Source organism: Artibeus jamaicensis, unplaced genomic scaffold (genome assembly GCF_021234435.1).
Source record: "Artibeus jamaicensis isolate MK-2021 breed Jamaican fruit bat unplaced genomic scaffold, CSHL_Jam_final contig_519, whole genome shotgun sequence".
NCBI lineage: Eukaryota > Metazoa > Chordata > Mammalia > Chiroptera > Phyllostomidae > Artibeus > Artibeus jamaicensis.
In genome coordinates this window covers 16,480,203-16,532,227 of record NW_026521871.1, presented here as the reverse complement: position 1 = coordinate 16,532,227, position 52,025 = coordinate 16,480,203, and the positions used below count along the sequence as shown (strand labels likewise).

At 46.3% G+C, this 52,025-nt stretch overlaps 1 long non-coding RNA gene across 1 annotated transcript; it reads right to left on the bottom strand.

Moving 5' to 3' along the window:
- Positions 1-29,788: 29,788 nt before the first annotated feature.
- LOC128628040 (uncharacterized) lies at positions 29,789-36,853 on the bottom strand. Its single transcript, XR_008392366.1, has 2 exons — positions 36,357-36,853; positions 29,789-31,624 (listed from the first exon to the last, which is right to left on the bottom strand). It is a non-coding gene; the product is annotated as an uncharacterized LOC128628040 (long non-coding RNA).
- Positions 36,854-52,025: the final 15,172 nt, after the last annotated feature.

Genomic DNA, 52,025 nt, shown 5'->3' with positions numbered 1-52,025 from the left:
CTCCCCTTTCACCTGGGCAGGGGTGCAGATTACTCTGACTCCCAGAGTGCAGCAGAACTGACATGATGTGACTTTGGGCCAGGCCACAGAAGGATACAGCTTCCTGCTCTGTCCTCTCAGGAGTCTTGCCCTTGGAACTCAGCTGCCCACATTGTGAGGAAGCCCAAACTAGCCTGTGTGGAGAGGCCACAGCTCTCAGCCAGTGTCAGCCTTCAAACGTGTGAGTGAATGAGGCTTTGGAGGACTCCAGTCCTATGTTCAAGTCACCCCTAAACCTTCACATTTTCTAGCTGTAGCCCAGACATCATGGAACATAGACAAGCTGTTTTTTCCCTGTGCCTTTTAAAAATATATAGAACCCAGTGTCCGTGAGCATTAGACTTTTAAAAAAATGTCATTAAATTTGGAGGTACCTTGTTTCACAGTCATAATAGTGATAGGGGCCGTGAGTGACACTAGCAGTCAAAGCTACTACTGTCTGATGAGGTTCCCCGAGTGCTGGCGTCATGCTCACACCCCACGGTGTGTGGAAGTTGGTTCGTTTGTCATGTGAAAGTGTTGCAGCTCTAAGCTGAGGATCGGTGATGAGGGCCACGGCTGTGGGGCAGCTCATGCAGATTTCACATTTCAGAGGAAGGAACTGCTGTGGCCTGAGGGGACCAGGGAGTGATTTCTGAAGGTGGCGGCACTTCCGCTGGACCAGGGGAATGATTGGAATCAGAGAGGCAGAGTGGACAGAGGAAGACGCCCCAGGCAGAGCTGTCTCTCATTTCATTACGACAATGTAAAGATGATGTAGTGAAAAGTGCACTTAACCCAGGGACTGTTAGCCCTGAGGTCTTTCCTTGGCTTCATCATGACCAGCTTTGTGACCTTGGTCAGGTGTTTACCTTCTCTGTGCCTAGTGTCCTCGCCTGTCAGGTGTGGGTGGTGAACCTGCCTCATTTCTCATACACAGAGAGCAAACCTAACAGGGCACAGGCAGGCCCATGTGCCATGGACAAAATGATGTGAAGAACATATTGAAAGAGGAAGCTCTCTAGTCCACGCTGGGGCGACGCTCCTGACACAGGAACACCATGGAGGTGTCGTGGAGGACTCTGCTGCTTATTTAAAAGGCATTTGTTGTTGTTGTTGTTGTTCTTGTTTGGGGGAGAGAGAAAAACCTTTAAAAATAGGATGTGCAAGAAGATGCAAATCTGTGGAGTGTGAAAATAGGAAATGATAGGAAAGATGATAGAGACCAAACCACTGAGAAAGTCGTAGCCCTTCGATCTAAAGTCTCAATTAACTGTTGGATTTAGAGCTGCCTTTAGCCAGCAAGGTATATCACTTACCAAAAGATAAGGCTAGGGTGAGCAGTAGAAAAGGAAACTTTTTTTTCCCCCTAGGAGTTTTAGATCTAGGCAGAGAGCTTCTATTTTCTGCTCACTATTTGGCTTTCAGAGCTTGCATTTCGGAGACAAGCCACAGCATTACAAAGCTGGAAGAGACACATTTTCTGCATTTACAGATGAAGAAACTGACTGTTAAAGTGTCTTGGTTGGTGGAGGCGAGAGCTGGGGATGTGGAGAGAGAACTGGGAGCAATTGGCCACGTGCCAGTCAGCAGGTCATTCTCCCCCAGGCTTTGCTTTACTCATCTATGTAGGGAGGATAAGAAAATCACCTCTTCTTTCCAGATTTTAGTAACCAATTCCTACCAGATAGTTTGGAGATTTTTAGAATGCTTCACAAAAGGACAATGTGATGTCAGGATGCTTTAACAGAGATATATATCACCTAGCATGAGGGAGGTGGCTGTTTTACTGAAATCTGCACTGGCCAGACTAGGCTTGGAGCCTTGTTTGAGCTCCATGGTTTAAGAGGGCCTTCTAGTTGGGAAACTAGATCCTAATGAAAGAGGGAAAGATGGGGCAGGAGCTTGACGCATCTTAGGTGATACAACAATTTGGGGCTGGAAAGAGAAGATTCAGGGAGGAGAGACTAAGAACTTAACTCAGATCCCTGAAGGTTTAAGGGATGAGATTTATTCTGGATGGTTCCAAGGACTGGTGATTAAATGGAAGTGTTTGGCTTCACTCACCTAATGCCTGGGTCATTGTAGGCCCTCTTGATGATAGCTAGTAAGATTACTGTTTTGCGTACCAGAAAAACTGACTGCCAGTGTTCCAGAGGTGTAACAGGTTGCTTCAGAGAGGGGTGAGCTTCCTGAGGCCAGATTTATTAAGGCAGAGAGTGAAAGGCAGTCTAGGATTGGAAAAGGAAAGGAAAAGGCAAATTTTCATGTCAGATCTCCCTGAATGTGTTAGGCAGATCTGGCTACATAATTTATAGGATGTGGTGAAAAAACGAAAATGCAGGGCCCTGGTTAAAAATGATTAAGAATTTCAGGATGGCAGCGGCAGAGCATTAAACCAAGCTTGAGGGCGTCTTCTAAGCTGGGGGGCCTGTGGACTGCGTGCCCTTGAAGTTGACCCAGGTTTCAGGCTCTGCAGGCCGTGCCATCCCCGTCACACTATCCAGCTCTTCCACTGTAGCACACCAGCAGTCCCAGACAGCACGGAAATCAAGGGGCATGGACCGGGGCCTGGGAGACCAACTGAGGGAGCGGAGGGATTTGTGGTGGGGCTTTGGGGGTGAGTGCCATCTGCTGTGCAGAGCGACTCCTCCCTGTGCCCAACCCCTCATCCTCTTCATAAAGCCTCATGGGTTCCAGTGTGCCTGTTGTCGTGGGGAAGAAGGGACCAAGTTTAGCATTTAAAATGACAGGGGCTAAAACAGCTAGTGTGAGTAAGAAGAACAGTTGACTTCCTGAGAACAAAAAGGCCAATATTTTTGTGAAATTGCTTAGTTGTGGCTGTTCTTTCATGGGGAATGGCACGTCCTTTTCAGAACTCAGATGAGAAGAGTCACACAATGTATGTTTACAATGAGAAGGAGGGCTGACAGATTGGCAGTTAGGGGGATGGCCTTTGGTAGTTACCGAGGCTGGTGTCGGGATGAGAAGTGCAGGGTTAGCTGCAGAGGGGCTGGAAGGAAGTAAAATGTCCCAACCATTACTCGTTTATATTTTACCCCAGCTCAAAGGAAATGAAGGTAATAGGATGTGTAGGAAATCACTGTCAGAAGGTTAGTAGAGTGTTTTAGAAAAACATAGTCCTTGCTCAGCCAGGAGGAAACATTATGAGATACTCAATAGTATCATTAAACTGAGGCAGCAAAGGAGACTGATTACATGGCATTTATCTGAGGGACTTGGCACCTCTGCCCAACACAGAAAAGCCATTCTTTTTGAAAGAGAATTTTTGTGGTTTGCAGCTGGTCATTATTTTATTTGGATATATAGGAAGTCTTTATTTTACTCAGATATATGAGGATGTCACTGTGATATTTTGTTTTAACATGCGGCAGAGATGACATTAAGTTGTTCTGTCACCAACATGCATGCATACACCTGCTGTTTGTGTGCTTTCACATAGGAGGAATTAACTTTGTTAGGGGAAATAGGATACCCTTTGGACAGACCTTGATTTTATCCCCATTTAGTGGACCGGCAAAGAGTGGTCCATTTGGTTGGTTCTCAGGGAAAATGTGAGAAGGAAGGATGTGTTAAGGATGTGAGAAAGGGGAAGTGTGAGACTGTGATTTATAATAATAAATTTGGCCTTCGTACCCTTTTCTGGCATAGTCCCACACCCCAACCTCCTGGACAGTGAGTTCTGTCACCAGTGGCCAGTGATTTGATCAGCCTGCTTATGTAACGAAGCCTCCATTAAAACCCCAGAGGACAAAGACCTGAGACCATCCTTGTTGGTTAAGCTGTGGACATTCAGGGAGGGCGGTGTACTTAGAGAGGGCAAGGATGCTCCATTCCTTTCCTCTATACCCCGCTCAGTGCATCTTTTCCATCTGGCTGTTTCTGAGTTACATCCTTTTATAATAAGCTGGTGATCTAGTAAGTAAACTGCTTCTCTGAGTTCTGTGAGCTGCTATGGCAAACTACTGGAACCCAGTGAAGGGGTTGTGGTGATCTCCGATCTCTAGTCAGCTGGTTAGAAGCCTAGGTGATAACCCAGATTTGTGATCAGCATCTGAAATGTATGTGGGGGGACAGTCTTGTGGGACTGAGCCCTTAACCCGTGGGGTCTGAGGCTAACTCCAGGCAGGTAGTGTCAGAATTAAGATGAATGATAGGACACTCAGCTGGTGTCACAGAATTGCCTGGTAGTGTGGGGAAAAATACATTGGAGGTAGGGAGTAGGCATCTGGCCCAGGAGCAGTACTGAGGAGAAAGCAGCTTTGGAGTTGAGGCAAGGAAACCAAGGGAGGTAGGAGGAAGTCAGCCTGCAAACCAAGAAAGGAGGACGGAAGCATTAAAGGAGAGGACATGTGGAGGGGAAACTAGTAGCCCTGTGTGCTGCCCCCGGGTGGGCCTGGTGGATGGGGGTGGATTTATCTAAAGAGATCTGAATAAGAGAGTCTTTCCTTTTTAAAAAGTCAAATCACCTGAAAGTTACTCAGCCTTTTAAGGTTTCTGACAGTATGTTCTGGGGAATTAACTGTACTAACTCTTTCAGAGACCAAAAGACACTTTTGGAAGAAATTGATTCAGGGAAAATGAATAAGAGCTGGGAAAAAGTTGTTCCTTTGAATTTAGCTTTTTGGAGATTAGTGTCTGGCACCCTTAGGGGCACTCTAGATATTTGTTGAGTGAATAAATTACCCTGAACAATGTGGAGGTAATGCCACATTGATTTGTATCTGGGAAGAAAATAAGAGTAGAAACACTCAGCCAGAAAATTCTGTGAATGGGAATTTGGAAAGAAGATGACAAAGGAGTGAATGAAGGTCACACTAACCTCCTCCCAGGACCAATCTGGCATTACAAGTAACTTGTGGAGAAATCACCTGGAACAAACAATTGAACAATAGTGAGAGAGAAGCCTTATAACCTCAAACAGACAGAATAATAAGCTTTGGCACAACCTCACTGGTAGGGAGTGCGGTGGGGATACAAGAGGGCTGACTGGGTACCCACAGTCAGCAGTGCTGGTGGGATGATTAAGCAACTGGTTGCATCTCACTGAGAAGTGAGGGATCTAAGCCCTAAACTGGGATGCCCAGCCTAGAGCCCCAGAACCCAAAAAGTACACAGATAATCTCCAGTGGTGAAAAGCAGCAGGGTTGCTCTCTGCCGGAGATGGAGGGCTGGAGATGCAAAGAGCCATTTCATTTAAAGGGCCAATGCACAAATTTTCATTTGCAGCCACTTACCCAGGGCTCAGGCAAAGTCAGGGGCAGAGTGGGCTAGAGATGCCTGAGGAGAGACTGGGGACAGAGGCTTTGGGGGGAGAGCTGAGAGAGTAGACTCAGGGATCCTGGTCGGGAGCCATTGTGCTCAGGCAGACCATTCCCCTTTGAGTCGCAGAAGCCTGAGGGGAAACAATAGCCCCAACTCCAGGAGGGACTCTGCCCTGCCCTGTGGTACTTATGCCTGACTGCTGAGTGCAGAGTGACTAGATTAAGGATTGAAGGAGACAGCCAGACAATAGATCCCTGGAAGTCGTGAACAGGCTGCCTAAGGTCAGATGGGGTCCACATGTGACATCACCAGAGGTGGATCCGGAGACAAACAGTGGTAAATACTAAATGCTACCAAGACAAAATCCACTGTGGTCCTCCCCATTATTTGCTATACTTTATTTTCTGTATAGCATTTTAACATTCATTTCTTGTCCATCAAGTTTGTACATATTAAGCCATTAGACTTTATACTGTAGTTTATCTCAACATATTTTCCCCTCCCCTTTCTTACCCCATTTTACTTTCTTTCCTCTTATCATTTTTGTTTTCTCTCTTGCTACAACTTGATTCCATTTCACACTCTTACTATTTCTCCCCTGTCTAGCCTCTCAAAAGAAATCGTCTTGTCAATGGTTATCTCACATCCTTCTTCTAGCTCTTAAAATACCCACGCTCTCTTTCTACCTTTAGCAATCTTTGCTGACTGGTTGTGGATAGGGTAGCTATTGTTGTATTTTTTTCTATTTTATCTCTAGATCTTCACTAATTTTATGTCTCAAATTTTGTTTCCCTCTCCTACTTTTTTCTCTTAAATTTTAATTTTGCCCTGTGTTAGCCTGTTTTTTCTTTTGTCTTTCTTCTTTTTCTCTTTCATTGTGCCTTTTTTATTCTTTTACCCCCCCCTTTTTCCTCAGATTTTAATTTTTCCCTGTTGTAGCCTAGTTTAAGTTCCTCACTTAGAATTCCCTCTCCCTCTATCATCTAAAAACTACTTCCCATTCCTCTAGACATCTCTTATGATTTTCTTTCTCTTTCTCTTTCTTTCTTTCCTTCTTCTTTCTTCCCTCCTTCTTTCTTCCCTCTTATTCCCATCCCACCTATATTAATTTTAGCTCATGTGTTGTTGATAGTGCTGTGGTGGATCTTTCTCTACAATTTTGCTACTATTTTTTATTATTTATTTGTCTTCATTTTATTTTATTCTGTTTAAACCTAATACTATATGTTTCTCTTCTCTTACTCCATCCAATCTTCTTCACACCTTTTTTTAATTTATGAAGTAGATTTTACTTTCTCTCTTTGCGTTGCTCCAATTCCCAACTCTTACTAGTGCTCCTCCGTCTACTCTCTCAAAATCATTCTTCTTTCAGTAGGTCATCTCATATTCATCCTTTTTTCTTATAAAAGTCTTAATTTATTTACAATTTTGTTAATAATGGTTCCTTTGCTGTTGATAGTGGGATTTCTGGGGCTGAAGTTATTATTGTGGGTATGGGTTTGTTGCCTGGGCTTTGTGGTTTTGTTCTGGCAGCACCTGCACAACAGCATACAAGATGGGGTGGGCAGAGTGACCCTCAGTTAACCAGCTGGTAGAAAGGACCCACATTGGGTCACCAAAGAATGACCCAACAACAATCAAAACCCAATGACATCCAGAGAGCCAACACAAATGGCATAAAGGGCATCCCAAGAGCATCAAGTTCAGAAGATCAAGGAGACTGCACCACTGAATCTCACAGATCTCCTACCACAGATGCTCACACCACAAAGACAGGGAGCCAAAATGGATCAATTTAAGTAGGAGAAGCAAACAAGAAGAATCTCTCTAAAAATGGGAAGACAAAGAAACAGCCACCAACTGAAAGGAAAGGAGGAATCCCCTGAAAGAAAGCTAAATGAAATAGAGGAAAGGGAAAGTAAACTATCAGCTATTGAGTTCAAAACAATGGTTATAAGGCAGCTCAGTGAGCTTAGTGAGAATTACCAAAAACTACAGGGAAGCTACAAGGAACTTACTGTAAATTATGACAGCCTGAAAAAGGACATAGAAACTATTAATAAGAGCCAAAAGAAAATTAAGAATACAATTTCTGAATTGAAGAACACAGTAGAAGGAATCAAAAGCAGACTAGATGAAACAGAGGATTGAATCAGCGAACTGGAGGACAAGGTAGAAAAAAACTCCCAGACAGAGCAACAAAAGGAAAAGAGACTCAGAAAGAATGAAGAGGGGTTAAGGGAACTGCAGGACAACATGAAACATAATAATATCCATATACGAGGGATAGAAGGAGAAGAGCAGCAAGGGATAGAAAACCTGTTTGGAAAAGTAATGACAGAAAACTTCCCTAATGTGATGAGAGAAAAAGTTGCAAAAGTCCAGGAATCCTAGAGGATCCCAGTCAAGATTAACCCAAAGAGCCCCACTTCAAGACACATCATAATTGAAATGGCAAATTCAAAGACAAAAAGAGAATCTTAAAGGCAAGAAGGGAGAAACAGGAAGTAACATACAAGGGAGCTCCGATAAGGCTAGCAGCTGACTTCTCAATGGAAACACTACAAGCCAGAAGGAAATGGCAAGAAATATTCCAAGTAATGAAAAGCAAAGGCCTGTAACCAAGACTACTCTATTCAGCAAGGCTCTCAGTTAAAATGGAAGGCAAAATAAAGAATTTCCCAGACAGAAGAAGGCTGAAAGAATACACTTTCACCAAACCAGCACTGCAAGACATGCTAAAGGACTACTTTAAGAAGATGAAGAAAGAGAGTGGAAGAGGAACAGAGGTACAAAGGGAAAATATCAATGAATAAATACCTATCAGTAGTAACCTTAAGTGTAAATGGATTGAGTGCTCCAATCAAAAGAGATAGGGTACTGAATGGATAAGAAAATATGACCTGCACATATGCTGCCTATAAGAGACCCACCTCAGAACAAAAGACCTATACAGACTGAAAGTGAAGGATTGGAAATTCCAAGCAGATGGACAGGAAAAAAAAAAAAAGCCAGGGTAGAAATACTCATATCAGACAAAACAGATTTCAAAAAAAAAAAAAAGGGCCAGAAAAAGAGACCCAGAAGATCACTTCATAATACTCAAGGGAAGAATCCATCAAGAATACATGAACATTATAAACATATATGCATCCAATATAGGAGCACCCAAATATATAGGAAAATCTTGGAGGACTTCAGGAAAGATATAGACAGCAACACACTTATACTAGGGTACTTTAGTACCCCACTGTCAAAAATGGATAGACCTTCTAAACAAAATATCAATGAGGTTATTGTGGAACTGAATGATGCATTAGAGCAAATGGATTAGCCCAAAGAAGCAAGATACACATTCTTTTCAAATGCACATGGAACATTTTCAAAGATAGACCATATGATGACACAAAGCAAGCCTTGACAAATTCAAGAAAATCAAATTTGTATCTGATGTAGACTCCGGCCCCCAGAGTCTGTGTGTTGTGGATGCGGTGAACAAATTCACACAGACTGCAGAAGCCCTGTGGAGAAAAAGGGACAGCACGGCCACTCTCTGAGAGACAAAGTGCTTTGACCCTTGTCTGGATAGGCTTTTATTGCTTTCCAGTCACATTACATCAAAGAAGGTTTTCATTCATTATCCTTAGGTTTATGTAAAGTTATTACTTCCTACAGATAACAAAAAAAATGTTGCAAATGCAAGGGAATGATAAAAATGATTGGTTTGGTTACATTTCATCCTTGAGACAGCTTAGCACAGACTTTAGGGAGTTGCTTCAGAGATATACATTAAACATCTGCAGTTTCAACTCAGGGTGAGGGAGTTTTACAAAAGCAAGCCTTAAAGCAGCCTAGGTGCAATGCCAGCCTGGTTCTCCATGGGCAAGCCGATCTGCACACCTGGGTCCTGTGCGCTATCTTGCATTCAATTGGTTTTCTGGTTTGATGCTGGGCTACATTCCCCACTGCCATGCTGATCAGTTCCCTATACACATCAAGCATTTTCTCAGACCATAAGGGCTTGAAACTAGAAACCGACCCCAAGGGAAAAAAAAAGACAAAATATTTAATCTCATGGAGCCTGAATATCAGTGTATTAAACAATGAATGGGTTAATAATGAGATCAAGGAGGAAGCAAAAAGTTTCTTGAAACAAATGAAAATAAATATACAACAGTCTAAAACATGGAACACCGTGAAGGCAGCCCTGAGAGGGAAGTTCATAGCAATACAGGCCTACCTAAAAAAGATAGAAACATTTCAAATGAACAACCTAACCCTACATCTATAAGAATTGGAGGAACAACAATAAACAAAGCCCAGAGTGAGTAGAAGGAAGGAAATAATCAAGATCAGAGCAGAATTAAATGACACGGAGACTAAAAGAACAACTCAAAGGATCAATAAATCCAGGAGCTGGTTCTTTGAAAAGATAAACAAAACCGACCAGCCTTTAACCAGACTTATCAAGAAAAAAAAAAGGAGAGACCCAAATAAACAAAATTAGAAATGAGAGAGGAGATATTACAACTGATACTATGGAAATACAAAGGATTGTAAGAAATTGCTATGAACAACTATATGCCAAGAAATTAAAAAAACCTGGGTAAATGGATACATTTCTAGAAAAATATTATCTCCAAAAACTGAATCAAGAAGAAGCAGAAAGCCTGAACAGATGGATAACAGCTGGTGAAATCAAAACAGTAATCAAAAAACTCCCAGCATACAAAAGCTTTGGACTGGATGGTTTCACAGGAGAATGTTAGAAGACATTTAAGGAAGAGCTAACCTGTATCCTTCTTAGACTATTCCAGAAAATCCAAAAAAAGGGGAAGTCTCCCAAACTTATGAGGCTAGCATTATCCTTATCCCCAAACCAGATAAAGACACAACAAAGAAAAAAAACTATAGGCTAATATTGCTGATGAACATAGATGATAAAATCCTCAACAAAATATTGGCTAACCACATCCAGCAACACATTAAAAAGACCATACACCATAATCAAGTGGGATTCATTCCAGGGATGCAAGGACAGTACAAGATTCACAAATCAGCAAACATAATACATTACATAAACAACAAGAAAGACAAAAATCACATGATCATATCAATAGATGTGGAAAAAGCATTTGATAAGGTAAAGCACCCATTTATGATAAAAACAACAAAGTGGGAGTAGAGGGAGCATACCTGAACATAATAAAGGCCATATACAAGAAATCTACAGCCAACATCATACTCAACAGGCAAAAACTAAGATCAGGAACAAGAGGAGGATGTCCACTTTCACCACTTCTATTCACCATAGTGCAGGAAGTCCTAGCCACAGCAATCAGACAAGAAAAATAAGGCATGCAAATTGGAAAGGAGGAAGTAAAATTGTCATTGTTTGCAGATGATATGATAGTGTGCATAGAAAACCCTATACACTCCACCAAAAAATTACCTGATCTAATAAGTGAATTTGGCAAAATAGCAAGACACAAAGTCAATATTCAGAAATTGAAGGCATTTTTGTAGATGAACAACAAAATATGAGAAACAGAAATCAGGGGAAAAAATTCTATTTGCTATAGCAACAAGAAAAATAGAGTACCTAGGAATAAACCTAACCAAGGAGACAAAAGACCTGTTCTCAGAAAAGTACACAACACTGAAGAAAGAAATTAAGGAAGATACAAATAAATGGAAGCATGTACCATGTTCATAGATTGGAAGAATTAATACCATCAAAATGGCCATACTTCCCAAAGCAATTTACAGATTCAACACAATCCCTATTAAAATGCCAATGACATATTTCACAGACATAGAACAAACATTTAAAAAATTTACGTGGAACCATAAATGACCTCAATTGGCCTCAGCAATTTTGAGAAAGAAGAACAAGATAGGAGGGATCACAATACTTGATGTCAAACTACATTACAAGGCCAATGTAATCAAAATAGTCTGGTACTGGCATAAGGCCTGACACATAGATCAATGGAACAGAATAGAGAGCCCAGAGATAAACCCATGTCTCTATGGTCAATTAATATTTGACAAAGGATAAAGAAGCATAAAATGGAGTAAAAATAACCTCTTCTATAAATGGTGTTGGGAGAGCTGGACAGCTACATGCAAAAAAATGAAACTCGACCAATGACTTACACCATACACCAAAATAAACTCAAGATGGATAAAAGACTGAAATATAAGTCATGACACCATGAAAGTCCGAGAGTAGAACATAAGCAGGAAAATTTCAGATATTCCATGTAGCAATATTTTCACTGATGTGTTCCCTAGAGGAAGGGACAGAAAGGAAAGGACAAACAAATGGTTCTTCATCAAATTAAAAAGTTTCTGCAAGGCTAAAGAAGACATCAGGAAAATAAAAAGAGAACCAACCATATGGGAAAGTAAATTTTTAATGACACCTTAGATAAAGGTTTGATCTCCAAAATATATAAAGAACTCACATGACTCTACATCAAGAAGACAAGCAATACAATTAAAAAATGGGAAAGGACCTGAACAGACACTTCTCCAAGGAGGACATACAGAATGTGCAGAGACATATGAAAAAAAATGCTCAGCATCATTAGCCATCAGAGAGAAGCAAATCAAAACCACAATGAGATACCACTTCACATCTGTCAGAATGGCCATCATAAACAAACCAACAAACAACAAGTGTTGGAGAGGTTGTGGAGAAAAGGGAACCCTAGTGCACTGTTGGTGGGATTGCAGACTGGTACAGCCACTGTGGAAAACATTATGGAATTTCCTCAAAAAACTAAAAATGGAACTACCTTTTGACCTGGCAATTCCATTGCTTGGATTATACCCTAAGAATCCTGGAACACCAATTCTAAAGTACCTATGTACCTCAATGTTCATAGGAGCTCAATTTCCAACAGCCAAGTGCTGGAAACAGCCTAAGCGCCCATCAGTAAATGAGTGGATCAAAAAACTGTGGTACATTTACACAATGGAATACTATGCAGCAGAAAGAAAGAAGGAACCCCAACCCTTCACATCAGCATGGATGGAACTGGAGAGCATTATTCTATGTAAAATAAGCCAGGCAGTGAAAGACAAATACTGTATGATCTCACCTAAAAGTGGAACTTAATCAACAAAACAAACAAGTGAACAAAATAGAACCATAGACGTGGAAATGTAGAACAAACTGACAGTAACCAGAGGGCAGGAGGGAGGAGGATAACAGGGGAAAGCAGGGGAAGGTTGTCAAGGAACATGTATAAAGGACACATGGACAAAGCCAAAGCGGGGTAGGATTGAGGATGAAAGGTGGGGCTGGGTGGGGCTGGGGAGAGTAATGGGGGTAAATGTAGACAACTGTAATTGAACAACAACAAAAAAATTTCCAATAAATGATTGTTAATTGAATAAATAAATAAATAATTCTGTAAATGTTGAGAGAAAAAAAGTTGTGCTTTATTATACAGAGTCCAGCACAAACAACACCTTCCTTTTTATTACAAAATTGTAAGTACATAATTCTGTAACATAATAATATCACATTCAAACATACCATATGCCATTTCAGGTGAAATGTTCAATTTAAAACTGTAAACTATGACACCCATGTTATTACCCTACTAACCACCCTCAGGCAGGTGTTACTTCTGCAGGACCTTGTATAAGGTCCCCATGAGCTCTGTAGGCCTGGGCCGCTGGCATCTCTGGGCTTGCTTCCCACAGGGACAAAGCAAGGATTGTGAATGTGGGTCCAGCTCCAGTCAAGTTGAATGTCTGCTCCACCAGCAGGGGGACAGCTGACAGCATCTGCTTGCTCTTGGCTTCTGGGCATGATTAGGAGTGGCTGTTGTAGTACACAAGAAAGACTCACTTCAGAGCTGAGTCAAGAAACCGGGCAGATTTCAGCTGCAGTTCAAGTGCTTTTGAATTGACATTGAAGGCTCATACACTTCTGTTAAACACAGGAAACCTTGATATGTGTGTTTCTGAGACAGTGAGGTATAATTTGGGCTGTCTAAATTCAGATTCATCCTGGCTCTGCCACTTACTCACCCAGTGTGACTTCGGGCAAGTGACTTAATGTCACCATGTCTCAGTTTCCTTCTCTATTAAGTGGATAATGATATTCTCACTCCTAGGACGAGTGTACATATGTATTAATGCAGAGAAAACACAACAGTGCCCCACACATGGCGAGAGCTCGATGCATTAGTTATTGTTGTTAATCAATGATAGTAATGTCTTTCCAAATGGAGGGAGGGTGACATTTGTTAGTTTTATGTTGAGCAAGTGGGCTCGGAGGATTCTCTACTAGACACTGTGATAGGCACACTGTATCCACTCTCATTGGATCTCCATTATAACGATCAGAAGAAGGTCGGAGCTACTTGAGGTTCAAGAGGTATTTATTGTGCTAGAGGTCACACAGCTGCTGGCGGTTGTGCTTTGAAGTCAGTGATGCCATAGCTTCCCCTCTGGCCACAGGGTAGTTCTGAAAGAGAATAGGATGACCTGTGGTTTGCAGCTGACGATGGTCTCTTTAAAAACTTATTTATTTATTTTTAGATAGGGGAAGGGAGGGGGGAGAGAGATAAACATCAGTGTGTGGTTGCCTCTGGAGCACCCCCTAGTGGTGACCTGGCCAGCAAACCAGGCAAGTGCTCTGCCTGGGAATGGAGACCGTGACCCTTTGTTTTGCGGGCTGACACTCAATCCACTGAGCCACACCAGCCATGGCCGAAGATGGTCTTTTGATGAAGAGGGCAGAGATGCTACACGGGGACTCTGGGGCTGTATTTGCAAAGGGGATTGGAGGTCCTTGCATGGAGTGTGAGATAGGAGATCCTGGGTCTTGATCATGTGAGGAGTCTCTAGCCCAGGGGTGTCGAACTCATTTTCACCAGGGGCCACATCAACCTTGCAGTTGCCTTCAGAGGGTAGAATGTAATTTCAACTCTTTAACAATTAAGAAGTTACATTTATACAGTCCTAAAATTATTTGAAGGCAACCAGGAGGCTGATGTGTCCCCCGGTGAAAATGAGTTTAACACCCCTGCTCTAGACTTTCTCATTATGAAAGTGGCATCTTAGGGTACACTTTGGGTACAGCTGGGATAGAAGGTACTGGAGAGAGGTCCTGGTGAGTGAGAGTAGACAGCAAGTGCTGATTGACAGGAAGTGGTATCTAAATGCCCCAGCTTCCTCAACCTGTGGAGTAAGGGGAAGAGAGGACTGGGAGGAGTGTCAACACTGCCTCCTAGAGGTCCCCAGAAGAATTACACTCCAGTCACCCACAGTGGTAGATAGCTTGCTAACACACCCTCTACTGGCATCATTTTTTTTGTTGTTGTTGTTATATAACTTCCCTACTCTCCTATTGGCTTTTCTTGCATCTCTCACATAGACTCCTTGTGCTGAAATCCTTGTCTCTGGGTTTTCTTCTGGGGAACCCAAACTGAACAACACTACTTGGCATCTGGTAGACAGAGGCAGTGATGCTGCTGAACATCCTACAGTGCACAAGAAAGCCCCCACAATGGGCTACATGGTCCGAAGGGTAAAGTCAGTAGGGCAAACATTGACAAACCCTGTTTCAGATGATGGCAGCTGGTCACCCTGGCATCCTTATTCGTCGGGAAGGAGTCCCATCACCCACGAAAAACCCTCCAGAGCAAACGCAGCCCTGGAGACTCACCTGACGGCACATAGCCAGGCCACTGGGTACAGAGGAGATTGGTGTGTTTTGAGGATCTTCTAGCATTTGTTAATGAATCAGCCAGAAGAGAAGTAGCATCCAATGGCTAAATCCGGCTGCTTGATTGTACAGGTGAGGGTGGCAAACTCAAGAAATTGCAAGGTGTGAAAAGAAAACAGCATGTTCTTGTCTGGAACGGAGAGAGAACCATGGTTATTAGAGACTCTACAGCCATAACGCCCCACCATCCAGATGCTCCCACCCCAAGAGCTCCACCCTCTGCATTTTCATGAATCTGGAGTCCAGGTGAACCAGAACACCAGGTCAGGTGTGCGGGATGCAGGTGGAGCTGGGGGCAGGGGGATGTGGCCCAAGGGTGCTGGCTTGTGAAGGAGCTAGACGGGCCAGGTGCAGTCTGGGAGCTGGTCCCTTCGGACAGCTCTGCTGAGCCGCCCCTCCCCTCCTGCTGCCATCCTGGGCAGAGCCTCCAGGCTTTGGTTTTCTTTGGGGAACTAGCCTGCTGGGGCGCTGGAGAGATGATACATGTCTGGGTGAGTGTGCCCATATGTAAACATTTCCTGAGCTGGGTCCTTGTTAACCAGGGCTTCTTAAACCTCTACAGGTACATGGCTCACCTGAGGGCCTTGTTAAATTCCAGACTCTGACCCAGCTGGCCTGGGGTGGGGGCTGAGACTGCGTTTCTGACAGGCTTCCAGGTGATGCCCATGTCTCATCTAGTGCTATGTTTAGCTGTCCCTTCTGTGAGGACAAACGGCAGACCCCCTAACCCATTTCTCTCTGGGGAATGCTCCATGGGGACCTGTGCCCTGGCCTTCCCAGCTGCGCTCTGCCTGACCTTGGATCCTTCCGCCACGCACAGCTCTGGGGATCCCTTGCTCTGGCAGGCAGCCCTCCAGAGTGCCCTGGTGCCCGGGGACATGCAGGCATCCTGGGTGTCTTAGCTTGGGCTGCCATAAAAAAATGGCCATGGACCAGTTACTCAAACTGTGTCCTCAAAAGGCAGAGAAGGAGAGTGAGCTCTCTGGCATCTCCTCTTATAAGGACATGATCCTATTAGATCAGGGCCCCAGCCCTGTGACCACATTTAACCTTTATTACTTCCTCACTCCAGATAGTCCCACTGTGGGCCAGGGCTTCCATCTGTGAATTTGGGGAGGCCACAATTCACTTGGAGCACGGGGCCCACCGTTTGTGCAGGCTGCTCTCCCTGCTTGGCATTGTAGGCTGTTCCCACCAGCTGTTCCCTCAGGCTTCTTGGAAGGGCTGGGCCCTAGGCCTGTCCTTGCATACCCCTGAACTCCAGGGACCTCCTGAAGATGGTATCAAAACTCCATCAACTACAGCTCAGCAGAGATACAGCCTGGGATGATTCACCCATGCCATCTTGCAAGCCCTCCCCAGCCTACCCAGTGCCTCTCCTGAGCTCCCCTACCCCCTATTGTTTTGGGAGGCACAGCTCTTCTCTCACCCACAGGGAAATGCCATGATACTGGCACCTGCAGTAAATTCATTCTAGAAACCACCACCCTTCCCTTACATAGGCAGTGGCAGATGATTGGTTTGACAATGAAATATCCCACTTGGTCACCTTTTAAATAAATAAACACTTATGTAGCACTTGCTAAATGCCAGAAATTGTTCTAGATGCTTCAAACATATTATCCTGTTCAATTCTTACAAGGAATCCTGTCAGATAGAAATGAATATTAGCCTCATTTTACTGAAGAAACTGAGGCACAGGGAGGTTAGTTAACCTGCCAAAAGTCACACAGCTTGTATGTGGCAGAGCCAGGATTTGGTTCCCAGCAGGCAGGCTTCAGAGTCATGGCCTCTAATCGCCTCTCTCCACTGCCTCTCAGAGGCGAGAATTTTGGTGTTAGTGCCTTTTCACAAGTAAGGAAATGACTTTGCTGAGTTTGCACAGCCATCAGGCAGCAGAGTCCAAATTCTGTGACTCCAAGTCACTAGTCCTCCTCCTGCAGGGTAATTAATAGCCTGGGCTATTTGTTAAAGAGCTTTCTTTCCCTGCCTCTGTTGCCATTTGGGCTTGTGAAAACTTTCTAGCACAACGAGACATACAGAGCCACTCTCAAACTGACTGCAAACATGCTTTCCTTAACAATGAGACCTCTGGGATGTCTGGGGTGGGCTCCCAGAAGCACTGGCCCTAACTCCTCAGCACCCCCTTGAAGTCCTTCAGCAGGATCACCAGGGGTCCTTCTCTGCAGTGCCTTTCAGAGCAAGCATTTTCAGAACACCCAGGCTGCCCGAGTCCCCATCTTTCCTGTGTCCCCTGCTGCCTCTCCCCTTCCCCCAAGTTCATACCACTAATACACCCCTTTGACACTTGGCATGAGGACTCTGGCTCTCAAGAGTCACATTGCCCATGGACAGCTCTGGGCCACGCCAGCCTCTCTGACAAGTACCCCCACCCATCATAACAGCTCTAGTCTGCTAACAGCTAGAATGAAATCCCCAATTCATCAAGTTATAATTCAGCTCCCTGCTTCTTCACTCTGTTGGCCACTTTAAATTAAAATGAGATGGGTCATCTGCCAATTAAAACCCACTAAAGCATCAGCTCCTGACTGGCAAAGGTTTTATATCACTTGGTTGATGCTTTGTGGATATTTGTCGGGCTCGTGGGTGGATCAGCTTTCTGAGGGCATTTTAACAGAGGGCTCTGGAAGGTGCTGAAGCCCTCCCTGAAGGAATCTGTCTCCTGCGGTGTCCCCTCAGGCACCATCACACCAGCCACTGCGGCTCAGGGTGCTGGCCCAGGTCTGCACCAGCCACTGCGGCTCAGGGTGCTGGCCCAGGTCTGCACCTCCCTCCCTGTGCCCAGAGGGCAGTGCTGCCATTGAACGAGACCATTTCCTTCACTCCATGTTCACAAATGCAGGACAGTGAAATTGTGCCAGGGCTTGATAGATGCCACAAAAGACTGCCCTCTCCATCCATCCACCCAATTTGTGTGTCAGGTGGCTCTACCTGCAGGAGCTTTGTGACATATCCTCAGTCCCCTGAAACCACAGCCTTGGACGTCCACAGCTTGTCCCACTAACTTCCAGGTGGCTGGAATCCAGATTGCCAGCCTGCCCGTCTGCCCACGGTTGGCTGTGTGTCCCACCCCCGTTCCCACACGACACTCAGTCTCTCACCCCCTCAATCTCCACAGTCCCCAAACGACTCACACTGAGCACTCGTGATTCTAGTGGCTTCGAGGTCAGCTGGTGCTCGAGTGCAGGACAGGTTCCTTCTCACAGCCACGGCCTTCCTCCCCCTGCCCCATCCTCTGCTCTCATTGCACTTCCCTGCTGGGAGCAAAAGGATGGATTTTCTCCTTGGCATCCATGAAGACCATTCCTCCTTTCTGTCCCAAATCTATCTTTAACCTCAAACACCAAGACTTCCAGACCACTGGTTGTCAGAGTGTGGTCCTCAGAGCAGAAGCATGAATGTCCCCGGGAAGCTGGTCAGACGTGCAAAGTCTTGGGCCCACCCTGGACCTGCGGACATTGAAACTCAGGGACGGTCCCCAGGGACCTCCAGGTGAGTTTGGAAAGCTCAGGTCTAGACAGCCAGTGTTCTTGCCCATGGGAAATTTCCGGTGAATCCAGATGTCTGCTTGTTATGGAGGCTTCGAGGGAAATTGGGCTTTGGGGGAGGAGCTTGGCTTTTGCCAGTAACCTCCCTCTTTAACAACAGAACGTGGGCTCGGGAGTCACCAGCCTGGCCTCTGCCACCTCTGCCGCTTACAGCCTGTGCGGCCCTGGGGAGGGTGTTCATTGCTCTGAGCCTCGGTTTCCTCCCGAGAGGATCTGCTCCACTCTACCTCCTTCCACAATTCTCGTGAGTCTCAGAGGAGACCAAAGACTCAGAAGTCCTTTACAGACCGAAAACCCAAGGGACTGTGAGGTTAGTTGATGATTCTCAGGCTTCCTCCCTGCTTGGGTCCCTGTGGTCTCTTTGAATAAATCTCCGTGTGCTGAAAGCCTGGGTCTCTTGCGGGGCCTGTTGATAAAGTGGATGTGGGCCGTGCTGGCCCGAAGGTGCTCTCCATCTCTGACTTCCACTGAGGCATTTTCCTTCCACCTGGGGCTTCTGCCCCTGGAGGTCACACGCCCCTGGAGCCCTGAGCTGAAGGGAGAAGGGAAGAGGAGCCTGCCCTGAGCCTGCCCTGTGCACACTGTTCTTCCCCTACAGAATCTCCTCCTCCCTGCCGACTGCGGAGAGAGAGGAGACAGACAGATACTGACCCCAATGCCTTGATGAGAAGCCGAGAATCCCCCACTCCCCGCTACCTTACCAACTTACGGCATTTTTCATTATTCTGAGCTTGTTTTATTCTTGCACCCCTGAAAAATAAAAACTTCCCATAATTGCAGCTCACCTCTGTACATTTTTTTTGCACCAGGCATATTAAAAACATTGCCTAAGTTGTTACATAACTCTCACTATTATAATTTCCAATGGCTCCAAAATATTCTGTTTGCAGGGCATATTATAATTTGTTGAATTCCTTCCATATTGTAGATATTTAGATTGTTTTTTAAACTTTTCTTGGTGCACCATCAAATTATGCTGCAGTGCCAACCTCTCTAGACACTGGGCTTTCAGATTCTTGTAGAAAAAATTCTGCGGAGTGTGATCACTGGGTCACAGGGCATCTATAATTTTATGGCTCAAGTAACACTTCCAAGTTACTTTCCAACATACTCTGCCATTAGCAATATTTGAACTTACCAATTTTCCTACAACTTTGCCATCACTAGGCTTTATCATTATTTATTCATTTTGCTAATTTAATGTATATGTTGGTACATCATGGTTTCTACTTACATTTCTTTGGTAATTTGTGATGCCAAATATTTAAAAAATGATTTATTTACTTCTTTGTCTTTTATGGAATCTATTAGGGTGACATTGGTAATAAAACCATACAGGTGTCAAGGGCACACCTCAGTAAAACCGCCCCTGCATCCTGTACCTAGTGCTCACCCCCCGAGTCCAGTCTCTTTGCTCTCCTGTTGAGCCCTCCTTTGCCACTTCCACCGCCCTCCACCCCCTTTCTCTCCCGCGAGCGCCGTGCTCTTGTCCATGTTGATGTGTTGTATATATTTTTTGCTTAATCTCTTCAGCTTTTTTCACCCAGTTCCCCAACCCCCTCCCCTCTGACAGTCTGTACTATGTATCTATGTTTCTGTTTTTATTTTGTTTGTTATTTTGCTGATTAGATGTCGCACATAAGTGAGATCATACGGTATTTGTCTTTCTCTGCCTGATTTACTTCAATGAGCATAATAATTTCCATGCCAAACATTTTTTCTGTTAGTCGATGTTTATTTTCTCTCCTGGAGGATATTTTCTTCTCTTTTTTTCACATTTTAATTCTTTGTATCAACTACTTACATAGATACAAACTCCCTGATATATTTTTTTGTTTACATGTGGCTAATGTTTTTTCTCCTGGCTCAAGCTAGTTTTTAAACTGGGGGCTATAATGACATAATTCTGTATACCTCTGACTTATGATGCCTGAAGAACTCATGGCGTTCCCAGAGGCTGAGCACTTAGAATATTGGGAGTTTAATTTGCAATGAAATGAATCGGTTTTAGATTCTGTCTGAAGTCTAGGCAGGAATGGATTTCTGTGTGCCTGGTGTCTCAAGTCTAGTGCCAACTCAGCAGTTGGCTTTCTCCCTCCCTTGCCCAGTTTTCCTCCTTTCCTCTCGATTCTTCCAACTCTTTAGCTAAAGAGGAACTGGGACCATTCAGGTAGACACTGAGCATTGCTGCTGCCATCAGTCACTGCAGAAGAAATGCCCCTGGTGATCTGATTCCCTCTGAGACCTGTCTGGGTGCTCCCACTACTTTCCAAGGAGCCTCTTCATTCCTTGGGCTCTGGGGAAGGCCGGCTCTGTCTGCCTGTCTGGCCAAGGAACCCACTGAAGCAGCCAAACAGCCCTTAGTGGGGGCCTTTCACAGCTGTCACTCCCTCACCTGTGCCTCTCGCCTGTTCATCCATTTCTTCTTCCACCAGCCCCAGATCACCTGGGCACCTCCTTCCTTCATGAGGTGGTGCCGGTGTGGAAGCAGCAGTGGACTTGGAGTCTGTAGCCTGGTAGGGAGTCTAACCTGTCCTTACCACCTGTAGAACCTGAGAGGACCACAGCTGACTTTGCCAGAAGTCAGCTGACTCAGCCACCTCACACACCAAAAGTTTGGAGTGTAACCCCAAACTATCAAGTCTTCAAGATGGAAGGATTTTCCACGTGTCATCCCACCAAAGTTGCACAACAACCCTCTGAAGCTGGTTCTATTTATTAGCCTGTTTTTAGGGGAGGAGACTCAGTTTCCGAGAGGTTAAGATAGGAGTGTTGCCCTGGCTCCGTTGCCCATCCTATAAACCAAAAGGATGGGCGGTTCGATTCCTGGTCAGGGCACATACCTGGATTGTGAGTTCAGTCCCTAGTTGGAGAATGTATCTAGTTTCTCCCTAGTTGGAGAATGTATCTAGTTTCTCCCTAGTTGGAGAAAGCCTAGTTGGAGGCAACCAATCGATGTTTCTTTCTCTGTCCTTTCCTTACTCTCTCAAATCAATAAATATATTTTTAAATAAAAGATGAGAGTGTTAGTGTAAACTGGCTGACTGTTGGCTTCATCTTCCATTTAATGTGAGTGCCTTTATACCAACATGCCCAGAGCAACTTACAGAGTGTAACATTCCAGTCATTGACCACCAATGACTTTATAACTCCCCTGCCTTCAGCTTGCATGCTAGTCAAGGGCTTTATCAGTAGCAACGAGACCTGGTGGGCTCACAGGCTAGAAAGGGATGGGGAGTCCCTCGCAGGAAGCAGGACCTCAGGGACCACAGCAGGAGTTTGATGCCACTAGGATTCGCTCTGTCTTACTCCCCATCTCTCAGGTGTCTGCTCATCTCCCAAGGGCTCCGTTTCTTGCTGCCAGCAGGCTTCCTCCACAGAACAGGAAAGATGACTGCTTGCGTCTTAGCCTCAAGTTCTTCTGATGCCAAGAGCCCAAAGCAGGGCTCCTCTGTCCTGGCTCAAAATGAGGAAACCCCAGGGGAGGGCTGATTGGCCTGGCTTGGTTCATGGTAGCGGGGCTTGGGCAATGGGGTTCAGTGATTGGCCAGATTGGGGTCACATGCTTATTCTTAGCCATGGGGCTCAGTGTGGGGTGGGATTCCCTAACTTCCTCAGGAGAGGAGGAGGATTAGGAAAAGAACAGTTGATGAGCAATTGATATACCCACAACTCAGCCCCTGTACCTGTCCCATGTCCCCTGGGGGTAGCAATTGTAGATTCCAGGAACACTTGCAGAGTGAGGCTTACTTTTGGGAAGAAATTTTTATTCTGAGTCATCCTATTTACTCCGGGGAGTGAAAAATAGTGTTGCATTTCAGGTTATTAAATTCATTTTGGTTCTCCACTAGCAGCGGTGGAGCTCTGGGTAACAGTTCTATGTAATGCTTTGAGGGCCTGCACAAGTCAGCATTGGGAAGAATCATAGCAGCATTACAAGTTCATGGTGCTCCAGAATTCTAGCATTCTATAACCGAGAAAGTGTGTAAGAGTTCACTCGGCCTACTTCTCTGCCTTTAGGCAGGTGTCATTTCTTCCTCAAGTGCATCAGGACTGGAATCTTTGTGGCCTCTTTTGGAGAATGTGGTGGGTATATCCCATTCTTTGTAGCCACTCAGAATGTGAACTTCCTGTAGTTTGGAACCTCCCTGCCTCACCAGCCAGGGCTCACCATCCCCATCAGAGAGTGATCCGCTGTCCCAGCTGGGCCTGAGGTGGTCCCAGGATATGGGACTGGCAGTTTAAAGACAAACTCCCCCAGGCAAATCAGGATGAATTGGTCACTCTATGCTAAAAATGTCAGCCACTCTCTTCCCAGCCTCCCTTGCAACTAAGGTGTGACACATGACTCAGAATCCTCCAATCCAATGCAATGACACCTTTGATTTGGAGGCTGGTGATGGGAGAAGTGAGGCAGGCAGCAGTGGCCACATTCAGTTTCCAGTGGCACCAATTCTTGTGTCAATGCCCCACCCCATGTGGGAGGCCTGGGGTGTGGTAGGAGTGTCGGTGACCAGTGGCAGCTGCAGTAGCACCTTCATCGACCCAGTTTTGTGACATGATTTACCATACTGATCCTGGCTGGGCAAACCTAGTTATCTGACGCTCCTGGAGATTCTGTGAGCTACCGAATAACCTTTTCATTGTTTTGATTCTCTGCTTAAATCTATTAGTTTACTTGCTTTCCTAGTGTTTTTTCAACTCACATGGGAGACATGCTTTCTTTTTCCAAGCTGAAATCTTTTCCATTCTTTTACCTTTCTGGGTACCTGGAGAAAACAATTGGCTAGCATCTTTTCTATTAAAAAATTGTGTTTCCAACTGAAGATATTCTTTATTCTTCCCTTTTTGCCATTTGAATTATATTAATTTTCCCTCATTGGGCTGAAACCACACTTTTAGTAGTTCATTTTTATTGTATTTTTTCCATTACCATTTATCCTCGCTATACCTTTCTCCACATCTACCCACGTCTTCCTCCCCAACAGTCACCACACTGTTGTCTGGGTCCACGAGTCCTTTTCCTTTCTAAGGCCTGAGCCCTCCACCCTCCCAATGCACCACCCCCTCCCCACAGCTGTCAGCCTGCTCTCTCTCCATGAGACTGTATCTGTTTTCCTTGTTAGTTCAGTTTGTTTGTTAGACTCTACATATGAGTGAAATCATATGGTATTTGTTTTTATTTGACTGTCTTATTTCACTTAGCATAACAAGTGAAATAAGACAGTTCTCCAGATCTGTCCATGCTGTCGCAAGGGGCAAACATTTTCTTTTTTATGGCTGAGTAGTATTCTATTGTATAATGCAAATTAAAACCACAATGAGTTATCGCCTCACGCCTGTCAGTGGCCATCATCAGTAAGTCAAAACAAGTCCTGGTGCAGTACTTTCTCCTGGATGTGGAGAAAGGGGAGCCCTTTTGCACTGTTGGTGGGAATGCAGATTGCTTCAGCCACTATGCAAAGCAGTATGGAGTTACCTTAAAAAATTAAAAATGGAACTGCTTTATGACCCTGCTATTTCACCTCTGGGAATTTATCTGAAGACATCTGAAACCTTCTTTTACTCTTGCCACTTGCACTTTGTAAGTTTCACCTCCACCCTGCCACCTGCACCTGGATTCGGAGGTCAGGGAACCTGCCTGCGCTTCCTGCAGCTGAGAAGCGTCCCACAAAGGCTGGGGGAAACCTGCCTTTCCACATTTGGACTTTAAGTCTGCAAGACAGGTCCCAGCTGAGGGTCCCCCGGAGCCAGGCAGTATCTCAAGGTGATAATTTTAATTATTATTTTACAATTTTCTGTAAGCTTGTGTCTGCTGACTATACCTCTGGAAATATGTGTGTTCAGAATGTCACATCTTAGCTCTGACCCTTGGACTCTGAGTGGGTCCCTGAACCTCAGTTTCCCAATTGATAAAACGTCCTCCTCACTGAGCTGTGGAGAGAAACTAATGCAATGGGTAATAATAATTGCTATTCCTATTTTAGTATGAGGGTATAACTGTATTCATAACTATGATACAACACTATCATTTATAATAATTATTTTTGCGGCATAGTGGCTGAGAGCAGGGGTTCTGGGGGCAGACTTCCAGGTTCAGATCATGGCCCTAACATTCACTAGCTGCATAACTTTGAGCAAGTTTTACAGTTTCCTTCTCTGTGAAAATGGCCCCAATCACCACAGTACCAACCTCTTAGTGTTGCTGGGAGGCTCCAATGAGATGATGCCTGCAACGAGCATTTTAACAGTGACTGGCTCACATACACATTTGGTGGCTGTTGCCACCATCATTCTTATAGCTGTAAAGGTCCCGCTCAGCCTGGAGCATGGTTGTTCCACATCATGCTTTATGCCTGTCCTTGGCACGTGGTGGGGGTGGGTGGCCTTTAGAACAAAGGCCCAGGGCTTTCTCTGACTTTTCCTCCATTCCAGCTGCCACGAGGGAGGTGATCAGGGTGAGCACACTTTTCAAGCCTGCCTGCTTGTTACTTCAGAACATGCCACCGTTCTACACGGCACAGTCACTTTGAATTTGCTTTAACATTGGGAGAGCAGATGTCATTGTAGTTGTTTTACAGGAGAGGAAAGTGGCCTAAAGCGACTTTCCCAAGGTCGCTCAGCAAAGCTGAGGAAGTGGTGGGATGAGAGCCCAGGACACTGACGCCCTGGCCCTGTGCTCTCCCAGGGCACGGGTACCAGAGATTTTGCTAAAGTGCTGTCCCTGTGTTCCAAAGCCCCACCCTCATCTCACCTCTTTAAAAGGACCATCCGATCACTCACCAATGGATCCAGCAGCTAGTGCTCAATTTTCAGAGCTACCACTCTTTAAATTCCTGTTTCTCTTGCAGTTGGAACTCTTATGTGGAATTAGCTCTAAAATAGGTTCCTGAGGTAATACTCCTACCCCAGTGCTAAAATCAAGGGTGGGAAATCCTCTCGTGCATAATGTGAGCAGAATCGAAGGGGAGTCGCCTTGGCTGGTGAGGCCAGCGTGGGTCAGGGAAACTTAGGGAGACCATTGGACCTGGTGGTTCTGTGTTTGCTTCCTCCACTGCGTGTTGAAAAAGTCCAAGGAGTAGACAATCACATTTTTTTTTTCCAGAATGCCTTGTAACCAGATGTCAGGTGGGGTCCCTTGTCCCTTGTCATAGAGGTGATATTAATGTACAGCCCCATCTTGACCATTCTCCGTGGAAGTCTAAACCCCTCCCCCAAATCTCAGTGAGTTCCTGGGAGGGATTCCTTCTTAGGGTGACTTCTCTAACTTATCAGTGGATGCAGATTCCCGCCTGCAGAGTCTGTGTGTTGTGGATGCGGTGAACAAATTCACACAGACTGCAGAAGCCCTGTGGAGAAAAAGGGACATCACAGCCACTCTCTGAGAGACAGAATGCCTCAACCCTTGCCTGGACAAGCTTTTATTGCTTTCCAGTAACATTACATCAGAGAAGATTCTCATTCATTATCCTTGGGTTTACTTTAAGTGATTACTTCTTACAGATAACAAAAAAAAATGTTGCAAATGCAAGGGAATGATAAAAATGATTGATTTGGTTACATTTTATCCTTGGGATGGCTTAGTGCAGACTTTAGGGAGTTGCTTCAGAGATATACATTAAACATCTGCAGTTTCAACTCAGGATGAGGGAGTTTTACAAAAGCAAGCCTTAAAGCAGCCTAGGTGCAATGCCAGCCCGGTTCCCCGTGGGAAAGCTGACCTGCACACCTGCGGCCTGTGTGCTATCTTCCATTCAATCGGTTTTCTAGTTCAATGCTGGGCTACATTCCCCACTGCCATGCTGATCAGTTCCTTATAATTGGTCACCTGTTTTCTTTATTTTGCATTTAATGAGCCCAGACATGAAACTTGAATTTCTCTCCTGGTCAAAATCCCATGCATGCAGGGAAGTTTGCCAGTGTGTTAGGCTTTCCTCTGTGAGGGTGTGCAAGGAGACGGGGGAGGGGTTGGATTGCTGCATCCTGACTCTGAACTGTGGGCCATCTCTGCAGGAGCCCCCCCTGCCCCCGGGATGGCCCCCCGCAGGCATTTTACAGAGTGCGTCCTACATTTCTGCAGCCACACCTCTGGGCATCTCCTCCCCATTTCTCTTCCCATCCTTCCTTGTCTGCTTATTCTTGGGCAATTCCAAGAAATAGCAATTTGCCTCCTCTGTTGACATGGCCTCAAGTGATCCCTCTTCTCCCCAAATGTCTCATCAAGATATTTTTCCAAATAAAAGCAGGTGCTCATTAAGAGGATGACATTTTCCAGCCCGCTTTGATGGACAGCGTCGTTTAAAGTGCCCAGGGCTTCAGGCCCCTGGCCTCCCTTCTCTGAGCCTCTGTCTCTCAGAGCCATCATTCTGCTGACAAAGTCTTGGAAGCAGAGAGAGAGTTTGGACCTGAACCTCGTCTTTGCTATTCAGTCGCTCAGGGGGGCGAATCCCTTTGCCATTTTGGCCTCAGCTTTCTTACCCAGTCTCCAGTTGGCCTGTCTTAACAGCGATGGGGCGGTGCTCATGGGCACCTTCATCAGGAGTAAAGCAAAAGTAACCTCAACAGGCACATTGGGGCCACAACTCTCAGAAAAGATGCATTATGTGAAAAAATAATATATTTATGATAAATATTGCTTGGCCAAAGGGATAACTCCAGGCCTCCTGTTTGATAGAGTGACCAGCTCCTGTCTGTTTTATAATTTTTCCTTTGCACAGCTTTAGAACAAAGCCTCTCTAACACCCATTTGTCACAGAGCAAACGTTCTGGATAATCCCGCAGGCTGGTCACATGATTGAGTGCAACATGGAGCTTTATTATCTGACGTTCACAAGTCGGCAGGCCCAGTCCTTCCCGCACTGCTCTCTGTCTCCCCCACAGCAATCAAAGCTTTGAAATCTCTCATGTGTTAAATAAAGTTAGCCGTGGAGATTGCCCACGAGGCAGATAAAACAGGGACAGAAATCTCCACATCTCAGCTGAGTGGGGTTGAGAGGGTTAATGAATTTCTGCTAGTCAGGGTGCGGGTGGAGCTCGGGACTGGATGAGAAGTCCGGTCCGAGCTGTTTCACCATTGCCTGCATCATGTTTAGTTCTGTGGCAGCCACGGCAGTGTCTGGTTGGAATATCAGCTCCTGTGTTCACGTGCTCCTCACTCTGGGGCTGCCCCAGCCTGTTTGCAGCTTTGAACATGACCCTGGGTGTGGGGAAGGATCAGAGCACTACAGGCAGTGGTGGGGCCTTGGGGATGTGCCCCCAGTGCTCTGTGCCGCTTGCGGTGTGTCCTCGGGCCGGTTGTTCCACCCCTTGAAGCCTTGGGCAGTTCAGATCCAGCTTGGCCTTGAGCTAAATGAGATTGTGCTCTGTCTGGGTCATTGGTGGCCTTCACTTTTTGGCATTACCTACCGCCCTTCCCTGCCAGATGATGTCTCTTATCATTGGACTCAAGAAAGATTGCTCTGTTTGGTTTTTTTAATTCTTTTGGCTTCTTTTTAATAGCTTTTTCATTTCTTTCTTCACTGTGAACAGGCACTTTTTTTAAACTGTCAGCCACCTCTCTAATTGCTGCCCCCTCTACATTCATTATTTCTAGTTGGCTGGGAGCTGAGATCTCAGATAACTAACCTTGTTAAAATCGGGCTCAAGTATGAGTCATGGCTGCAGGCAAAGGCTTTGCTGCATGTACTTGGTGATGACAATAGCTTGGACTTTGCCAAGGTCCTTTCAACTTTTTTCTATGTTGAGTCATGTTCTGAAAGGTGAAATTCCCAGGTTAAGTGACATTTTGCCATAGTGGGCAAGCGTAAAAGGGTGGGTGACTGCAAGGGGTGGGTGGGGAGAACGGCAGATGGGCTGGGTCATTGCAGGGTCGCCTGTGTAAGGGGCAGTGTGGGGAATGGGAGCTGGTGGCTCTGGAGGCAGGAGAGGAAACTGCTCCCTTCTACACGGCATCACACCCAGGCGACCCTCTTCCATATCTGTGGACAGGTAAATGTCCTGACTCCATGGAGAACCGCTTCAGAACCTGAACTCAGAGTCCTGATACTTAGTGGTCGGTTATTAAGAAGCAGTAGCCACTGTAGCCGTGGTCCTAGGTCACAGATGGCCTTGGAAGGGGAGACTTGGATGAGTGGAGATATTCCAGTCGTCCCAGGCTCACACACACAGAAAGATCCCAAATCTAAGCAATCTACAAGAGATCATCACAGTCATGGATAATGGCAAAAGGTCAGAAATAAGGTACATGGAATACTGTACGACAACGCTCATGTTTAGAGAATTTCTAACCATGTAAGAAACTGCTGATGAGAAGCAACTGAAAAACTGAATACAGGACGATCTCAAATGTAGAAAAGTTACTTGTACAGACAAAGGACAGGAAAGACATACTCGATGACCATGACTGATGACTGCGGGAGCGGCCGGAGAACAGAAACTCAGACCAGACGTGCCCGTAGGGGTGCTGGGCGCTGAGGCAGATCAGAGGGACGAGCCCTCTGAGAGGGGCTCTGAGCCAGCCGCTGCCCTGCAGTGTCAGCTCTCCAAGTTTTCAAAGAAAAGCTGAAAATCATGATATCAATGTGAAATCCCCCAATTTTTAAACACTAGCAACTAATTTACACTTTTTAAAACACTGTTGGGCCAACACATTTTTTTGGTGGTTTGGCTTTAGCATTTGGTCCACCAGTCTGCCAGCTTTGATGAAAATTGAACTTTATCATAGCTTTGGTAATTTTCCAGTTTCATTAATCGATACACAGCAGTTCTGTAGTTAAAGAAAAAAAACGAATGCCTGACACCCCAGAGGACTGGGCGCGTGTGCACAAGGGTGCGTGTGCAGGGATGTCGAGGAAAAGGTAGAGCTAAGAATTCTGTGAAGCCTTCCCGAGCTTTGGCCTCCTTGTTTGAAAAACGAGGAGGGTGCGTTCTGTTCGGCCACCAGCTCTCCGTCCAGGACTGGGACTCGAGGGCGGCGTCAGCCTGAGCAGGCCTCTCACACAGTGAGTGAGGTGCTGTTGGAGAGGACGCTCCAAAAAGGTTTGCGACTTGAATGCAGGGAACAAACGAATGAGGAAAGTTGGTGAGTCTCCGCACACTCTGGGAAGCACCTGGCGTTAGTGTTGTAGGCAACAGATGAGTCAATGCACGCTCTCGGAGATGAAGATAGGTTTCAAAGATCTCTAATTTTATTGATTACAAAATAATAGTCTAATTATAAATTTGGTGGCCAAGCTTTACCTGCGCAGGGGCGAACTCTCGGGGTGTCCAGAGACACGGTGCCCAAAAGGGCTGCAGATGAGAGTCGCGCCTGGCTCACAGACTACGGGGTTCTTATAGGGCAGAGCAAGCGAATGCGGGGTTACAGAAGCAGATGTGGCAGTTAGCTATTAGCCAGGTTGCTAAGTTAAAAAAACGGCGAAAGTCTCTAATTGGAGCTGGGGGTCTTATCTGGCGGGCCTTGGTCAGTTACCTTATTTGGCTAGGAATTTTAACCCAGCCGTTCCCTGACATTTATTTATTACCCAGTCTCAGGAACTGCAGATGCCTAACGGCTGTTTGCATGCTTCTACTACTAATGGCTATTACATTCCCCCCTCCGGTTAGGTAGCAGTTAAACCATTGACTGCCGGTCATCTTGAGGCAGGATAGTATATGGTTGGGACAATACCATAAGCTTGATGGCATTAATCCTGTCCCTGATGAATGCAAAAATCTTATTCAAGATCCAGGGTCCTGCAGTTAGGGCAAGCAATAGGATAAGTATAGGGTTAACCAACGCTGATATGAGCGTGGTTAGCCAAGGGGAAGCTTTAAACAGAGAGGCATACCACGAAGAGGTCTGTTCCTCTTGTTCTCTTTCTTTTAGTCTTCTAGCTAGTATTTTGATGTTTTTTTTTTCTCTTTTTTTCTAATTATCCCTGAGTGATTGGCATAAAAACAGCACTCTTCTCCTAAGGCTGCACAAAGTCCCCCTTGTTATCACCTATAATTCTAGTGCTATTATTGTAAAAGAGCAGTCAGAAACTAAGTTTTTTCAACTTAAAATATTTTTATGTCTTTGCTCTTTACTTATACTGTCCTAACTCCGGGTACTGTAAATTAAGAAAGAACACACATCTGTGTCTCAGGCTGCTGTCATCATCAGCTGCATCAGGCAGGATCTTTAGCCAATCTAAAGTTATGTGGCACTCCCTCACAGTCCACTGGCAAGAGGTCCTTTTTTGTACTAAGTTCTAGTCAAAGTCTCTCTTGCCTTCTAGGCTACACAGCCAAAGGGGGAACCCCAAAGCCACATGGGCCTCTTTCACCAAAGCTGCAGGGGTTGGCACTCTGCCTTAAACTATGCGGTGCCCTCTTTCACCTGGGTAGTTTATCCCCTCATGGCCTGGAGTTGATCTTTTCTAAGCTCTGACACAGGCCTCCCCCCTCAGGGGCTCTGCTCCTAGCCATATCCTGGGTAAGCGACTTTATTTCCTTAGTTCTAAGTCTGGCCATACTATTCAATATATCTATGAAACTAGCCAAAAGCTATATGTCAAATAATTACCTTAGAGGTCAGCTGCAAACCTGTTGCTATGTACAACATCTCTCACTGGCCCCGCTCCATTCGTCCCTGTCTCCCGGGGAGTGGTAAGTATACCTTAATATCTCTTGGATACCTTGAACCTTGGATCTCATCTCAAATCTTTTCTGGGGCTCCCTGTGGATGCACTCTGTATTAATATTCTTCTTTTTAGATTTATACCTACTTCATAATTATATAAAGGAAAAGGGACGGAGGTCTCATCTTCTTGTAACTTCTTCCAAGGTGGAAATGGACGCTGTCTTATTTACCCTTGGGTTGGGGGGTACCCTGAAGGGGAGCAGCACGGAGGGAGTCTTTCCTGTAAGGGGAAAGACCTCACAGGGTCCTGGTCAGTTGGCTGTCACCCGGACATCGCAGGCTTGGTGTCCAAAGGCTGGCATTACTGGACCGCTGTCATTCTGGTCAGGTCATATTCTGGAGGTGACAGATTAGGCAAGAAATTGGAAGCACAATTAAATCATAACAATTAATTGACAAGGGCAGATACTTCAGTAAAGAATAGCTTATTTGCTACTAATTACTTATAGGCATAGGCAGGTGGTAGGCATTCGCCTTATGAAAACAGAAGAACATACAGGTTAATTAACACAACACTCTTTAAACCAGTCTCTGTGCCTCTGAGACTGTCTTTTGGGAAGACATTCTATTGCAAGATCCTTTCTACTGGTAAATTGTACATCTTCGGTAACATTACAAACTTGGTTTTAACTTTCAAATGAGAGCAAATTTTCAAGACAGTTAGCTGTACTATTCTGATGTCTAATATTGAGCACTGTGATTTTCCTTGAATTATAATTTTTCTCCTTAAGATCACCTTCATTGTTATTTATAGGGACTACTTTGGGTCCCGCTTTTGATTTTTGACTGTTTGTTTGCATAAACACACCAAGAGCAGCCTGGATTATTTGTGATCCTTAAGTCTGCTTTGCTGGAACTCACACACTCACCCAGGGAACTCTTAGATTGACTTTTCAATCTGCCCCTCAGGGCATAGCAGCGCCACACATCTGGCCTCGCCTGTACCAGTTGTTTCACTCAAATCCTTGAGCGTCTATTGTGCTTACAGGTTCCTTTATAGCCATCTTTCAGGAAAGCAACCTTCATTCCTCCCCTGGAAAGACTGGCACGAACCACACAACTAGCTAAAGTACCAGGCTTTTCTTGTGGGCTTTCACTAGCTTCACAGGTCAATCCTAGTTCCTCTGAGCTTTCCGGTAATGACCAGAACCTATATGCCTCCTCCTTCAGGCGTGACATTTCAGTCAAAGTCCTGGTTAACAAAACTACTATTAATGGCTGGTCTTATTGAATTTATGCAAAGAAACCTTATAGTGTCATTATTCCTTCAGACAATGCCAAATTCCGGAGGGGTCAGGAGAAAAATATAAAGTATGATGGAAAATCTTTTTTCTTCTGATACCTATTAAGATTGCATCTCTATGCTTTATACTTTCTATTACTAACTTTATATAATTCCTTTCCAAACTTTTCCAAACTTTTACAACCTTTTACACACTTTCTTCTATCTTCATAGCTCCTCACAGCCCTTCAGCAACATTCAAAAAACTTTTACCTTTTATATATTTCTTCATTTTCATATCTTATACTTTCTTTTGTTTACTTTTTTTTACAGAGTATGAAGTTTTAACCTTTCCTGGAATCCTCAGTTTCTTTTTCAGAGCAGATACAGAGCAAAACCTGAAACACAGAGTTCTGAAACAATACAGGTAGAGACATTCTCTTGCACCGATGCGTCCACTGGTGCCTCACAGAGACATGCTCCTTCAGGCCTGGTCTCTTGGCAGAGACATGCTGCTTTGCCTCAGGCTGAAACACTTATCAGCCCCAAATGACCCTTCCTGGGTCCCAGGTGGCAAAAGCATTCTCCCCAACCGGTTACAGTGACCTTCCTTAGGTCTTCAGGTGACCTTTAATAGGTCTTAAAACATAGGTTTCTAATTAGAAACAGAACCACATGTGAGAAATTTGCTTTTCCCATGAAATTAGAAAACAAGTAGTTGAGGTTTCCTTTATTCTAGGTTTAAAACTTTCATATCCTCTGTACATATTTCTGCTCATTCAGATCTAACTATCACTTTCTTTTAATCTTGGTTTCTTTCCCACACTGGGAAAGGCTGTAGTTAAACTCACTGCAGGGATATTTTTTCACTTTTCTGAAGCTTAGACGTTGCAAATACTTTATAAATCAGGTGCTCACTCTTGGACTTCAATTCATGACTTTTTAAAACTAGAGCTATTCCTATCAGAACCAGTTACACAGAGAACCTGACTGCTGCAGCTAGAAACGTTTTGTACCCCAGAATGGCTGACCTTCGGAGCCGGCCGGCCCCCCCGGAGGGAATCCCGAACCTATCCACAACCAGGGCAGTCCATGCCAAAGTCATGGGGAGCCAGGACACCCAGGTCAGCTCCCCTACATAGACAGATGACAGGAATTAGCTCAGAGCATGCCCCAGTGGCCGAGCCAGTGTGCAGGGGAGCAGGGACAACCGAGGGGCACCAGAGAGAAAGGGGCAAACGAGGTCCCAAGCCTGCTCTCAATCCAGAGGCAGCCCATCCGCCGTCCCAGCGGCTCTATCTAAGCTTCCCACACACTAGGACCCCTCGGACTCTTATCATATGAATGAAAGCACTCCTAGCAGACTTCACAGGTTCATTAGCAAGCCTTTGTGATGCCAAATTTTTCCTAACTCTAGCAAGGCACGGGAGTTGCACCTCTCCCCAGTAGGCATTCAGGCCTAAGGAGATCAAAGTCAGAAAGCGCTTCTCCCAGAATATACGGGGACTCAGGGCTTTGTCAAAGCTGGGGGGGGAGTCCCACCCACTGCCGACTTCCGACCAAGCTCTGGGGGGCAGGGAGAGAAACCCAAGGCAGTGCCTGCCACCAGGGAGTCTCGCACTCTAGAGGTCGTCTCCCGCCCCCAGACCCTAAGGGCAGCGGTACGATCCCAAAATCAGGCAGAGCGGTCAGCAATATCTCCCTATTTTTGTTTATAAGATCAAATCAAAATAGGCCTGTGAAATCTGCTATTTGCTATTCTCGAATGCAATTACAAGGAACAATTTCTATATACATTATAGAGCACAAACAGGAATTAATTAAGGCATTTCTGGGTTGTTATAACTCAAATTCTTAAATCTAGTCAGTTGAAAAATCATATAAACACATGGGATACATAAAAGTAACAGGTTTGGTTACATTTCAATTTTGGAAGAATTAGCACAGACTTTACAAAGTTACTTTCAGCATGAAGAATCTGAAAACACTCTTGCTTGTTTGCAGCATTAATTTAGTCTCTTTAAAAGTCTCTCTTAGGTGACCACTCCAGGGGCGCTGGTTGGAATTCCACACAGCTTGGAGAAATCTGGAGCTAAAGGTCATTCAGAAAGGCAAACAGCACACTCCCCTCTCCGAGCTAAGAGTTAAAATGGCCAATAAATCACTCTCGGGGGGGAAAGGCTCAAGACTCTTTTAAAGTATGATGAGCTCGTCTCACAATTGCCAGACCAGTCGAATTACCAGGTCCTCACTGGCAAACATTTCAGAACTTAAAATTCCTCACGCCTCAAGCTGCGGCACTAGAAAACTCACTTCAGTGCCTGCCATCAGCCCCGCCCACTGGCTGAAACCCTACCCGTTGCTAGGAAACAGCCGGGGGGGGGGGGGGGGGGCTGCCGCCCTAGTCAGCCTTCCAAATCTCGCCCGCAGGAGCCTGGGGGGAAGGGCTGCCGCCAGCCACTGAAGTCAGCACGGACGGGGAGGGGGTTTACAGTATAGCACTCCCAAAGAAAATCCAGGTCTCTCGCTAGCAGGGAAACCTCCTGCTCTAGGCCAGACAGTTCGACCAGCCCGTTGCACACTGGGGACTGCCTGTCCTGCCCCCCCAGCCGCCAGGCCCCTGGCTCCCGCCCTCCAACCCTGTCTCCGGGGCTGGGGAGGGGGAAGCGATCGCTCGGAGGAGTGACCCAGCACCTCGGCAATCCCGTCTGTCCCGAGGAGACAGCCTCCCGCCCCCGCCCCGCCACCTGGGGTGCCGATAAGGGGAAGAGAAAGGGGGGTGCGGGGACGCGAGAAGTGTGCGCGCTTTTCCAATCAGCGAGCTAGGGTCCCAGCATTGCCGACTGGGAGAACCCCGGGGATGGAATTCTCATCTCATCAACACCAGCAGGGCCTCCGTGATGCTTTGTTTCAATCAAACAGTCAGATTCCTCGGCACCGGCGCCTGCGGACCCAGCTGGTGTGCGCGCACGGGTCACCGGTCGCGGGACAGGGTGGCTCTCCAGCGGGCCGGGCGGGGGCGTCAGTGGCCAGCAGGGGGGTGGGGGCTGGTAGTCCGCCCAGCACGAGCACGGGGCTGCGTGCTAGCGCTCCGAGCCTTTGGGCCGGCGCGCAGCAAGGCGGAGACTGAAACCCGCCCTCCTGGGCCTCGCATGCTACCATCAGTGGTGGAGAGGCCCGCTGCAGCTGAGGCAATCGCGCTGGGCTCGCTCGCGGCTCGCGGCCGGCGCTGGTCGGTTGGTCGGCCGGGCCCCTCTTTGATGCCTGTAAAACTTTTGCCTATTGGGTGGGGGTGCGGAGGGCGCCATTTTGTTGCAGGGCTCACGCCGTCTTGCAGCACAATCCCTCCGCCTGTAAGACCTTTGGAAGCTCAGAAACCAGTCATAGTTTTAAAATCACAAATTAGACATAGAAACACAAACACTGAAACACATCCGTAACAAACAAAGACTTCACAGACACTGTTTCTCCTCTCACACAGGCGAACCGCGGTTCTCACACAACTTCAGCTCTTTCACTCATTCAGGGGGGGGGGGCAGGCGCTGCGCAGGCGCTTTTCGGTTAGAGCGCGGAAATCGTAAGTGATCTCCTGCCGTAACCTAAACAGACGGGGGGGGGGCACTCCAGTTCTCCCCCCCCATTACCAGAATAGAGCACAAAACTCTACCAGACGGGGACTGCAGTTCCCCTACCAGACGGGAGCGTAAAGCTCCGACCCCCTGAGGGCGTCCCCCCGTTCTTGGGGTCCCCTGGGCAGAATACCGGTAGCGTCCCACCTACTGCCTCAGGGCTCCGATGGCCGCGACCTTCCCAGATAGAGATCTCTCACAGATACCAGATACTTACCGGGCCGGCATACAGATGGGTTCTCCGAGGGCACGTGCGAATCTCGCTGGGGCCTCCAAATGTTGTAGGCAACAGATGAGTCAATGCACGCTCTCGGAGATGAAGATAGGTTTCAAAGATCTCTAATTTTATTGATTACAAAATAATAGTCTAATTATAAATTTGGTGGCCAAGCTTTACCTGCGCAGGGGCGAACTCTCGGGGTGTCCAGAGACACGGTGCCCAAAAGGGCTGCAGATGAGAGTCGCGCCTGGCTCACAGACTACGGGGTTCTTATAGGGCAGAGCAAGCGAATGCGGGGTTACAGAAGCAGATGTGGCAGTTAGCTATTAGCCAGGTTGCTAAGTTAAAAAAACGGCGAAAGTCTCTAATTGGAGCTGGGGGTCTTATCTGGCGGGCCTTGGTCAGTTACCTTATTTGGCTAGGAATTTTAACCCAGCCGTTCCCTGACATTTATTTATTACCCAGTCTCAGGAACTGCAGATGCCTAACGGCTGTTTGCATGCTTCTACTACTAATGGCTATTACATTAGGAGTCCAGTGTGTGCATTCGGAACTCCCTGGCTTTGCCAATTACCAGATGTGACATCTTGTAAATAGTCATTATTGTATCAGTAACTATGGCAGGGTGCACATGTACGATGTGCTAATGGGCTGCTAAGCACTTTGTGTGCATTTCTGAGCCCAATTCCTCATGAAAGAAGGGATAATCATAGTCCTCCTTTTGAAGTGTCCGCGTGAGGATTCGTTCAGATAATCTAGGTGGCCGCGTGTAAAACAGGTCTGGGCTGGGTTTTACCACTGGCAGAACTGATTGAATTGCACCTGTCCCCACTAATTCAAGGAGCAATGCAGGGCGAATACCAGTGCAGTGCATTACCTATTCAAAATACGTCATTTCCTGCTTCCACTACTTATGCAAAACACTTCTTTTTTTCTTTTTTGGTTTCTTAAAGAAAGGAAGCTCATTCGACCCACTGAAATGATTTACAAATGGGAAGTAAAATCTGACTCACATTCTGTCTTTGGGGAAGTGCCCCAGGCATACCCAGGCAACATTGGGACCCCACCCACTGCGCCCCCACCAGCCACTGCTCCGCACCTGGAGGCTCTCTGAGAGGTTTTTTTAGAAACACAGTGTTTGCTTGTTTTTCTAGCAAAATGGAGTGGGTGGGTACTTCCATACTGATGACCTTGTCAGAGAACTGAGATGTCTCTAAGTATCATACACACATTATCTATCTATCTATCTATCTATCTATCTATCTATCTATCTCTATTTCAATTAGTGATTTGTGAGATTTTAAGATGGGGGCCAGTAAATGCCAAGCTCTACCACAAGCACTTTATGCACATTCTCCACTTAACCCTCACAGCAACCATGTAAGATGAGTAATATTTGAATAGGAGGGAAATAGACCCAGAGAGGGAAAATAATTTCCCCACGGTTGCACAGCAAGCAAGCGGGAAGATGGAGATTTGGTGACAGGCCTGACTGGCGTCAAATAAAGTTAGATTCGTTTGTGGTTGCTGCAGTTAAGTTTCAAAAACAAGTACTTTATGACATCCTCCCATGACTTAGAATCGCTCCTCCCCACCCCCCACTTTTGCCTAAAAGAAGTCAGAATGAGGGCACACAGATCTGCTTTCACATTCCATTGGTCAGGGAGAGGGGATCACAGAGCACCTACAGGGCAGGAGACAAACAGGAATGGTGCCCAGGATAAGGGGATTCCTGGCACTGCTCTGCCCCCAGCAGGTCCTCACTGACACCACTGTCGCCCTGAAAGAGCAACCAGCCCCTCTCCTCATTGCCAAGTCCCTCCCTTCTTTTCTTCGGGTTCTTCTTGCTGATTATGAAAGCAGACACCTTTTTTCTCCCAAATTTCTAAGCTCATGTCAAGCATGAATCCATGTTGATTGCAAAGAATAAGATGCAATGTGGCGGGGGTTGGGGGGGCTGAGCTGTGTCTAGAAATACTGAGCACCGCCACCACACAGCTCTCTTGACCTGAAAAACATCTGAGTCAACGATAGTGTGGCAGGAACAAGGGCACTGATGTGTTTACAGCTTCCCTGCCAGACATCTTGAAGGAAGCTCTGCTACTTGCTTTGAACTCTGCTGACGGAGCTCATGCTCACCAGTAGGCTGGGCATATGCAGGAGCCACTGGAAAGGGCAGGGAGGTGGCCACAGAGGAATGGACTAAACAGAGTAGATTTAGAAGGCTGGGGGTGGAGGGCAGTGTGGAGGTGAATAAACGGGGGAGAAAATCACTTTGGGTTAGAAACGCGGAAGTGAGGAATACAGAGGAGACAGAGGAAAGGTTTCTGAGCAGGGACGGTAAAAGCCGCAGAAATAGATCCCGTGTGCAGGGGAGCCTCCCACATGTTTCGATGGGCATCCTACAACAGAATGTCCCTTTGGAGTCCTTTCTTTTTTAAGTTTTACTTTTCGATTACAGTTTGCATTCAACATTATTTGGTATTAGTTTCAGGGGTACAGCATAGTGGTTAACAGTCAAGTACTTAACAAAGTGCTCCCCGCAACCCGACACTTCCAGTAGCCACCTGGCACCGTCTGTACAGCATGGTTGACTGTACTCCCGGTGCGGGGCTCTACCTCCCTGTGGCTGTCGTACGGCTGCCGACTGGTGCTTCTTAATCCCTTCACCTTTGGGGCCTTTTAGAGGGATTTCTGGAAAAGTTGAATTGGAAAATATTGAACAATCAGTTCTTAAAAACACACAAATAAAAAGCAAAGAAAAAGCCCTCAATACAGGTGTATACATATATATGTACATATGTCTGTATGTATTATAAGCAAAAGGAACCATAAAATTAACACTGCACTGGCCACTCAAAGGGTAGAATGGGTAGGGAAGTGAAGGAGAAAGTTTTGTTTATACTTCCTATTTGGCTTGATGTGTTACAATAAGCATGTACTTTTTTTATTTTTTAAAAAATATATTTTATTAATTATGCCATTACAGTTCTATTTCCCTCTTCTTTCCCCTCCACCCTCCACCTCCACCATTCCCCCCCTTTAGTTTATGACCACGTGTCTCAAGTTCTTTAGATTCTGTATTTCCCCTACTATTCTCGCCCTCCCCCCATCTATTTTCTACCTACTGTCTATGCTACTTATTTTCTGTACCTTCTCCCCCCTTCTCCGTCTCCCACTCCCTTGTTGCTAACCCTCCATGTGATCTTCATTTCTATGGTTCTGCTCCTGATCTAGCTGTCCTCTTAGTTTGCTTTGTTTTAGGTGTGGTTGTTACTAACTGTGAGTTTGCTGTCCTTTCACTGTTCATCTTTTTTATCTTCTTTTTCTTAGGTAAGTCCCTTTAACATTTCATATAATAAGGGCTTGGTGATGATGAACTCCTTGAATTTGATCTTATCTGAGAAGCACTTTATCTGCCCTTCCATTCTAAATGAAAGCTTTGCTGAATAGACCAATCTTGGATTTAGGTCTTTGAATTTCATGACTTGGAATACCTCTTTCCAGCCCCTTCTTGCCTGTAAGGTCTCTTTTGAGAAATCCACTGACAGTCTGATGGGAACTCCTTTGTAGGTGACTGTCCCCTTATCTCTTGCTGCTTCTAGGATTCTCTCCATTTTAATCTTGGCTAATGTAATGATGATGTGCCTCAGTGTGTTCCTTCTTGGGTCCCACTTCTTTGGGACTCTCTGAGCTTCCTGAATTTTCCGAAAGTCTATTTCCTTTGCCAGATTGGGGAAGTTCTCCTTTATTATTTGTTCAAATAAGTTTTCCACTAGTGGCTGTTCCTCTTCCCCTTCTGGTACCCCTATAATTCGGATGTTGGAATGTTTAAAGATGTCCTGAAGGTTCCTAAGCCTCACCTCATTTTTTTGAATTCTTGTTTCTTCATCCTTTTCTGTTTGGTCATTTTTTCCTTCCTTCTGGTCCATTCCTTTGATTTGAGTCCCAGTTTCCTTTCCATTACTATTGGTTTCCTGTGTATTTCCCTTCATTTCAATTAGTTTAGCCTTCATATGTTCCTCTAATTTGTGAGTGAAATCAACCAGTTCTGTGAGCATCCTGATCACCAGTGTTTTGAACTGTGCATCTGAAAGTTTGGCAATTTCTTGTTCGCTTAGATTTATTGGCTCAGGGGCTCTGAGTTGTTCTTGAGCCATGTGTTTGATCTGTTCGTGCCTGTTACATATGAGGAGCGGAGCTTTAGGTGTTCACCAGGGTGGAGCCACCCAGGTCGCTGGTTTGTGATGCTGTATGTGGGGGCGGGGTCAGAGAGAGACAGTGGCGGTTCCCTCTGCCGCTTCCTGCCACTGGGGCCTGCTCGGTCTGTCTCACCGCTGGCTCCTTCACGAATGTGTGACTGCGGTCAGCCCTCAGTGGGTCCGCCCGCTTCTCCACACCTGGGATCCTCCCACAGCTGCTGGCACACCTGGGTCATGTGCCCAGGTCGGTCCGGTAGATCTTTCCTGCCCGACCCTGCTCTGCTGCTGGCTCTGCCCCTTTTACCGGTTTGGCTGAAGGGTTTGTTGTTGTCAGACCTCTGTGTCGTTCAATTTTCTGTGATTTGGCTGCATTTTTATTGCTAAAACTTTGTTGTTTTTAAACTTGGTTGTGCGAGAAAACGCAGTGCTTCCACCTACGCCTCCATCTTGGTGGAAGTCTCAATAAGCACGTACTATTTAAAAACATTGTTTAAAATAGTTGTAGATTTACAAGAGAGTTGCAAAGAGAGCTCTCACATACCCGTCACCCCCCTCCCATAATATTACCATGGTACACTGACCAAAACTGAGAATTAATACTGGTACAAGACTAGTAAGTAGACTACAAGCCTTGTTCAGGTTTCTCTGGTTTTCCCACTGAAGTCCTTACACTGGTTCAGGGCCCCACACAGGATCCCACATGACATTTAGTTGTCATGTCTCGGTGGTCTCCTGGCAACGTGGGATGGTTTCTCTTTTATGCCCGTGGTAGTATTGAAGAGCACTGGTCAGGTATTTTGTAGGCTGTCCCTTAATTTGGGTTTATGTGTTGTTTTCTCCTGATCAGACAGATTGAGGTTATGGATTTTGGGGAAGAATGCTGTAGAAGTGAGGTGCCCTTTTCAGAATATAATCCTGGGGTACATGATATTGATATGTCTATTACTGTTGGTGTTAACCTTGATCATGTGGTGTCTGCCAGCTCTCTTCACTGTGAAGTTGCCATCTTCCTTTGTAATGAATAAATGTGGTGGTGGGGGATGGGGGGTTCTCTTCTTTAGGGTTGTCAAACATCCCGCTTCTCCTATAGTTTTACCCACTAGTTTTAGTTTTCATCGGCAGATCTTGCAGCCATTATTCCTGTGGTGCTCCGTCGGTGGCTTTCTATCTCCCCCATTCCTTCTCCATTTGATTGGAGTTCTTCTGTAAGGAAGTTATCACTTCCTCCCAATGATTTATTTATTCAGTGTTTTTACATCGGCATGGGCAGATGTTTATTTATTTTGGGAGGGTTATAATAAACATTATAGCTACTTATTTTATTGTTCCAGTTATTCCAGCCTTGCCTAGTAGAAGCTCTTTCAGGTTGACTCTTGTATCCTTTTGATGTGATGTATTACTTTTATAACTTAAAACAATACAATGAATTATAAATAATTAAAATTGCTTTTCACTGCTTTTATTATGTTGAACTGGTGTTTCATTTGAAGGGAAGAGGATGTGGAAACTAGATATGAGGAGGCTCAGCTTTCTTTTCTTCACACATCGCTCAATCTTTTTTTACACTTATGCAAATTTGACAAACATTTAAAATATACACAAAGAATCACATTTATTCATAACTGAATAAGAAAGATTTATAGCAACCAAATTCATAGCTTTGTAACTGGTCTCTCTTTCAGAGCTTGTATTTATAACTGCTTTCATCCACTGCTCACTCAATGTACTTCCTTGCCTTTTGCAAGCACCCGAGCTAGCTGTGGCTTTTGCTTGGTCGGATGACTGACCCTGGCCTTCATTCCTAGGGGTCAGGGCCATCACTAGTCATGCCTGGATTTCTTTCTTGTAACTTTGCATTGACTTTTATCATAGGTCAATCATTCCAGACAGCTGGGAAACTCCTTATGTTATCTGTTGATTCAGAGTCACAAGGAGCTACAATCCCTGGGAGGCAGCAGGGGGGAGCAGTTTTAATTTCCAGCCCAGTGAAATCAAGGTGTCTCCTGGGTGGATGTTCCCCTCCCTTTGGAATGATGACTCCTAGACTAGCTGGCCATGAGGTCCACGGACATGAAGCATACATTCATTGTGCTTCACTGTGTTACCATGAATAGGGTAACATGGTACTAGTGAATGGTGCCACACCCAACTCCCCCTTGACTGCTGAGCCTGTAAGCCCTGGCCATGGGAAAGTTAGTACTCTATAATGGACACTGGTTTACAACCTGAGCAGCTTTCTGGAGACACTGCCCAACCCTGTGGAGTACTGCCACCTACAGAACAGCACTAGTACCTCAGTCTTCACAGGCCCATTCTGTTCCATCATGGCATCTGCTTCAGCATGAGGAGGAGCAGGGAAAGACCAGTGGGTTTCATCCATGAGCATGGCCACAGCCACACTCCATTTTCTCCACAGTGAGCTCCTTGATTGGAAGCCATGCTAAATGGAATATCATGATGGTGGATGAGGGATTCTGTGAGTCTACAGATGGTGGTTCACAGCAACATTGTGCAAATGGAAGACACATTGTGCAAAGGGAGTCTAAACAGTAAGAGTAAGTCTCTGCCTCTCCCATTACAGTTGGTGCCTAATGTAACACCTGCTATGAGGTACCTGCCTGACCACCCTGGGGAATAGGCCATGGGAGGGACCCTTCTTGTGTCTAGGTTCCTGGCAGGTCTGGCACACAGCAGTGCCTGTGGGAGGTCAGGTTTGAAGGATGGCAGCCATGATGCCGACCCCATGCATGACCTCTGCACCTGCCATTTGGACCACTTTATTGGTGACCCCATTGCACACCGACAGGAGGGGCAGTTCAGCTTCAAGTTGCACAGACAAAACAAAAAATGACAGATTTCTTCCTTCTTTTGAATATTTAAATATTTTAAAATGTTTCCCTTTTATTTGTTGTTGTGCAACTACAGGTGTTTCCATCCCCCCCCCCCACCTGCCCCGTTACCCTCCCTGGCTGTACCCACCCCCACCTCCCATATTCAATCCTCTCCCACCTTGTCCATGGGTCCTTTATACATGTTCTTTGATGACTCTTCCCCTTCTTTCCCCTGTTATCCTTTTTCCCCCTCCCCTCTGGTTACTGTCAGTTTGTGCTTTATTTCCATGTCTTTGGTTCTATTTTGCTCATTAAAAAAAATAAGGCACAATTCTCTTTGGCATATGAGGCTGTATTGTGCTAGAATATAGAATCATAAATCTGAGGTTATGAACATCTGAAATAGCTTTTTAGAAAAATCACAGAAAATGACAAAAACTTCATATTGTTGAAGAGACTTGTGAAAACAATGAACTCTGAGTGTTGACAAAAACCTCATTTGGAGAGAAAATTAAAACTAAATTCCAGAGTATCATTTTGTTTGCTTTTACAGTCAATGGCTGAAAATACGACTTAGCTGAGAAAATCAAATTTCAAGGTTAATTCAACACCCTTGAAGAAAAATTGTGCTTGATGCTTGTTTACTTAGGCTACGTTAAAGAAGAAACTGTGTTCCTAAGTTCTTAAGTTGATGTCTTTGAAGGACTGTCAGCATTCTTTCTGGGAATGACCTTCATTAGAAAAAGTAAGATTGGCCATCTCCCGGGGCTATTTCAGCAATGCCACGTTCCAGATCAGCATCGGAACAGAAATCCAAGAGAAGATTAACTTTTTTAGGAAGTGTTATCATTGTCAAACATTAGAGTGAACAACTCTGGGGAGCTTGAGCTAGCTACCAAGATAGCCAACTTGTAAAAAATAGTGTGTTCAAACATCAGATCATTTGCCTTTTTGTGTGAAGAGTTGAGTGATAACCCTAGAATGCTGAGGTGTGTTTACTGCCAAAGGGAAATTACCGTGGCTGGAATCAGTGAAGGGCAGAGTCATCTTTCTTTGGAATACTCAGGGAAAAGCCTTTTCAAACTCGCTGGTGTTAGCTTTCCACGTAGCTTGGTGTGGTGGACACTCTCGGGGCCTCTCTCGGAGGCTCTCCATCTCTTCCGTGGGTTCGAAGTGTCGTGTCACAGGTTCTGTGTGCTTTGCCTCCACCATTTGCACCTGCTGTTTCTTCCAGGATCACCGTTGGGTGGCTGGGGCCCTCTGCGCAGGTGCACAGAGAAGTGCCCTCTGGGAGTTTGTAGCACCTAGGGGCTGTGGCCAGCAACTGGGTATGAAGGTCCAGGTCCCACTTTGGAATGGAGGGATAAATTCCAAGCTGTAACTCATTCTCCAGGGGTCCCCAGGGGACCAGAGTAAGGTCAGGACCTGCTTAAATGTTCCCTCTGCCCAGCTTTTCCCCTTCGCCCATCCTGCTTTTCTCACTCCATTAGCTTCTCCTTAATAAATCCCTTGCACACGCGTACTCCTCTAGGGTCTTCTTGGGAGCCTGACCTAAGATACTTGGCATGGTTGGCAGATATATCTGAAACTGTGAATACATTGATTGTTGAACTTTATGAAATAAACACCTGCCTCATTCCTTAGTATTTCATATGTCAAGAAATTATTACCAAACTGTATCTATGGATGCATCATATCCATGTTAAAATTTTCTTGTTAGTGTTTAGATTTGATGATGTTCTTGCTTTTAAAAAAAATCGTTTCATCAAGTGTGTCTGCAGGGTGAATTCAGGGTACGCACCTCTTTTTTCTGACCTTGGGGCTGAAAACCCCATTGGAAACTCCAGCGCTGTCTTTGTGGGTCTTTCAGAGGTGCTCTGGAGCTCAGGCTTGGCTTGGAGGCCCAGACAACTCACGTCAGACTGACTTTAAATATTTGGGGGAGTAAAGTATCTCTCTCATTTTCCTGTAAACATGTAAGCATTCCTTGTACATTTTTGTCAAGCATTCCTCTGCATTTTTGTCAACACAAAAAAGGCACACAATGGCCTCAATGTCAAAAATGATCCTAGTTGCATTTTAAGCAGCTACTTTTAACCCATGAGAGAAAAACTAGGGTAAGCAAATAGATTGAGTAAAATAAAGGTTCAATTTCCCTTCCAGGGAAAAAGAAATTATTGTCATCTAACATCACTGTAGCCTTGCCCCATTTGTAGTAATGACATTTGATCTGCTGAGACATTTCATGAGAAGCAGGTGTTCTTGTTGGTTTCTGGTTCTAGGCTAACGGCAAGGGAACGGGTGTGGGAAGGTCGAGAGCGCTTCCTCAGCGATCTGTGTGGTCTTGTCCTGCTCTGACATTCCTTATAGATGATAATATTCTCTTTTTTCTTAGCTAAGGTTTGTCTCTGAGTCACAATATTCTTTTTCCCCATCAGGGGATGTTCTGAAATTGAATTAAACTTTGGTTTCAGGCCCAGATACAGACACTGCAGAGTGGAAACCCTCCTGGGTGGACAGTCTTGGCTGTTCAGGGCCTTTGGATGAGAAAATTAATAGATGGTCCACGGTCCTTCTTAGCAGACATTCTCCTTCCGCATCCAATGTCCTCCCCCTCCCCCTTTCCATCCTCCCTCTCTTCCAATGCCTTCTCTCTCTCTCTCCCCTCTTCCTTTTTTCCACTTTCTCTCATGCAACTGAAATGCACCCAAACTGAAGTGACTGCAGTTGGCTTCTTACCTTTTTGACTATAAATGTTCTGCAGCATCGACACAGAAGAACTCCCACAGTTGAACGTGAAGCAGGAAGCCCAGCGGAGAAGGAGTGGGTGTACTCGGCAGGGATCGTGTGTGACAGCCGCTCCTATGGGAGGCCTTCGTAAAGGTGGGGTCTGCAGGTGCTGGATGCTACAGAGAACACAAGCTCAGTGTCTGTGTGACTTACTTCCGGAAATGACTTGCAGGAACCAGAAGATATCTTCCTCAAGAAACATTTAAGAGTTGAGTAGATGTTGATCTTGATAGCACATCCGAGTTGCCTTCTGGATGCCTGAATTTGCTTTCCTGTGAAATGGGAGCAATGATTTGGCTCCTTTCTGAAGGCCGGAGACATTGTGAAGGTCAGTGGCCCATTGAAGAACAGCAGGGGGAGGAGGCCTAGACACGGAGCCAGCTCTGCAGTTTTCTAGGTTTGTCATCGTCCGCACACGTGTAGCTTCTGAAGATCTCAGTTTCCTCATCTGTGAAATAGGAAAAGTGGGTTTCTCAAAATGGGATGTATTTCCACAATTCAAAGCTGCTACCAACCCTTCTCCGGCCCCTTTGCCCATATGTTCTTTAAAAAGCAGAGCCTCGAATAGGATGTGGCAAAAAGTAGTGGCTCAGAAATATTGTTGAATGTGCGGATGGATGATGGATGGATGCTCACCAGGAGGGCCTGCAAGTGTGGCTCTGTTACACACACCTCCAGGGACCGAGGGACACTTCTCGGTGGGAACTGTGCCCCTGGAGCTGTGCAACGTGGCTGCTTCTCCAGTGTCCTGAAATTGCCAGGACGGCTGTGAGGTCCTTGGAAGTGACACCCCTTATGCCCCTCCGTTCAGTTTTGTTTTTCCAGGAGGTACAGAACAACCCTATGGGCTCTCCACCCCTCCACTCACAGAAATGTGGGCTTGTGAGTGCTCTCTGCAGCTCCCGGAGCTGCCGAGCCTCCAGCAGGACCCCCGGACCAGCAGAAGCTTTGCCTTGGAAAAGCTTTTTAAATAATACGATTCTTCAAGTTCTTCCACTAGAAGTTATATTTTGGAAGTTAAAAAGACAACATATCCCTCACTTTCTAACCAAGGGAAATATTTATACCCCAGTTAGAAAACAAATACCCCCACTCCCAAGTGCATTTAGAACAAAACCAAATTTTCTTAGAGGATGTGTAATTATAAACAATTTTTATAAGTTCATCTGTATGTCTATTACAATTACAACTGGCTGGGACCCTCCCACCCCGCTCCGCCGCTCCCCCCTCGCCCCCCAAGTTAAGGGCGTACTGAATGACTTTGGATTGAGGTTGTTTAGTTACTCAGGTAAAAGATTCATAGCGCCCCCTGGTGGACATGATGCTCTAATAGATCGTGGAATTGTTGGATGAATTGGAAATAGCGTTCCCAGCCACACTGCTGTGGCTCCCACCGCACCGCTGCCCTCAGCCAATCTTCTTAATCTTCTCTGCATTTTTATGTCATCTTGTGTTTGCTCCTCACAAAGTCTTGGTGAAGCCAACAGAGAACACAGGATGGAGGGAGGAATTGTACGCGTTTCAGTGCAGGTACTTTTTCGGACTCGAGTAGGCCACACCTGTAGTCAAACAGGAGGGCAGCTGATCTCCCACGCTGCCTGGGGCAGCAGAATGCAGTGTGATAAACTTGAACCTTGGGGTCAGGCCAGCACGGGTTTACACCTGAGCTTAGCACCTGAGGCAAGTTATTTCAGGTCCATGACCTTTAGCTTTCTGATCTGTAAAATGGGGATAGTGATGGTAGTGGCTGTCCCTGGGGGCTGCGCTGAGGGTCAAATAGGGGCATCTGTGCAAAGCGCTGGCTCAGGGCTGGCACGTTCCTCAGCAGGCTCAGTGCGTGGCAGTGGCTATTTTCACTAGTGCTGTGAGGGTCTTGCAGTGACATGGCCCATGGTGTGACTGTGGAAGAGAGCATACGAAGTCTAAATGGCAATGGGAATAGGGGCATGGATGTTGTCTCATTAGTCATTCTACATTTGGAAATTATTCCAAAATCATACACTCATTTCCATCTTCTTATCCTCACTTGATATGTTTTTATTGATTTGAGAAAGAGAAGATGAGAAAAAGAGAGGGAGACAGTGAAACAAAAACACTGTTGTGAGAGAGGAGTGTCGGTCGGTTTCCCCCTGTACACGCCCTGACCAGGGATTGCACACACAACCTAGCACGTGCCCCGACTGGGAATCAAACCTGCGAACTTTAGGTGTATGGTCAATGCTCCTACCAACTGAGCCACTGAGCCAGGGCATCATCTCTATTTTTTAGTGGGTAATAATTAGTCCCCAGCCATCACCACCCGAGTCCAGGGTCATGCTCTGCCACTTGGACGTCATCACGTCCTGTCCGTGACCGATGATGTGGGATGGAGAGCAGGGTCAATGCCCTAGGAATGCATGCCCTGCTGAGTGCCCAGTCAGGGCCCGGGGAGGAGGGCGAGGTGGGGGATGGCCGTCTCCAACCTTTGCAGCTCTAATTCTGCTCCCTACGCTGGAGCAGGGCAGCTTGTCTTGTCCACGTTCCCAATCTTCTCCTCCTTCTGCATATTCCTTTTTCCTTCCTTCTTTTTGCTAACACACATAGCCCTACTGTGGGCCAGCCTAATGCTTCACAGCACTGAACTCATTTCACCCTTGCAACCACCCTGTGAGCTACCTACTGTTATTAAGCCCTGTGTACAGGTGGGGAAAATGAGACTCAGAAGTGAATTGATTCCATACCTTGCTTTGGTTCTCCAAACTCCGTTGCTTCTCCTCGCTCTGGTCTCCCTTCCCCAGCCCATGGGTTTGGGGGGAACCGGTCAGGTTCTGTATTACCCCTCAACCCCTCCCCAGTTTCTGATGTGATATCACTGTGAGTCCTGGCACTCACTGAAAGTGAGTCCCTGGGAGGGACCAGGTCAGGGCTCTGACTGACGACTCACTCCTGATGCTTGTTATCAGGAGGGCAGGGTGGGACCAAGGGTGTGCACGCCACAGTCCGTGGCACGCAGCAGGTTCTGTGGGGGACTAACCTCCACCGGCCCCTGGTGTCTCTGCCCGTCTCACAAGCAGAGGCCCCGTCTGTGCTGTGTTCCTGGCTGTCTTTTCCAGGATGTTTGTGCAGCAGACGTCCTTGGGAGTCAGATAGGCTTCCTCTGGAACAAAAGGATTCCTGTCCACCATAAAATATTTGGGTTCCCTAGCCCAGTGTTGCTCTCCTTTAACACAACCCACTGCACGTGCAGGCGTTCCCTGGCTCTCCTCATGGGGTTCTGTGGGGACCGGCCTTCAGGGACTGGGGCAAACACGCTGACCACCTGGATACTGCTAGTGTGTTGGTAATGACGTCCTCTGTCTCTGATGCAAGTGTCTTATGTCTTCTGCCGGTATCCAAGGGAGTCAATAACCTATATTTCACTTGCCTCCTTCCATATTTCTCTCCTCTCGGGCTGGAGGTCGAATTGCTTTCCATATCTCTTATGCTGCACACAATAACTATTCGTTGAGTGAATGGATAAACATACAGATGGAGGTAGGCAAGGACAGAGGGATGAACGTGACCCTGTGTCAGTGAGGGTTTGGGGATGGGCGAGTGATGCGAACAGACGCAGAAGCACATCCGTGGCCCTTGCCTTCCAGCAACTTCCAGTCCACTTGGGAAGATGTGGCGTGGGCATGGAACCCCACGTCCACGGGGACGTCTCTAACCCCGAAAGGCCGCCTCTGCAGAGGTGCCCCAAGCACACAGACAGCGGGTGTGATGGGTGGTCAGACAGGAGTGAGCTCACTTTTCTCTGGGCGGGGAGAGATCAGGGAAGGCTGCCTGGAGGAGATGGGGCTGGAGCTGGGTGCAGAGGATGGTGTCTTAGCTTGGGCTGCTATAACGAAATACCATGGACTGGGTGGCTTTAACAACAGACATCCATTTCTCACAGCTCTGGAGGCTGGGAAGTCCAAGGTGAGGCCCTGGTAGGTCTGGTGTCCGGTGAAGCTCCTCTTCCCGGCAGTGTCCGTGTATGTGGTGGAGAGCGGAGAGAGGAAGCTCTCTGGGGTCTCTCATCATAAGGGTGTTAATTCCAGCACGAGGGCTCCACCCACGTGACCTCATCACCTCCCAAAGGCCCCACCTCCCAATACCTTCACACGTGTTAGAATTTCAACATATGAATGGAGGGGCACGCATGCGTAGGCCATATCAGATGGGAAGATTTAGGGGGGACGAGGAGGAGAGGATGAAGGCCACAGAGAATGTGAGGGAGGGGGAGCCAGGCTTCAAAGGGCAGTCTGGGCCTCGCTAGAGTCTGGAATGTATCTTGAAGGCAGCAGTGAGCCATGGAAAATGCCCCAGTGGAGTTTGTTACTTTAAAGAAAATGAAGAAAAGCAACGGAAGGGCTTTTTCTTCATAAGGCATCAGAAGTGGCTGGAGGAAACAGCGTAGGTTTGGAGTCAGGCAGACCTGGACGTGAATCGCAGACTCCATGGTTGTTGACTGTGTGACCTTGGGCAGGTTACCTCACCTCTCTGAACCTCAGTTGCCCTTTGTAGAACATGGGGCTTGTAATGGGTACCTCCTAGGGCTGCTGTGAACAGGTGATTGCATGAAAACAACATACCTATCATGGTGCTTTGTGTCTGGTAAGAGCTTTAGGATGATTATGATTGTGATTGTGATTATTATTCTACTACTCTTACTGTCCCTACTACGGCCTTTCTGTTTTTTTGTTTTGTTTCAGGGAATATGCCTTTGAGGGCCATGTGCATTGTCTGAAATGGCTTTGGCCGCTGTGGTTGTGGGTGACAGAAGGAGAAATCATGTAGCCCCAGAGCTTTCTTTTCTTTATTTTTCTAGCCTGAAAGAATAAGATAGTGGACTATTAATACCCCTATCTGGGGGCTCGGCGCTGGGGCCTGGCAGGGGCTTGTTTTAACAGCCTGAAATAGTCTGACATTTGCCTCTCCAGCAGGCAGGCTGCCAGGCCAGGGAGTGTGTAAGCACCCGCCTAACAAAGCAAAACTATTTTTATTTTGGGGGGGGGCCCAAGAATGCCTCACAGAGCCCCTGAGCCAGCCCCACCCAGCCTGGCGGCCCCAGCCAGTCACCAGCAAAGGCTGGTCTCGGCAGGCGCCACTGGGAAGCAAACAGCCAACTCCTTGGGGACCCATTTCCCTGGCAGGGAGACCAGGTGTGCCAGAAAATTGCTGGAGTGGCCCACACCCGTCTTCATCTCCCAGCTGGGAACTAGCAGACCAGAGTTCTCACTGAGTTTCTGAGGTCATCAGTCAAGAAGCAACAGGGTTTAGTTTTATCCCCTAATAGAAAATGAATAAAAGAAATGCCACTACTAATAGTAATGGCTTCCACTTACTGAGACCCTCCTGGACATCAGGCTGTGCTAATTGCGTTATGTGTACCATCGCTTATCTTGTAATATCTGTGGAAGGAATAGCCCCCTTTTTTAGATGTGCAAACCGAGGCTCAGAGAGGTTAGGTCACTTGCCCAGGGTTAACCAGCTAGGAAGTGGTTTGCCCCCAGGCTTATGGGCTGTAGTGTGGATGCCCTTCTCACCCTCCTCACTGCTCGCCATGCAGGGTAAGAACAGGGAGGAGGTGGGAGCCAGCCTTAGTCCTGGTCTTTCCCCTCCCCCAGACCTCGCCTCTGCAGTTATAATGGGGAAAATGATGCCTGTGGTCCTGGCCATGCAGGGCTGTGAGAGCAGGGTGTGGGGAAAGAGACTTGGAGAGCCCCAACAGCAGGTTGATGTGAGCCTGGGGGGGCCTCACACTGGACAGGAGTGTGTCACTGTGCCTGCTTCTCTGACGAGGGGGGAGCTTGGGTCAGAAACCTGCAGAGCCCAATCGT